The sequence below is a fragment of the Solanum tuberosum genome, unplaced genomic scaffold (assembly GCF_000226075.1).
Source record: "Solanum tuberosum cultivar DM 1-3 516 R44 unplaced genomic scaffold, SolTub_3.0 scf00215, whole genome shotgun sequence".
In the NCBI taxonomy this organism is placed as follows: domain Eukaryota; kingdom Viridiplantae; phylum Streptophyta; class Magnoliopsida; order Solanales; family Solanaceae; genus Solanum; species Solanum tuberosum.
The window spans coordinates 591,164-641,914 of NW_006239140.1; the positions used below are offsets into that span (position 1 = coordinate 591,164).

The 50,751-nt window shown below is 31.9% G+C and overlaps 6 protein-coding genes across 6 annotated transcripts; 4 read left to right on the top strand and 2 right to left on the bottom strand.

Moving 5' to 3' along the window:
- The first annotated feature begins 9,249 nt into the window (after positions 1-9,249).
- LOC102588928 (uncharacterized) lies at positions 9,250-15,771 on the top strand. The gene is made up of 7 exons (XM_006356126.2): positions 9,250-9,953; positions 10,659-10,966; positions 11,113-11,784; positions 12,009-12,137; positions 12,623-12,826; positions 13,607-13,807; positions 15,246-15,771. Exons 1-7 carry the CDS (start codon positions 9,680-9,682, stop codon positions 15,366-15,368), a joined length of 1,911 nt encoding a protein of 636 aa, XP_006356188.1. The 5' UTR covers positions 9,250-9,679; the 3' UTR covers positions 15,369-15,771.
- Positions 15,772-18,226: 2,455 nt separating this feature from the next.
- On the top strand, positions 18,227-22,143 carry LOC102589251 (boron transporter 4-like). The gene is made up of 13 exons (XM_006356127.2): positions 18,227-18,358; positions 18,450-18,532; positions 18,609-18,801; positions 18,887-19,025; positions 19,139-19,304; positions 19,433-19,599; positions 19,688-19,861; positions 19,959-20,054; positions 20,165-20,281; positions 20,481-20,806; positions 21,103-21,382; positions 21,486-21,626; positions 21,956-22,143. The coding sequence occupies exons 1-13, from the start codon at positions 18,264-18,266 to the stop codon at positions 21,980-21,982; spliced, it is 2,004 nt and encodes a 667-aa protein (XP_006356189.2). The 5' UTR covers positions 18,227-18,263; the 3' UTR covers positions 21,983-22,143.
- Positions 22,144-22,215: 72 nt separating this feature from the next.
- LOC102589576 (uncharacterized) lies at positions 22,216-25,877 on the bottom strand. Its single transcript, XM_006356128.2, has 3 exons — positions 25,777-25,877; positions 23,810-24,322; positions 22,216-22,973 (listed from the first exon to the last, which is right to left on the bottom strand). The coding sequence occupies exons 1-3, from the start codon at positions 25,841-25,843 to the stop codon at positions 22,438-22,440; spliced, it is 1,116 nt and encodes a 371-aa protein (XP_006356190.1). The 5' UTR covers positions 25,844-25,877; the 3' UTR covers positions 22,216-22,437.
- A 5,414-nt stretch (positions 25,878-31,291) lies between these two features.
- Positions 31,292-36,721, bottom strand: LOC102589911 (cytochrome c1-1, heme protein, mitochondrial-like). The gene is given in 9 exon segments (NM_001288448.1): positions 31,292-31,597; positions 31,900-31,965; positions 32,050-32,166; positions 32,475-32,546; positions 32,614-32,893; positions 33,240-33,427; positions 36,305-36,390; positions 36,490-36,522; positions 36,606-36,721. Coding segments are annotated over 9 exon segments (963 nt in total). The 5' UTR covers positions 36,610-36,721; the 3' UTR covers positions 31,292-31,480.
- A 1,210-nt stretch (positions 36,722-37,931) lies between these two features.
- LOC102590229 (cytochrome P450 734A1-like) lies at positions 37,932-40,961 on the top strand. Its single transcript, XM_006356130.1, has 5 exons — positions 37,932-38,199; positions 38,804-39,027; positions 39,186-39,430; positions 40,076-40,454; positions 40,536-40,961. Exons 1-5 carry the CDS (start codon positions 37,932-37,934, stop codon positions 40,959-40,961), a joined length of 1,542 nt encoding a protein of 513 aa, XP_006356192.1.
- A 795-nt stretch (positions 40,962-41,756) lies between these two features.
- LOC102590555 (cytochrome c oxidase subunit 5b-1, mitochondrial-like) lies at positions 41,757-45,823 on the top strand. The gene is made up of 6 exons (XM_006356131.2): positions 41,757-42,088; positions 42,248-42,327; positions 42,469-42,519; positions 44,711-44,777; positions 44,862-44,941; positions 45,394-45,823. Exons 1-6 carry the CDS (start codon positions 41,929-41,931, stop codon positions 45,454-45,456), a joined length of 501 nt encoding a protein of 166 aa, XP_006356193.1. The 5' UTR covers positions 41,757-41,928; the 3' UTR covers positions 45,457-45,823.
- Positions 45,824-50,751: the final 4,928 nt, after the last annotated feature.

Here is a 50,751-nt window from a genome sequence, read left to right on the forward strand (position 1 = left end):
ACGTAATTGATGTGGGATTCAAAAACTTACTGAAACCAGATGGTCTGACGTTCATATTTGCAGCGATAAAAACGAGATTTTTGCCCTGTTTTCTACCTAACAAAGATCTGCTAAGTCCTACCTAATTCTGAAGAGACAAAAAGAGAAAACGAAGATCAATTTTGTTTTGATTACAATGAACTATTTGCCTTTTGTTTGCTATATTTCTTTTGGTTTTGGTTCTTTTTTGGTGGGGATAGTTTTTTGCAGAAGAAATGGCAAAAGAAGAAGATGAAGGAAAAGAAATGAGCAAGAAAGATGGAGGAAGAAGGGGCCCACCAATTGTGGGACCCACAGTTAAAAGTTTAACATCTTTTTAACGTTTTCAGTTAGTTTTTAGGGTTAGAAGTAAAATGATCTCTTTTTATAATACATTAAGGACCATATGGATCATGTGTAATATATTAAGGATCAACATAAAACAAGTCTGATACATGAAGGACCATTTTGATCATTTTCTCCACTAATAAGGGTGTGTTTTGGTATGACATTTCCAAATTTTTTTTAGGTTTCATCTATCAAATTTTTTTTTTAGGAAAATAAGTTTCTTAAAAATAAGAAAAATTACATATATGATGATCGTAGGGAAAACAAGTTTCATAATTAAGTGAGATTTCAAGTTAATTATCGCTCCTCCCCACCTACCCATCATCCCTGAGTCCGAAACCAAAAGGACAACAAAATTTTTCGAAAATTTCAAAAGGGCAACTCAATTAGTTATGAAATCAAAAGGGCAACAATTTGTAACGGCGTCTAAATTAGGGTTTCAAAAACGAGGCGCAAAAACCGATGAGCCTTATAAGGCGCAATAGCTTTTAGCCTTGTAAGGCTCAGCCGCCATGAGCCTTACAAGGCGCAAGGCTGTCAGGCCTTGCAGGCTACTTTAAAAAAAAGAAAAAAAAATCATTTTATTTTCCTGTTATTTTCTATTGTAATATTTACTAGAGTTAAATATTGAAAAAATTGTATTGTAATATTTACTAGAGTTAAATATTGTTATTTTGTATTGTAATATTGAGGAAAAAAAAACGTTTTATTTTCTTGCTATGATTTTGAGTTAAATAGGCATTTTTATTTTATTTTTCCGTTTGAAAAAACAATGTACGTTTACTTTATTGGTATTGTAACTGTTTCATTAACTAAGAATTCATAAAATTATTTAGGCCAATTTTAATTGATATCAATATTACCATTACTATTTTTTATACATTTTAAAAAGGAAATGTATAAAAACAAACGTATTTTCTTCTTTTTAAAATGTATAAGAAAATGTATAAAAACAAACATATTTTCTTCTTTTTTAAAATAAAAATGCCTATTTAACTCAAAATCATAGCAAGAAAATAAAACATATTTTTTTTCAATATTACAATACAAAATAATAATATTTAACTCTAGTAAATATTACAATACAAATTTTTCAATATTTAACTCTAGTAAATTTTACAATACAAAATAACAAGAAAATAAAACGATTTTTTTTTTTAAAAAAAAAGTAGCCTGCAAGGCGCTGACAGTCTTGCAAGGCTCATGGCGGTTGAGCCTTACAAGGCTAAAAGTTGTTGCGCCTTGTATGGCTCATTGGTTTTTGCGCCTCGTTTTTGAAACCCTGATTTAGACGCAGTTACAAATTGTTTCCCTTTTAGTTTCATAACTAATTGAGTTGCCCTTTTGGAATTTTAGAAAAAATTTGTTGCCATTTTGGTTCCGGACTCCAACATATCCCCACTCTCCATCCCTCTACCCCAATAGTATTTTACTAGATTACATATATAAATTATCTTGTAATGATATTTTTTAATTTATCAAACACTATAAAATACGTAAGAAATTGAAAAACATTTCTCTTCATACCAAACACACCCCAATTAATGAGTACTTATTTTGAATATCGAAAACTATCTCTGTATAGACACATTATTCTTCTCAAACCTTACTTATAGAACGACTGGACTAAGTATGTCATTTTATTATTATAAAGGATCAGGACAGGGCGGTATATGACAATAGCAGGCAAACCAACAGAGACTTGATCAAAATCACTCGTAAGTCAACCCAATATTTTTCCAAATGGCCAAAAAGAGTGTGAGTTATGGAGTTTCTTTATCATATAGTTGGTGGCAGTGAACGTCCACATGAAATATTAGGTATGGCAATGGGACGGTACTGTGGGGAACTCTTCTTTGTCCACCATATTATGTAAGAGGAATCAAAAGTACTACTACTATTTATATTATAGAAATATAATATATAAATGCATTTACGTCAAATGTCGTATTTATAAAAATGAATTATTCAAAAAGAGCGAGATAGATTTAGAATTATCTACTCATGAAATTAATTCGGATCGAGATCAAACGGAATCACTTTGATTCGAATGGGAGAATTTTGCGATGGAATTAGTTTCTTGTCAAGATCCATTAATTGTAGTCCAAGCTTACCCTTAGACACTTTGATCAGCCTTTTCTTATGCACAAAAATGACATAGATGAGTCAAATTTTTAATTAGAAATGGGCGTTTAGTTCTTCAGTTTAGTTCGATTCGGTTCTTCGATTTTCGGTATTAGAAACGTGTGCACAGTGTACCAAATCAAACTAATTCAGTTTGGTTTTTTTCTACTTCGGTTTGATTTAGTTTGGTGTTTTAAAATTGGTTTTTAGGTGTGAATGAAAAATAAAATGAGAACAAAATCAAAGTATAAGATACTTTAAAATTTAAAAGTATGTTAAGGTCCTGAAACACTTATTGTGTTAACTAAAAGACTATATTTACATTTGTCAAGAACATTGTGCCTCCAATTACTTCTCGAGAAAAAAAAAGGACGAAGACAAGTTCCTTTGCATAATGTACATCGACAAAAATATGTTTTGGTTCTCTTGGAAATTAATATTTGAAGTTAACTATTGAATTGTACATTTGTTGTTGCTTCTTTGATTTGTTCTTGAATGATTTAAATGTTATATTTTTAGTTAAGAGAATATCCATAAATATATATATTTTTTATTTTTTATTTTATTTCTATTTTTAAAATAAAAGTTCGGTTCTTCAGTGCACCGATATTTTAAAACCCTTACACTGAACATCCAACGGAAGAACCAAATTTTTAAAAAAATAACATCAACATCAAACCAAAAATTGAAGAACGAATTAGTTGGATTCAATTCAATTTTCAATTTTTCAATATTTATGTCCATCCTACTTTTTACCGAATGACATAAATTAATGTTTTGTCAAAGTTTGATGGCATGGCATTGCATGTTCTTTTCCTTACGATTTTCAAAGAGTTTGATGACTGGACTTTTCTTTGGGGGTGGCAAGTTTTGGAGTCATCTAATTTGGCAAGCATAAACAACGTGACCTACCCATACGAATCTTGAAAATCAAGGTTCACATTTTATGTGATTTGAAAAAAGAAAAAGTTTGAATATATTCATACGATCGTAAATTTGTTAGTAAATTTGATTTAAATATTTTTATTATATACTTGTTTTGATTGAGCATCTAAATACGTGATAAAGTATTTCTATTAGTTATTTTCGACATATATTTTGAAAAGGTTTTTGTTATTCTTGAGGTGTAGATAAGTTGACCACTTAAAATACGTCAGTTTCTTTAATTATACACATTAACCTCAAAAAATCCTACTCCCTCCATTCCATATTAAGTTAATTTTTGAGGTATTTTTCATTTTTCAAATTAACTTAATTGTTCAGTTTTCAAGACTACTTTTAGAGTGTTCTTCCAATTTTTACCCTTCATTAATTCGTATTGGAATTAGTGATTAATTAATATTTAGTTATTTTAATCATAAAATTGATAATAATTAATAAAGGTAAAAATGAAAACTAGGTTCAATTTATGTCTTAATCTACTTTTCTTAAAGGGTGTGAAACACCTTAAAAATTAACTTAATATGGAATGGAGGGAGTAAAACATTAGGCTTATTGAAATTGAGGTTGATCAATGTGTATAATTAAGGGATTGAGATAAAATAGTTTATATCGCTAAGATATCCCGTAAATTGTAATAGGCGTTTGAGAACACACACATAATCTTGTTTTTCAAAATTTAAATAAAAAATGTCTAACAAGATCAACATTTGTTATATATTGTGTTTAGATGCTCAGTTGAATCAGACTATTAATCGAGTATTCTAAAATAAATACAATTGTACATAGTATCTAAATGTTCTCTATAAAAAATTCATACTCAAAGCTTGAATCGCTAAGGAATGCTTACTGCTCAAGTGATCAATGCTATATTAAGAGTATAATTAATGCAAATATAATTGTTGAACAATTAAAATAAAATAAATAGATATTCTTTCCATTGCAAAATAAATAATGTTTATTAACTTATTCTTAAATAAATAAATATCTTGAAAAAGAGGTAACTCTTAGTAGTTTTTTGTTATGTAAAATTCTTTATATTTAAATAAAATTAAAATTGAAAAAAATATTATTATTATATCAAATATCACTTCATTTGAAATAATATAAAAAAAAACATCACTTATTTTAAAACGAACAAAAAAACACACCTAACTATCACCACTTATTTTAAAACGAACAAAAAAAAACACCTAACTATCACCACTTATTTAAAAACGAACAGAAAAACACGCCTAACTATCACCAACCCATGGCATGCCGCCAGAGATGTAGTACTAGTTATAAAGGTGTTTAATATTGCCTCATTAATAAAAACAACTACAGCATTTATTCCAAAAAAAAAAAAAAAAAAAAAACTTCTATACGAAGTAAACGTAACATTCTGTTTTTCGTTGTTGCATAGTACTCTATCGATCCCAATTTATGTGACATATTTAAATTTTGAAATTTAAACAAATTTATTTTTGTGCGTAAATTTTTCATATATTTTTTAAATATTTTAAATTGTCAATTATTGTGATTTATAATATTTTTTATATAGCTTACAAATATATAATTTCATTTAATTTTTTAAAAAAAAAATCATATGCAAATTCCTAATCAAGAGGGAGTAATATTGTTATTACTAGTTACTACTAAAAGAAAAATAAGTAGTCGTTCAGTTTTTTTTTTGTTCTGTTGCGTGACCGATATGGAGTGCCTTAAAATCCTAAAATGCGTACAGACTTTGGCTATAACTCTCTCATGCATTACTCCTCCGTCTCATATTAGTCGTCAATTTATTATTATATATATCTTTAATAAAATAAATATTTTTAATACATATTTTATTTCAAAACAAGATTAAGCTAAACCTTAGGAATGGGAGATGATATTAATAAACCTCAGGTAAAAGATTGCTCATGTCATACATTAGGGATCAAGAGGTTTATATTTTTAACCGTAATATATGTAGTGTTTTGTTGACTAGATTCAATCGTAAATTTCTCGATGCAAATTAAAATTTAATCGAACAATAAATTCAAAATCTTTTTGAAGTTTTGATCTAGACCGCGATCCTCTGATGGACCCCACTTCCCCTTCCATTGCGAACTGCGAAACCAACGGTCACGTTCTTGGGTTTATGATCCTGCTTATTTGCCGCCCACGTTCCCCAGTTACACCACTCCTCATATTTTGTTTCCTATATTACCCTTTCCATGCTTCCTTCATTTATCCAATTTTACTTTATTTATATAATTATTTGTTCGATTTTTATTGGGAAAATGTAGAAGTACCTTCTAGACTATAATCGAAATCTCAGAGACACTCCTTAACTAAACTAAGGTCCTATTATCTCCTAAACCCATTTTTTTTTTGTAATTTTGTGCACCTTTTTGGCTTACTTGGCATCCAAATATCTCTCACGCGCCTCAATTGCGTGGAGTCACGGAGTGTGCCACGTAAGACAAAAGGTGTACAAAATTACAAAAAAAATAAGTTCAGGGAGGTAATAAGACCTTATTTTAGTTAAGGTATGTTTCTGGATTTCGGTCATAACCTAGAGGGGTACTTGTGCCTTATCCCATTTTTAGTTGATACTTCATCTTTCGTTCTTGTCCACTACACTAAAAAATAGTTATCAAACAATACTTGTTCAGTTTGAAAAATCAAGAAATAATCAAGAGTTTGAGACATCTTAATATGTCATGTTGCAAGAGTATATCTAAGTTTAGTTAGTCAAATAGACAAATATTTTTAAGTCTGTTAATAATTTAGAGACGAAACTAATAATTTACATCAAATTTAAAGATATTTTGAACACTTTTTCTATTTACTTAACTATATTACTTTATTTACATTAAAATAATATAATGATTATAATATAGTTGGACCATTTCCATACCAATTTGAATTAAAGTACTAGTACTAACATAGTGTGGAGTGGACTGTGTCAATAGGACATCTAGGCCTAGTGTACAATCCCAAAAACTGCATTTCAATAACGGTGCGAAAGTTTAATTCTGTCCAAAAATGGTCACGTTAGGTTCATTGTCAAAAAAAGAAAAAAAGAGAAAAAGTAAAGAAGAAAAATTTGAGGCAAATCTTTGGAATACACAAAAGATACTTGTTACGATTAAATATAAGGGCAAAACAGTCAATGACAAAAAGCTGCCAGCTAATGTAAGGAATAATTCAGACTCAGAGGTACACACTTAAGGGGTCGTTTGGTAGAGTGTATAAGAATAATGCTGAATATGATGTATTAGTAGTGCATGCATTAGTAATGCAAGCATTAGTAATGCTTGCATTAGTTATGCTTGCATTATTTCTTATACATTGTTTGGTTTGATGTATTGGAAATAGTAAGCCTTGTATAAAAATATTTGTTTACAAAAATACCCCCACATTCTTTTACAATAATAATAATAATAATAATAATAATAATAATAATAATAATAATAATAATAATAATAATAATAATAATAATAATAATAATAATAATAATAATAATAATAATAATAATAATAATAATAATAATAATAATAATAATAATAATAATAATAATAATAATAATAATAATAATAATAATAATAATAATAATAATAATAATAATAATAATAATAATAATAATAATAATAATAATAATAATAATAATAATAATAATAATAATAATAATAATAATAATAATAATAATAATAATAATAATAATAATAATAATAATAATAATAATAATAATAATAATAATAATAATAATAATAATAATAATAATAATAATAATAATAATAATAATAATAATAATAATAATAATAATTATATTCCTAATACACTCTACCAAACGACCCCTTAATTTGAATAATTACGTTGGTTCATTTTTATTTGTTATATTTTGAAATAATTATTGATATAAATATTTATCGAATTATCTTATTAAATGATGTTTTGTATTTAGTCTTGAAAAAAGAGTATTTAATGGTGAGGATAAATATGAAAAAATATATTTGCATTTTCTTTATATATCAAAAGTGTGACAAGTAAAATTGAAAATTTATTTTAGAAAAAAGTGCAAGTAAAAGTTAACGAAGAGTGTATTTATTTTTATTTTTTTAAAAGGAAATAGCAACTTAAGTAATGACGGAATAAATAAAGAAATTAATATCAATGTAGTTAAAATCGAAATCACCCTACGAGTTTGACATTGCAACTAAAAAGTGCTTATTTTTTAGAAGTGTTTTTCTTAAAAAATATTTTTTTAAAAAGTGCTTTGGAAAAAAATGATTGTGTTTGGCTAATTCATTTGAAAAAGGGTGAGTTTTAATGTACTTTTAATATTAAAATTATTTTATAGTAAGAAACAATTTTAAATATCTATTACAAAAAAATTAAATAAAATTTTATTTTAAATAATATATATATATATATATATATATATATATTCAAATTTTCAATCAATATTATACGTAAATTAATTAATTAATTAAACATTAATATAATATTAACATGAATTAAATATAATTAAAAATATCAAGCAAAATAAATTTAAAAACCATTCCGCAAATTAAATCACTACATAGGATAAATTCATCACAAAAATAAATAAAGTCCTTCATATTTTAATCCAACAAAAATATAGTTGTTATCTTTATTTTTAATTATGTAAAATAAAATTAAAAAATTATTATTATAAAAATAAAAGAATCTTGAATGAAAATTAACCAAACTTATGAAATATGCTAATTAATTAATAAGGGATATATTAATAATATGTATATATGGAAGGAATATTTTAGACTTCAAAAAGAATAATTTTCTGCTTCTATTTTTTTTTTATGAAGCAAATTTTTTTAGCTTCTCGCCAACAGGAGAAAAATATCTCCACTTTTATTTAAAAACAATTTTAAAAATTTGTCAAAACACATAATTCTTCGAAATAAGTACTTTTTTTCAATTTTCAAATATACAGTCAATGTAAAAATATATTTTTATTTTCTTTATTATATGAGATCAAAGGAAACAGATGAAAAATGAGGTAGTGAGAAACTGAGAATCTAATTTGAGATTATTTCAAATAATTTAAACTCATATTTGTACATGCCATTTTGGGAGCTTCATCATTAATTGAATGGACTCACGTGATGCCAAATCCTTCGACCAAAAATATTCAGATATACGCTCTAATAAAGAATCAAAAGAAGTCTTTTTTTCTTTTTATAATATTCAAAAAATATTTAGATCGAAAATTTAATAAAGATGTAAAATTGGAAATTCATCATATTGCTATAAATTGACTCGAGACTAGTCTCAAGTTCAAAACTCCTTGTCTGAGACCAAAAAGTTGGCTTGCTGAATCAAATTTGTTGCATGAATTTCCTTAAAACTTCTTTAGTCTGTATTAAATGATAAATTATTGATTTTTTTTAATAATTCAAAATAAGTGAATTACTCTTTTGAAAAAAATGTTGAGTTTTTTTTCTTACATATTTATACTTCATTTAATGAAGTTGTTAAAAAGGTAATAGAAAAAAGTAACATTAAATTTAAACCCTTAGTTTTTTTTTAAAAAAAGAAAAAAATAACATTTAGTTTATTTCCTTAAATATTCTTTTAAAACAAAAAAAATAACAATTAATTTATGTCCTTCAATAATTAAAACAAAAAGATATGTCATACTCAAACAATTAACTTTATATATATAAACTAAAAAGAATACGATTTATCTCTCCTGTACAATTTGCGGAGTTATTTCACACACAAATACGTATTCCCTTGTTAGTATATAAAAAAAACTTAGGTAAAAATTGGATGATTTTCTCCTCAATAAATAAGGGGGAGAAAATATTTTTAACTAGTATAGCAAAATACAAGTCGACGAAGGGGTGGTTGCAGGGTGGGGGGCACAACACAAGGGGAGAGAGAAAAAAAAACAGTTCTAAAAACTCCCGGCGATAAACCAAAAGTCTCCTCTCTATACATTTTTTTCAACGGCCGGAGGACGACAGAGAGGAAATTCATTTTTGGAACCGGAGAAAATTGTTTACTTTTTCTCTTTGTAACTTCATATTTTCATAACGGAGACCTCACCCGGCCCGGAATACCTAAACTCAACAACGTTACTGACCGGCGTTTTGTTCGCCGCCGGCGAGATATGGCCGTTGCGCCACCTTGTCGTGTGGATTTACCTAGAACGTTATATCGTATTCGATCTGTTATTTCAGGGAGCTCTACCTGAAATATCTTCCAGGCCAATATTGCTTTGGGACTTGGAATTATGATAATGGGTTCCGGGGGAAAAGGAATGTTGGAGAAGGTGAAGAGGTTTTTGAAGATTATATATTTCATGGTGGCGATGTTGGCATCATTGTTGGTACTATCGGCGCCACTGATTGTGGCAATTGGGGATGTTTTGGTACCAAGTGTGTTGATTTCGAGCTTTACATGCGTTAAATGTTACAGTTTTAAAGAACATTTGCATAGATATGCCTTCAAAAGCTCATTGACGGACATTCCTATCGTTTCTATCATGAGATCTCTAATCATCACCTGTAAGTGATTGTTTTTCGTTTACGTTTCCATTTTTTTAACAATGTAATTCTATTTGTTGTTTTCTGAATAATGATAGCGAGATAGCGAGGATTGTATAGTGGACTTTAACTAGTTTTGGTTTCTGGTTTTGTGTTCTGATGATAAATTAATGCATACTGTATATAATTCTAACTGTTGGTTTTAGATTAAAGCTTGTTTCCAATTTGCTTCTGGTTTTGTGTTTCTATCTGGTTCAGTTTTCAACTAGTTTTTCTGCTTCGAGTTGAAATTTAGGTATTGCAGATATACCTGGAGCTTGATGTTGTATAGTTTGGCTTTGCACGTATAGTTCCCCTATGTAATATCTTATATTTGGTTTTAATTTCTAAACCCTTTTCATGATGTCCTTAACATGTTTTCGTGTAAACTTTAGCAATGCCCTCCCTCCGATCAACTTCTACCTAGGAGACCAACAGTTGCCTGAGGGTCCTTACTACTAGGCTATGGCCCCATTGATATGTTAGATAGTTGAGTTAGATTTATCTCTATGGCTTGAGTTTCTTCTTCAAAGGTCTAATAATTTGTCAAGGTTTACTCTTTTAACTAAAATAGCTAGATGGGATGATCTGAATTTAACTTTTTTTAATATTTATTGACCTTTTTTCGAGTTTATTATCTGGTTAGTGTTTGCTATAAGACTAATCCATTTTAGTTTCTGATGATAGGTGTTTATTCTTTGTGTGATGGCCCTGCTCTTTCACATGGACCATACCTCGGAACGGTTACATTCTGTTCCATCATTTCCGTCATTCTACTTTCTATCAAAGCTTGTGTTTTCTCTGTCAATTCATATCTGGAGGTTGAAGCTTCATCTTCTATCTCAAGGCAAAGGCTTCATCTGAAAAAGTCATGGGGGATGCCTGTGTTGTTTCTTTCTTCGGTGGTCTTTGCTCTTGGACATACTGTAATTGCTTACAGAACAAGCTGTCGAGCAAGGAGGAAGCTTTTGTTTCACCGAGTTGACCCAGAAGCTGTAAGCTATTATATGTCCTATGCTTAGTAACTTTTACTCTTCTTGGATATGCTTCACTGGAATCAATTCTGTAACATTCACAGAATGGGCATGCTCTTTTCCTTGCAAAGTTGTTTTCTCTGAATTGGTTTCCTCTACAATTACAGGTTCTTCCTTGCAAAGTTGTTTTCTCTGCATACAATAAGGTACCACGATCTCCAACTCCGACAGGTAAAACAAGAACTGAGAGTGATATGAGGAGAAAACTTGCAGGATCGGCTCATGAGGAGGGGGAAGTCCCTGCTATATTACTTGCTGATGTTGACAGTTCATTCATTTCTTGCCTTGGGCTCTCTGTTCATTACAAACTTTGCTTGCCTGGCTCACCTTACCGTTCTTTGTCTTCCACACCTTCTTCTGCTAACCCGTTGCATGTTTTGTCAAAAAGTGATTATCGTATTCGGAGGAGCCAGAGCACTCAATTCCATACCCACACTCTCTCTATGCCTCTTTTAGATGTGTCTCCGACTTCCCCAGTTCTGTCTGAAGAAATCCCTACTTTTTGCCTAGATGAAACTGGTGATGAAGATGATGTTGGTAAGGTGGGATGTTCATTCCCGGTACGAGATGTTGAAGGGAATAATCAGTTTGGAATTGTTCTAGTGCATGGTTTTGGAGGTGGGGTTTTCTCTTGGAGAAATGTGATGGATGACCTAGCCCAACAGGTAGGTTGTGCAGTCACAGCCTTCGACAGGCCAGGATGGGGATTGACATCTAGGCCACGTCAGAGAGACTGGGAAGAGAATCAATTGCCTAATCCCTACAAGATTGATAGCCAGGTATTCTAATGCTTTTGATTGTATGTTCTAATGAAGTTTGTTGTAAAATTTAGCATGAGACCAAACTATAGAGATTACAGCAATTAATTAAATGGAAAAGAAGTGAGAATGTCAAATAGCAAGAGCCAGAAAGTGAGGAAATTTCTGGGTTTTATGATTTAGGGGATCGCTAATTTTTGATATTTTAGGTCTTTTGTTAAACTGTCCTATTTTTTACTTTTCAGGTTGATCTGCTTCTCTCGTTTTGTTCGGATATGGGTTTTACTTCAGTTGTACTTGTTGGCCATGATGATGGTGGATTGCTTGCACTGAAGGCTGCACAAAGAGTTCAATCATCCACTAATTCAATTAATGTGAGTTGACCTTCTTTCAGTTAATGTATGACTTTTTTTTTAGTCAATAAATTTGATAAATGTGAGTTTAACTTTTTTTTTCTTTTCCTAAGTCGATTAATGTGTATGACTTGTGACTCTGCTTTCTTCTTGGCATGTACCTTTGTGTGCTTTACTGTAATCTGAACTGCATGAGCTGAAAACTTGATGAAGCCATGATTTAATGAATAAGAATAAGTTCCCAGTCAAGGTGCTTGGAAGGTGCCAGGACACCAATGTCATTAAAAAACAATTAAGAAAATGTCATTAGTCCCATATTTTGCTCAACCAATTTCTGTTCCCATAGTGAGTTTCTAACCTATATATTGCGCTGTTTTATTTTAAGAAAGTTGATATGAAGCACTTTAGGATCAGTTTTAAATTAGAGTTGCAGGTAAATGATGTGCACCTCCTTTGCATGTGTTCCTGAGTAATATTAATCTTCCTGATTATTTTTTGCCTTCTAGGTCCATATTAAGGGGATTGTATTACTGGATGTTAGCCTGTCAAGAGAACTGGTTCCAGCCTTTGCAAGGATATTATTGCGTACTTCTCTTGGAAAAAAGCACTTGGTGCGTCCACTGTTGCGAACAGAAATTACTCAAGTTGTTAATAGACGTGCATGGTATGATGCCACCAAGTTGACAACTGATGTTTTGAGCCTATACAAGGTATAGAATGTGTTCTTGCTGTTTTTTATTTATACTAGGTAATGATCGCTCTTCTGGATTGGAACTGATACTATTTGGAATAAATTTAATGTGCTCCTTAGTTTCTCTCCAGTCGGACATCTTGAATATCACACCTGTGAACTAAACTTGATTTTGCTTGTGCTAGCATATGTTTTAACCAGGATTAACTAAACAGAACAAATGCTAGAAATTAAAAAATTAAAGTAAATACTTAGATTTTCTGATTTTAAGGAAAAAACCCAGAAGATTTGATCTATTTATATTCTCTCATTATGATATTAACAATTGACTTTGGTGGGATGCGGGTAGTGCTAAGAAAAAGGAGAATGAAGTATTAAATGCTCACTGAAAGTTTGGTCTGTCATATTCAAAGAATTTTGTTTCTGCATTTGCAAATGCTGGGACACCATTTTATGATGTATATGAGGTTACATCTTTTCTATGCTACTGTTTTTTAAAGTAAGAACTTTTTTGGTGCAAAGTTCATAAGAAAACGGAAAAGACAGTGAAAGTTAGAGAGACTTGCAACTTGATAGAGGCCGTAACAGATGCATCTACACTTATTTCACTGGGATCGTATAATATATGTACCTAGAGTTGAAATATCGTAGATGAGAATAGTTTGGCCGGTATGCAGGACAAATATATCTTCCCCTGTTTTCTTACGTTGAGTACTAGATGTCAAGTCGTTTAGTCTTACATTTTCGTAGATTATGATATGATCATGATATCATCCTTTCTACTTCTGTGTGTAATCAGGCCCCACTATGTGTAGAAGGATGGGATGAAGCACTCCATGAGATAGGAAAACATTCATCTGAGACAGTCCTCTCACCAGAAAATGCGGCACAATTGCTAAAAACAGTTGAAAGTTTACCAGTTATGGTGATTGGAGGAGCTGAAGATGCACTTGTATCTATAAAATCTGTTCAAGTGATGGCATCAAAACTTGTAAATTCTGTAAGTTCTCCCTCTCACTCATCAAATTTGATCTTTGTGGTGGTAGTCTATTTTATATCATGCTCTAGCTTTGTATGAGATAAGAGTTGGGAAGGTTATTTCTTCTAAAATTTTCTGTTCCAGTGTTTTATGATTTTGCATGTATTTTTCCTTAACCTCATATTACCCGTTTAGGTGTTTTGTGCAACATGTTGGTTCTGATGGGAAAACCAGTTGAGTTAATTTTAAAAGCTGAAATTCTTTTCCTCTAGGAATATTTTGGTTTATTATAATTAAATCAATTTGATGATGCGTGCTGTTACCATATGGGGTTGAAAAATGAACTGTTCAACAGTTATTTGAGTAGATCATTCTTGGTGATGAAAAGCCTGCTTTGTTCTATGTGGTAATTCTAAAGTGATATTCTTGTCCTTGTGCTGTTTTGGGCTTTTGGCTTGTTTTTGCAATAGAAGCCCAATTCTTTTAGATAGATCAGTGAGTGATTAGCTCGATCCTAGCAAGTAATCGTATCTCAATAATCCTAAAGAGTCAAATAATAAATGCTTTTATTTTATGAGAGTCTTGCCTCTTGACATTATGATGGGGTTTTTTTGGAGTATATTCTTAAATATGAAAAGTTCCCTTGATGTTTAGAAAGAAAATAAAAGAATTATGGATTGTTTTAAGAGTAAACCACAAAAGCAAGAAATACTGTTTGCTTTTAAGCCACCCTATTACATCTATTGATGCACAAAGCGAAAAATATGAATTAAATAATTTTGTGAATGCTTACCTCTTAAAGGTGGTTTCGGAGATTCCATTTTGTTAAAGTAAAAGAACATTCTGGTTCTAATGTTAAATAAAAGATTGAAGACACAATATGGGATAACATACTATGGGAAAGATGTTTAGAAAAGAAAAATGGTTTTTAGATGGTTGAGTTGCCATATCACAAGTAGACGCATGCAATCAAGTTTGTGATTTTAAAAGGAGTGTATTTGAAACATCCATCATATAAGAATGTGTATTTACTTGGTTTACACATGGAAACCCTACTAACCATCTCTAGAAATTACAAGAAAAAGAAAACCACTTCCGGATTTCCCAAACACAAATGTCAGATTGTTCAAAAAGTGAAAAAGTATCATTTATATATTCCACAGATTTATTGCTTGTAATGTTCACTTTGTCTCAAAAGCATATGTATAGTATTGCAGCTCCGCCCCATGTCTTATTTTGTAACTATTGTAAAGTTTAATGTATTTGTGCATGGCACAAAGAAGTATAGATATTTTCAACCTTTAGAGTAGAAATTATGTACAACTTTTTGCAGTCACAATAAGTTTAGACTTAAAGTGCAATTTCTGGACAACATACATATTGTATGCCTGTTCCTGGTAACTGCAAAATTTGAAGCTTACTCCTGCAAATCTGACAATGATCTCCACTTTACTTACAGAGACTGGTTGCCATATCGGGCTGTGGACATCTTCCACATGAGGAATGTCCAAAAGCATTGCTAGCAGCTATGTCGCCATTCATCAATAGAATTTTAGTGGAACCACAACAGCAACATCAATAGGATGCTCTAATGTCAAGTCGCAAGTATTTATTCAACTGAGCTTTTTGGCCCCTTTTTTCACATATATCTTTTGTAATTTTTCTTTTCTAAAAATTTACTCAAAAGGTAGAGAGGTTCAAGTCCACCTCTCCTTTTGGTAGCTTTAATTGTGAATTTGCAGCTCGAGTGTTAGAGCTTTCAAAATGTTTCTTTCTCTACCGCCCCCCTCCTTCCTTCTTATTTCTGTTTTGCAGATTCTTGAACTTGATTTTGTTTTCTGTTATCTACCACATAAGAGTGGCGATAACATCTTTGTACACTTTCTTTTTTCTTCGGAACAGTGTAGCAGATTTTCTGCTGCTAGAATCTCTCTTATTTGTGAAAAAAACTCTTATGGTTGAGTACAAGCACACAGTTATTTCTTCTCCTTTGTGTTTTATACGTGCTTGCCATGAAGGAGGACATGCACTGATGTATTTGGTTGTAAATAACAAACAAATCTGAGAATATCAACATTATTATTTGTGCCTTTTCTATGACCCAACATTTATATAATGAAATTGTATACGATTATTATTTTGAATAATATTTTCATTTTGCAAGAATGTTGATGTTTATATTTGAATAATATCAGGGATATTTGTAAAAACGAATTTTCACTAGTACATTAAAATAGGATGACAAAAGGAGAAATTACATAATATAAGAGAAATAATTTATGTTTAATCAATATTTTTATAAAAAAAAATTGTCAGAGTGCTCAATTGCAAAAGAAGATAAAATTTCATTCTAAAAGTTTCCATATAGAATAGTCTAGTCAATACATGAACTAGTGGAATTAATTAGCCTTAAGAATTTTCTTAGGTGTTAAATGTGAATTCTTGGAATATTTGTGCCAAAATTTCTGCGTCTTGTTTTTCTATTTTGGTTGGCAGCATAAAGCGGAGTTTTGACTATCAAACTTTTGTGGTAGAGTGATAAGTACTCATCCATCCTTATAGTTGGAGGTCAGAGATTTCGATCCTGAATATAAAATCACCTTTGATAGGAGCATTTTTTACTTTCCCCCAAAAATAAAATTTTCTAACGAAAATTTAAATTAGTTGACCCAAAAGTGGATATCGATCGGAAGCAGGGTGGAAAATAAAAAAAATAAAGTGGAATTCTGTAATATTCCACAGCCCCCTTTATTTCCAGCTAACTCTCATCACTGCGTTCTGAAAGAACTAGGTCAAATAAATAAGGAACGTTATATTTTAGTAAAAGAAAATTGCAACTTATGCTACATCCGTTTTGTTTTATATGTCTTAGATGAATTCAAAGACTCAATGGTTCATAGGATTCTGCAATTCATATCAATTACCAAGTATCTCATTTCGCTATAGTTCTTTATTGATGCGAAAGACAAGATATCCATGGCCTAGAGTCGTTTTTGTTTCAAAAGAAGCGCATGTCCCACACATGACGGCAAATTTAGTATTCCTTGGAACTTTTCACCACCGCGGTTCGTTAGTCACCCACAAGCACATGAGGGGGACCAAAGCACCCCCCGCCCACGACTTGAATGACTACCAATTTTAAGAAAGCATGAAAGATTTTTAAATTTTATAATTTTAAATAAAAATTAAATGTGTATAATATATGAAATGTTCTTTCACATTTTGTGTTATTATACATGCTATGTGGGATATTAAGGACTAAAAAGTTACTGAACGTAGAAAATGACATTTTCTTAAAATATAGAGTACTAAAAAGAAGTAATTATGAAACATGAATTAAAATTAGCCCATCGTCGTTGTACTAATTCGTCTCTCTGTGTTGTTATTGTTAAAACTTTCTCATTTTTTCCACTTCTTTTTACTAGTCAAATTGAGACTACAACATATATTCTGTTCCCATTGTCAATGTTTTTTTTATTTAAATTTCTCTAAAGAAAAAGAAAAACAGAACTTACTGTGCGTTTTCCAATGACAAATGCTATAAGACCATCTCCAACCCATCTCTATTTTATCGTCCTTTTTCTATATTTGGAGAGTAAAATAGAGAATATCCTCTCAAACCTATTTTTATATTACTCTCTATTCTCTATTTATAGAGATGTGAATAGTAGTTTTCCAAATTTGGAGAACTACTATTCACACTCTCTATTTTATTTTATTATTATTTCTATTATTTTGCAATGAACATAGTATTTTACATATAATCCCATTCATTAAATATTTAATATTAGTAATTCTTTTTAAATGTTATATAATATTTAAAAATATATATTAAATAATATATACTATTTTCATCCCGAATTAATAATATGTTAATTTATTTTTTCAATTTTCTCCACTAATATAATTTAAAAATTTCCGATTTGAATAAATTTTAGCTAGACATGAAAAAATTAAGGAAAAAAATGCTCATTTTTAACTCCGTAATGCATTAATAGAGCATTTACAGGAGCAATATAATAATCTTGAAAGTTGAGTATTTATGTAATTGTATTTCATTAACGATTTCACTTTTATTTGAACTGTCCATTAATTTGTATATTGTGTAATATTTACTTGCAATTTATGTTATCTAAAAATTTAAAATAAAATATAAAATTTTATTTTATTTTAAATAAATAATTTGAAAAATTAAAATATTATATCACATGAAAATTATATAAAATGATTATTTGGGGAAAAAGAAGAATGATATATTACTTATGAAATAAGAAAATAAGAATGAAATAGAAATAATCAATTGGATTGAAATTGATTGTCTGAAAAAATAGAGAATGAGGAAAATATAGTAAAGAATTGGAGATGCCCTAAGTCATAGTGAAATAAAATAAATGTCAAAAAAGAAGAATGATGCCTCACACAACGTAATTGTACCTCTACCATTTTAGTAAATTTTTTGGAACTGTTAGCAGAGGGGATGAAGAGTTTTTTCACATCTCCATTCAGAGGCATTACCGATGATTTTCGAGGAAGAGCTTCATGTTACAAGCACGATTGGATTGCTGGATTCGCGTATTATTTGTTAACATTCGCTTAAATTCCATTTTATTTTCAAATGTTATTCACAAAATGAGGTTTGAGCATGTTTCATTTTTCTATACAGGATATTGGCTCCAACTACGTATATATTTTTTGCATCTGCTCTTCCAGTAATTGCCTTTGGAGAACAATTGAGCAGAGATACAGGTTATTTTTTCGTAACATTTTGAACTTCATTAATCAACAAAATTCATTAATACTATAGTCTTGTGTCTTAATTTAGATGGGAGCGTGAGCACAGTAGAAACATTGGCCTCAACAGCTATTTGTGGTATTATACACTCCATATTCGGCGGTCAGCCTCTTTTAATATTAGGAGTTGCTGAACCAACTATTATTATGTACACTTACATGTACAAATTTGCTAAAGGGAGACAAGAATTGGGACAGAGTCTTTACTTGGCGTGGGCTGGATGGTATCTGTGTTTTAACATTTTTTATCAAAAAGTCACTTGAGATGAAGAATTATAATTCCTACTTATTGTGATGTGTAATCTGCAGGGTTTGTGTATGGACAGCACTCTTGTTGGTTCTTCTAGCAATATTTAACGCGTGCTACATTATTAATCGATTTACAAGGATAGCTGGGGAGACATTTGGGATGCTCATTTCTCTGCTTTTTATTCAAGAGGCAATTAAGGTAACTGCAGGTGAAATTCAGCTCTTTGTAATATATCATATACTAGTATCAAGTCTTAACGAGTGTCAAACTTAGCTTATGAAAATATAACTTGAGGTAGCATTATTTTGTAGGGGTTAGTGAGTGAGTTCAAAGTTCCGAAAGCTGAGGACTCAAGTTTAGAGAAATATCAATTCCAGTGGCTCTATATAAACGGGTTACTTGGAGTTATATTTTCCTTTGGCCTTCTTTACACATCATTGAAAAGCAGAAAAGCTAGGTCATGGTGGTATGGAACAGGTGCATAATTAGTGATATAATTTTCTTTTACTGTCGAAGTATATAAGATAAATATCTTCACAAAGTTGCATGTATGTTGTGACGATTGACTAACTAATAAGTATTACTTTATTTTCTCGTTAAATCAGGCTGGTTCAGAAGCTTTGTTGCTGATTATGGTGTTCCTTTAATGGTTCTTGTGTGGTCAGCACTCTCATATGGAGTGCCAAGTGAAGTTCCATCTGGAGTTCCCAGAAGGCTCTTTAGTCCACTTCCTTGGGAATCTGCATCTTCACATCACTGGACTGTAATCAAGGTGTGTTGATTTGTGAATGGATCGATGGGATTAATTTTCTGTTGGTTATTGAAAAATCTTGAAATCGGACACATAATCTCAATTGCAGGATATGGGGAAGGTTCCTCCGACATACATCGTTGCTGCCTTAATTCCAGCTCTAATGATTGCTGGACTTTATTTCTTTGATCACACTGTTGCTTCACAGATGGCACAACAAAGTGAATTCAATCTTAAGAATCCTTCTGCTTATCATCATGACATCTTGCTCTTGGGATTTATGGTATTCATCAATAGCTAATTTCCTGTATTGTTTTTCATTTTTCATCACTGGTGTGATAACCGAAGAGTATCTAATTACATGAATGGTATTTGCATAGACTTTGCTTTGTGGTTTGATTGGTGTGCCTCCTTCAAATGGCGTCCTGCCTCAGTCACCTATGCATACGAAGAGCTTGGCTGTTCTCAAGAGACAGGTAATTAGTATTACTAGCTAGAAATTCTAATAAATGATTGTCATATATTCTGGTGATTTTGTTGATGCTACTCTTTTGGATCAATTAAAACTTTATGCAATGTGAACCAGCTGATTCGGAGGAAGATGGTTAAAAGTGCCAAGGAGAGTATAAAGCGAAAGGCTAGCAACTCTGAAATCTATGGAAATATGCAAGCAGTTCTCATAGAGATTGATAGTTCTTCTGATGTAAGTTTCCACCTCTTATCAGTTTAGTTCTTGCTGCCTCGCTATAGCTATTGGCATCGCGTATATCATTCTCAATTTCATTTGTCAAATAATGTTTCAGTTCACAGTAATGTTTATCTTAGTTCATACAGGTGTTGATGACATGCAGATCGATGAATATTAAGCTTTGTACGAATTAATGGTTTGTGTCCTATTGCAGACCACAGTAGCTAAAGAGTTGGAACACCTAAAAGAGGCAGTAATGAAAAGTACTGAAAACAAAAATGGAGGTACAACAGAGGTCACATTTGATCCAGAGAAACACATAGATGTTTACTTGCCTGTCCGAGTGAATGAACAAAGAGTGAGCAATCTATTACAGTCGCTACTAGTAGCAGCATCAGTTTTTGCTATGCCAGTGATAAAGAAGATACCAACTTCAGTTCTTTGGGGATATTTTGCTTATATGGCTATTGACAGCCTGCCTGGAAATCAACTTTGGGAAAGATTATTGCTTCTTTTCATCACCACTGGAAGGAGATTCAAGTAAGTCCGCGTTTCAAATACTTGAGAAAATAATGAAGTTTTTTCTTTCACTAGCAAGTAAAAAGTAACTATCTGATGTCATACGTACTTGAAAAAGGATTTAAGTTATATACATTAACAGTATAAAGAACTTCTGCGGTTTAACTTGTTACAGCAAGTTTTCGTTCTGTTTTCTAAGGTACTATATCAGACTTGATATGAAAAGTTACTATGATGGCCTTAAAAACTTACACTGTCGGTGCATAGAACTTTAAGCCGTTTACTTCTTCAACTAACTTGAGTGACCATGTTGGCAGGGTACTTGAAGGGGTGCATGCATCTTTTGTGGAGTCAGTGCCATTCAGATACATTGCAATTTTCACAATTTTCCAGTTTGTATACTTATTGTTGTGCTTTGGAGTCACATGGATCCCCATAGTTGGAATTCTCTTCCCCTTGCCATTTTTTCTTCTCTTAAGCATAAGACAACATATACTCCCCAAGCTGTTCCAGCCTCATCATTTGAGAGAGCTAGATGCAGCTGAGTATGAGGAAATTGTTGGTGCCTCTCAACGTTTACGCAGCTTCTCTTCTAAGGTATGATCCCCAAAAGTTTAATGTATGGTCAATTTTTCGATTTTCTTTTCAAGTATATCAACTTATTGTATTATGAACTATCAAATACTTAATCTTGTATCAGGAAAAGGAAGTACCTACTAATGGAACTCATGAGGAAGGTGAAGTAGACATTTGTAATGCTGAGATACTAGACGAACTTACAACCAGTAGAGGGGAATTTAAGGTCAGGAGCAAGAGCTTTAGCGAGGATAAACGTCCGCAGGTATTTTGAGAATCAGTTCCTTCAACAGAACTTATTAGTTTATAGTCAAAGCAAGAGTTGATTTCTCATACGGTTACTGATCAACTATAGTTATTACTTTTTAACAGAAAGTCACTTTCTTTGTTGTAAAAGATTGGAATTAAGAAAAAGAGTGACTTTCTGAGGTAAAAACTACTCATATTAGTTGAGTGACTATTTGAGAAATCAACCTTTTTGAAATTGTAGTGCACAGAGTAGGTGAAAATTTGTGAAAACACCTATATAAAACATTGCCATTTGCATAAAAATCTGCCTAGAGAATTTGAAGTATTGACATTCTACTTTTGCAGGTTCATGCAACAAGAGACACAATTTGAGTAGTTAATCAGCTGGGTGTCTTGAATTTTTGCTCATGCACATTCTTTCCAAATGGAAATTATCGAGACAATTCACAACACCAAAAAAGATCTTTAGTGGCAATTAATTAACAATAATAGCTTAATTGCCGCTAAATATGTATTTTTAGTGGCATTTAGTACTCTGTAAATGTCCCTAAAGTGACATTGGATCCAATAACAATTGACTGATGAAGGAACACATACTATGTTGAACCAAGAAAGGTTCTTTCATTTAATTATTCGAAATTTTGTATAAATACATGTAAAATACAACAATATATAATGTAAAAGTACATCATTTTAACTCTCTTGTTTCTATGACATGAAATATTAAAAAAAGCAACAACACATCAACTATAACATGCATTATGAGGAACTAATAACATCACAGTATTCCGTCATGCATAAAACTTAAACTCAATCAATAAAAAGACCTATGGAAGGTGGGGATTGCGAACTCCTACCAATCTCACATCATCGACCACAGGACCACACAACGAGCCCGAATTATCACTCTTCATATGATAATACGTACTCAAGAACCTCACTCTTGTGCGTGGTGAAATTGCGGTGAACCTAAGCCTAGCCCTCTTGAATCCACCTTTACCTTTAGATTCATAAGGAAATTGCATAGTAATTTTTCCAGCAAATGCCTCAACAAGCATGGATCCTTCACAAGAGTTGCTAGCATCACCAATTGAGAAAAGTAAATCATATATTTTTCCTGGTCTTGTCCTCACAACTTGTGCTAGGGCACTCTCTCTTCCGGCCACGAGCTCGACCGCTCGTTTGCCCTCGGGCACGTGGAAGTGTTCAGAATCGATGTATTTTACTGCTTTGAGAGATTCAATCATCCATCCAAGTAAAGGAGAATGATCATCTTCAATGTTGGGAGGAATTAGAACACCCCATGTTGTGTTAGGGAAAATGTATGGACCCACTTCAAAGTTACCATTTTTCAACATGTTGCCTGCATGAATTTTTATATCATCAGTATGTTGGTAGTAATTTGACAAAATCATATAGTCGAAGTGTAATTTCTGTCTTCTTTTATTAGACTTTAGACTATTCTATATCATAGTCCTAGTAAATACAAATATATATCACGTGCTCCTCCAATTGTAAAATGTGTACTAAGATTCATTTGATTGTGAAAATTCAAAAACTTATCTTTTTTTTTAGAAAGTTAACATAAAATTCAAAAACTTAACTTATCATAATTATTAACTAATTAATTCACCACTTAATTACTCATTTGTTATACTTCCTCCGTTCATTTTTACTGTTCACTATTCCAAAAATAGATTTTCTAAAATTTACTTTGTCACTTTTAACGTATCAAGAAGAGATACTTATAATTTTTTTTATGATCGTGGTGTCCGAGCCAGCTTTCACGCACTTCGATTAATTCCATGGAATACATGTCACCTCCCACCAACAACATGTAACAACATGTATTAGGTAACTCTATCGACCAAGGCTAGAACATATGGGAAAAATCACCTAGTGTTTTTCTTATCTCCACTCAAAATTTCCAATTATTTCATTGACCAATAGATCTCTAATTTATAAACATCAATTAATAAAAATAGTGTGATAAAATAGTTATGTCACATAATTAATAATATATGAAGTTAAAATAAATAAAGATGAACTAAGAAAGTATATTGCTACTATATATATGACAATAATATCATTTTAGATATAGTCCAAATAATATATTTTGGGTGGTGTATTACTCAAGGGTTCTCTTAGAGGTATGAAGTACTAAGATTTTCTTATGCGAATTCAAATTTTAGTACTTACCTCTTGGTCTTTTGGGTGTTTTCAAAGCCTTAAGAGCAACGAAATCAATAAGCGGGCCACAAGCCGGGTCCTTCTCTACAGCCGGATTATGAATCACAATATCAATTTCATCCGCCTCAGCCAAAAATCCCCATGAATACGAATCCCATCCTTCAGAACTGTACATCGTCTGCAATGGCAGTATTCCCCAATCATTCGGTTCAGAATTAGGGGAAACGGAAACATTCAATTTCTCTTCTTGCGCACAAGTTCTAGCAAAGACAAATGAAATTGAATAGAAAACTCCTTTCGTCAATTTCACTTTGGTCTTAATAGATGCGTCTTCACCCAGCCTAACTGCGTAATCTCCTTGCGGCACTGGAAGTAGCATGTCGCCTTGTGTTTGGCCTGATTTTATGTATTCGACGTAACCTGAGATTTCCCAGTTGGGGATTGCGTGACGGTCTACTACTTTTGTGCCTTTCATTTGCGATGGTTTTGGACCTAGCTCGAAGTTGCCGTTTGACAATAATCCTGATCAAATTACAAACAAGAATAGGGATTAGTATCATTGGGAAAAAAAATTACACTTTTCCTTTTTTGAAAGACAAATAATTTAAATTTGGTCGAAAATTTGCGCATGAAATCTTTAATTTTTTGAAATGAAATTTATATATTTGTAAACTACGTAAAAACTACTATAAGTCACAATAATTGATCAAAATATTTAAAAATCTATAAAAAAAAATTATGATAAAAAATAGACTTGTTTGAGTCTCGAAATCCAAAAAAACCCATATATAATAGGACAGAGACATACATATATTCAAAATATCATTAGTTTAACGAGCGCGTTAGATCAATAAGAGTCGTAAAATGGATTCATCAAAGTGCTCCTTATGTTTGACATCAATTGTTCATTATTGATTTGACATAGATATTAAGAAGCAGTAAATTATAAGATAATTTTACCAAATCATTCTTATTAAATATAAATCATCTGAATATTAAAAAGTGAAGAGAATTTAATAGCAAAAGTAAAATAAATGTAAAATAGTAAATTATTTATTGATTTTATATACTGAACAAGTATTATTGAATATTTCAAAATAATATAATGAACAAATAAAGATAGATAGACGGAGTAATTTTTTTTTAGCTAGGTGGGAAAAAGAGCATAGCATGTTGGTTGGCGGTGCCATCACATATTCTCTTCTGCAATTATCACATGCATGAATAAATAAATAAATAAATGAAGTCCCCCTCTATCTCTACATCGCATTGCTATTTGCTTTAGGGGAGAAAAATGAAATAAATTTTTACAATTAATTTTGGGGTATTGAATGACATACCAAAATGGTGCCGGGAGATCAGGGACATGGCTGGATCATTCTATCATTTAAATGAATATTTTTTTTAAAAAAAATTATTACTCGCTTTGTTCCAATTTATGTGATGTAACAGTTTGAATTTCAAGAGTCAAATCACGTTAATTTTGATCATGAAATTTTAAAATAGAAGTTACATATTTTGAAACTACATAAAAAGTATTATAAGTCATAGTAATCGACAATTCAAAACATTAAAAAGATATATATATAAATTATGACCAAAAAAGATTTGATTTTCATAATTCATAATTGGAGAATGATAGTAATAATGTTAATAAGTGGCAAACTTTATGATTTTACTAATTTTCCTCTTGCTCATATAATTACCAGTATTAGCCTCTGCACACTAGCCAGTAATATTCATTATTTTTTGGCTATTTAACCATAATGAGTATTCTCATAGATCAGATTTTAGTTAACGCTATAGCATGCATGACGAAAACGAATATAAAAAAATGATTAATTTTCATAATATAAACCATATATAAGAAGTTTTAATATCATAAATGTGTGCCAAATGAAACATAAAATATTATTGATTTGATGAAAACTGTGATCGCTTGATCGAGAAGTTGAAGAATAGTAGAAAGTAGTTACCATCCTTTTGAGATGAATTAGCAACAGTGGCAAAGAGCAGCACCAACAATATGGCTGCCTTCTTCATTTTTTATGTTATTGAGAGTGTGTCTGTGTGTGACGAAATTAACAAGCGCTCAACTGGCTTTTATGAATTTCTCTTCATCAAATTGCCCCTAGCTGAGAAGTTAATTACAAAAACTGCCACCATTTCTCCTTTTTAGCTAAAGTTTTGACAACGAAGCAAAGGTGCACGTGCAATCCTCGTGCCGATCGAGGGGACAAAGATTTAGAAAAACTTACTTAAATACTAAAAATAAAAAATTATTACTAATAATATAAAATTGATTTTGTAATTCACTTGTAATTTTTTGGCATAATACATAACCATGACCCTTAACTTAGCTTCAACGGACAACTATGCCCTTCAACTTTGAATGTGCACAAGTAGACACTTAAACTTGTAAAAAATTGAACAAGTAGACACACATGTCTTACATGACATAATATACGTAGGATGCCACGTAGGACACAAAATTGCCATGTAGGGTGCCCTGTAGGACAAATGTGTCCAGTTGTTCAATTTTATACAAGTTTAAGTGCATACTTGTGCACATCCAAAGTTAAAGGTCATAGTTGTCAGCTGATGCGAAGTCAAGGGATATGTTTATGTATTATGTCTAATTTTTTTAATATTCTTTATATAAGAGATTTTTTTAAAAAAAATTACGCATAAAAAATCTTAGAAGATCATTTTTTTTATTCAATTTATAAGTGACCAAGAGATCTTAATTCATCGTAAAATAAATAAGCCTAAGCGACATTGCCTAATCATACCCTATGGGCAGAGAGTCCCGGTCAAGATTTTGAAGACTATGGATGGGTACACTTTTTAAAAAAAATTATTGGTTGGAGTATTGGAGATGGGTCATGGGTTAAATATTTTTAATGTATACATACATAGTTTAAAATTCATTTATTATTAGATATAAATATTATAATATGTATATATGGAGTCTAGAAAAGTGAATAAGCATCTTAATTAATTGCCTTGTTTTGGTGGCTCTATGAAAGCCACCATGTTCCTACACACATGGAAATTTTTAAATTATGTCGAATTATTGTGTTTTACTCTTTTGTTTAAAGCATTAAAAAAATTTATGCATATGATCTTCTTCCATCTGTTATCCTCAAAGTCTTCATGTTCGATGAATTCTAGTCAATGCAAAGGTCGTATATGGTAAAGGTTTGCATGTTCTACGTATTTTTTTTATTTTAATTTATTTGTCTCATTTTAATTTGACATATTATTTTAAAAAATAAATAAAATTTTCAAATTTTATGATCATAAATTAAAATTATTATTTAATCCGTGATCTTAGAAAGTATAGTGCTGGCTTAGCCTCAAAGTAACCTTGTCATCTCACCGATTCATCTGAAATAAACTATAAATATTTATGAATTTATAAATCATTTCATAAATATTGTGATATTTTAAACATAAAAGTTTTTTACGTATTGAATTGAAGGGAGTACAAAGTTCTAACTTGTAATGCAACCAATTAATTTAAAGAACCCACTGCCACTTGTTTAAATTGTGAACGTTAATTTGACCTGGAAATTGACTAATAGCGTTGAATCGCTCACATAGAACACCCAATATTCTACGTTTATTTTCTCGTCTTTTTTTATTTTTAAAACAAATCATCTTGAAAAACCAGAAGCACAAAGTTTATCTTCAACTTCAATAAATATACAAATAATCTCAAAAACACTAAAATTACAAAATTTATCTCAGATCTCAACAAATATATAAATAATCTCAAAACAATCAAAATTACAAAATTTATCTCCGATTTCAACAAATGTACAAATTATCTTAGAAACAACCAAAATTATAAATTTTATGTTTAAATTTGAGAAAACATTGGTTGCATCAGAAAAAATGGAGTACTGAAATAGGTTGGGAGCAGGGCTTCACGATCCATGTGTTAACGAGGCCAATTTATCCCTAAAAAGTATCAAACTCTCCTATGTATTTTAGAAAGGGAGAATTTGAACTGTGTCATGTTCTTGTTAAAGAGAGTCAAGCTTTCATTCAGGTCTATTAACTTTTTTCTTGAATTTGTTCGAGTCCGACATAACAACCCTTTATAGGATCTGTCTTCTCATAATCGATTTTTATTATTAAGATTCAGTTTATGTTCTCTTCCGTTGCAGTGCTTGTCAACTACTGAATCAAAAAAATCAATTATTTATCCAATCGTCCGAATCAAAAAATGAATTATTTATTCAACCGCCCTTTACTAGGCTATGAGCTAAATATTTATTTGTTACCCTTTATTATTTTTAGCGTCAATTTAATAAAAGAACTAAATTTAAAATATATTAATTCTATATTTTTAAATTAAAATTATAATGTTCGAAAAGTATAAAAAAAATATTATACTAGTATAAGTGAAATGTGACAAGTATTTGAAAAGGGGAGTAAGGGATAGATTTATAATTATATTGTTTTTATTTGAGACTAAATTATAGTAACCAAAGTATAAAAAAGATTAATATCAACAGAAATTAAAAAAAATATAAGAATGGTTATTTATTTTCTCTTTTAATTAAGCTAAATTTATTAGTCACAGCTCCACTAACAATTAGAAATATTAATATGAGAACATGGAAATGAATTGATTATGAGAATATTAGAATTATTCATGTGTATATATATATTTTTTGGTAGAATACATTCACGTCACATGCGTTTTATCTCAAGTACAACTTGTTTTTATTGATCATCTAACCATCGGGATAATATATTTTCATCAGATACTTTCAGTTTAAATTTTCAATATTATTTTTTTTTGCATGTGCTTAAGGGTTTATTATATTGATAAGTTAACTATTTTAAATTATATCAGCTTCTTCAATTATACACATTAGCCTTAACAAGTCTTAAAATTAAGGTCTGCTCTAATTGAAGTTGTGTATAAATAAAGGAACTGACTTATTTTATGTAATTAACTTATTTACGAATTAGATGCTTGAAATAGCGAACGTAATACTTATCGCACATAGGTCAATACACAAAACTCCTAGTAGTTCATATTTACGGCTAGGAATACTGGGGCATCTAATATCATTCGTTTTCCTAATTACTTTTGTCGCTCAATGACATTCCAACGTTGTACTTTTACCGTTAATGTTCTTTCCAACCTCTATGCATTTCACCGCACCACTAGAAATTCCCTACGCCCCTGTCGGAGTCTAGTTTGGTAGTGTCATCACAAGAGAGTACTTTCACTGTTGATGTTCTTTCCAATCTCTACGTATTTCACCGCGCCACCAGAAATTTCATCTATCCCTACTGGCCTCCAATTTGATAGTTTTCGCCACCTGCTCAAAACTAACTCTCGAAATTCGAGGCGGACTTAAAAAGCACGTTCAAAAGTTTTTTCAGCTTTTGAGACGAAAGTGTCTAATAGAAATAGTTTATCATCGTGTGTTCACGTGCATAATTGAAATCAATTATAGTTCGATGATCTAAATAAAATCAACTGGTAAATTTAAAGTTCTATCAATACATTTTTTTCTATATAATTCATCTGTCTCATTTTATTTTATGTGATAGCATTTCAATTAAATGTGATAAAAATTATATTAAAAAAAAACACACGAGAGCTTAATTTACAACCGACGAAGTTAGCTGAAGATGTTAGCACATGGTTGTGGCAGGATAATGTTGGGTGGTTGAATATTGTCCAAGATCTTATAGTAATCTTCAATTGAAGAAATGACAATGTTGTAAAAATAAGCATAAAATCATACACTATATAAACAAATTAACAGATTGTGAAAAAAACAGAATAACGTGATAGTAGGCAATTGGGAATATAAGACATTGAAGATCTGGTACTGAAAAGCAATCCCATGTGGAACTCAGTGCATCCTTAATTTATTTGTCTTTTACATTCAAAGGGCTTTTGGCAGCTCCTTAGTGGTCGGTTCATCCACAATAATTCGAAAATGTTTAATGACAAGAACATGCAATTAAGTCATGATGAATGGACAATGAAGCAAGGTTGCAACATGCATATGTACAATGTAAGTAATTAATCTTCTTAATTTGTATGGTATGGGGTATGGGATGTAGGGTCATGACTTCCGTTTAGTTTAACTGAACTTATTATTTTCCGCTCGAATTAGGTATCTTTAGTCAGAGGAGAGAGGCAATGGAGATTCCAGAGAAAGGGGAGAGAGAGGAAGAGAGGCTAGAGAGGAATGTAATTATAGCTAGAAGTAAGTTGTGAATGATAATTAATACTCTCTCCATTTCATATTAATTGAATTGTTGAGACATTTTTCATTTTTTAAATTAACTTAATTGTTCAGTTTTCAAAACTACATTTAGAGTGTTCTTCCAATTTTACCCTTCATTAGTTAGTATTGAAATTAATGATTACTTAATATTTAGTTATTTTAATCATAAATTTGACAATAATTAATAAGAGTAAAAACGAAAAACTATGTTTAATTTATGTCTTAATCTACTTTTCTTAAAGGGTGTGAAACACCTCAAAAATCTAATTAATATGAAATGGAGAAAGTACAAACTATAGTTATATTAGCTAATTAACTAATATATATTTGTTTAACCGCATAATTTGCTTTCTTACTGTGAAATGTGAATAAGGAAGTGTTGTTTTCAACCTAGCTAGAAAGTTCATTTGTGTCCTGTACAATAATCTGCTACGCCAATGTTCAATTTACATATGCTACTAAAAAAATACTACTTTTTTTTATTGAAAATTTCCATTAAAAAATATTCAGTAGCTATCTTTACTGATATTTGATTGAATAAGTAAGAAAAGAAAAAATGTTTATTGACTATTCTCAAGTATTTTAATAATAATCTATTTCTCATAACGTGTTTTCTCAATTAACCTGTTCTTGAAAAAATATTTATTTGTAGTAGTAATACTCTTACGTTACCAATAATTCTACTTGTAAAAACTTCCAATACATACCCATCAAGAGACAGACAGACACACACATGCTAATCTTTTGATCTTTGATGATTGCAATAGGACAATGATTCACTATTATTTTATTCTCATTATTTTAGCATTCTATCATGTTCCTTTGAGTCTTTAAATACAAATATTCTATAAAGTTCCATTCCTAACTTCATCCAAAACTTTTCTTTTATATTTACTGTATGCATTTTCTCTCTGCAAAAGTCATCACAAATTTAGTCTTAAAAATTGCACAAGCCTAATTTACTCTATAGGTAATAGGACATATATATCTTTATAGTGTCCCAAGTTTGTTCGTCTTTTGTTAAGTTCACATTTTATCTAACATTTATTATAAACTAACTAAACCTTCTCTTGACTTGTGAACTATCAATGTCTCAACCCATGAGCTATAATGGGACTTTTTCATCCTTTAACAACAAAAGAGAAGAGAAGGAACGTACTGGACATTCCCACGTCAGGTCCCAACATAAAGTTCTCGTTTGAAAGATACAAGTACCATAAATAGTTAAGTAGTTATTTATTTACCCTTCAAAAAGAATACCTGCAGAGAGACAGTTCTAATTGCAATCTATTGTCTATAGTCTAGACTATATTGTATAACGCTGCAAACTCGAATCATTGGACAAAATGATTAGTAATATTATTCTCTAAGCCCTTGCACGCTTAGAGTGTACATTTCGAAATCCTCAATATCAGTTGACAACATCAAGGACCAACTTGCGAGATTTGAGGACAGACCATCTCAAACGGCGGTAGTAAGCTGCTTGGAGAAGTGCGAGAGATAAAACAAATATCCATTTGAAACCCATCTGTAGAAATTAAAATATGTCAAGAGTCGGGAATATATTATGGCACAACTTATGGGGTGAGCGACTGACATTCGCCATGCATGCAAATCAGCTACTCAGAATGTGATAGTAGAACACTAAACTTGGTGTTACGTGGGATACTCTGAGCAAGTTCGATTCTTTCAGGATTCAGCAAGCATACAAGCATATACAGACACTTTTGGAAGAACTTTTAATTTAAAAAGATGGTGCCCACAAACTAATAAACAAAGCACGGATCGATATAGATGCAAGGAATGGAGGAAGGTGAAGTCGCAACTTACCAGCTTTCTCTCTTCCATCTCTGGCTCAGCAGCCCATGACAAGAATGAGACAACATCTTTTCCCATCTGTCAGCGTAAACATTATAACTTCCGCAGAAATGGTTCAAAACATAAAGCAGATGTAAGGGGGTAAAGGGAAAGATATATTACCTGTGCCTCGGTCGCAGGGATGCCATCCTCATACTCAACGGCACCATCATTAAGCATTTTAGGCATTGCTATAGCTCCACCAGGGAAGTAAGGATTATAGTGAAGTCCTTCTCGAATCTATAATGTGAGTTGAGCAGAAAAATGAGTTCTACTGAAATGAAGAAATATTGACAAATTGGTATCAAAAGACAGAGGTAATGCGTATTCTTCTCCTTCATCGTACTATTGAATAAGGCAAGGCTTTTCCCAGTCACAAAGCAGGGTCAACCAACTAAATTGGAATGGGACAGTACCAATATCTCCTAGCAACATCTTCAGATGCACACTATCTTTTTTTCATACATAACTGTTTGTATCTACTAGTTCTTCTATTCAAACAAAAGAAAAATAGTCATAAAGCAAAAGTAGCTTGAGACAGGAATTACCGAGACACCAGCAGGAGGGTCGCGGTAGCCAGTTAGAAGAGCAAAAACATAGTTTTGACCATTATGACGAGCCTGAAAAGTGGAATAAATCAGGCAATGCAGATCATATGTTTGTCAAACTTTAGAAGATAATCAGTACCTTAGTAATTAGACTTAGATCAGGAGGATAGGCTCCTCCATTAGCAAACCTTGCAGCTGCTTCATTTGCATAAGGCTGAGGGAAACGATCACTCAGCTTCCCAGGACGGGTAAACATCTCACCTTCATCATTAGGCCCATCAACCACCTCAATTTCTGCTGCCATGGCCTTGGTCTCTTCCTCGGTATACGCAACCCCAACAAGATCACGATATGAAATTAGAGACATTGAGTGGCATGACGCGCAAACTTGTTGGTAAACCTGGTGACCTCGACGGATCCTGTATTAAATAAAGATGGAGGCACACAAGCTAATTGGTTATTGCATCTTCTTTGAAACCTAGTGTAAAATATAGCGTTTGAAAAGCAGAAAATTGATATCCCTTCTCTAGACGGTAAGTGACATAAAAATAAGGTTATGCAGTACGAACACCAACTACACCTATACCCATCACGATAGACGGGAAAATACTGTAAGAACACAGGCCGAATTACTTGTCTGTGGACAAATATTTCCATATGATATATAATAACTAAGAGAAAACTTAATGAACCAGATCTTTACCAATCAAAAAAGAATATAAACTAAGAAACTTTAACAATATGTAGCAGCACATAAGTACTTACGAAGCATGGTCATAAGAACTGAGGATGCCTTCGTGAGGCCAGGGATAGCTGGGACACTCTAGTCCATGCTCTGCCTCATCAGAATAAGCAATTGTTGCAAAACTAAGGAGCCCAGACACTCCAGCACCAATGGCTGCAAGTGCTCTGAAAGACTTCGAGCCAGCAGATCCAAGTCCATCCAGGCCATGCTTCAAAATAAATAATAGAAATAGTTTGATCAGCTGAAAATTACTCTATGTGCTTTTATAAGGCATTCAATGCAAATGCTAATGATTTACCAGAACACCACTATAGCTCCTAATCGCAACATAAGCAAAGAACTGTTCAACGAAATGAAAATCAAATGAACAAAAGCTACTTTGAAATATTTTATCCATCTCGTGAGCTAAAAGCAAGAGTTTTATCTCTTTGGTGGTTTTATATCATAAATAAACCTTCATTTTTTCCATTTGCTACAGTAAGCACAACCAACTTCAAGGAATGCATGGAATTGATATCCTTGTAGATGAGCAATTGCTCACCTGAAAGATACTATTGTTGCAATCTATGGCATAAAGTATATATTGGCACAGTCAAAAGCAAATTCAAGTATATGATACAATTCTATGGCATGTCACACAGTCTAAAACCCCACCAGTTTAAATTAGAACAAAGTTTATGAGAGGTTCAGTTATATGGCACTTCCTCAGGAAAATGCAAATACATTGGAATACCATAGATGCAAAGGAGGCTTCAACGAGACCTCCAAGTATCTCCTGTTCTTCATCTTTATCCTTCATTGTTGAAATAAATAAGTGTAGTTGGCAAGACAACTATAGCCATCCTCCCCAACATTTTCAGTACTGTGGCATAGTTGTTGTTGTTAATTGTGTTGGAATGAAAGAATCCTAATTGGCAAAACAAGTCATATTAATATATGGGAGGGGAGCAATGCTAGCCTTCTTCCATTCTTGTGATAGATCCACCTAAAAGAAAGAAAAGAACAATGTTTATGTTTGGTTGATTCCTAGGTGTAGTGTGTCTTCTCCTATACTGCCTATTAGTGCTAGTAGAGTAGTATTGACCTATAATACATAACCTTTAGCTAACTATTAGAATTGAGAATTGAAACATAGCATTTGAGGAAGCATTAATCGAGGATACATGACAGAAGAAATTGTTCTATTTCCAAACTTCACCTTATGAGAACTTTTCTCAAATGATGCATTTTTTCTCATCATATGACTGAGAAATACAATGTCATATGGTAATGAATGTTGGGTTGCTAAAGTCCAACATTTCCACAAGATAGTGTTGTAGAGATGTGGAAGCTAACATGGATGTACGGTCATACAAAATTAGATCAAATTAAAAATAAGTACATTCATCAAAAGGTGCAAGTAGCACACATTGAGGATAAAATGTGAGAAAGCCACTTGAGATGGTGTGGACATGGCCTACATTGAACTATTGAGGCACCGGTTATTAGGCACGAAACTATGGTGAGTGAAAGTGTTATGTAGAACTAATATAACTTGGAAAGTTGTCTCAAAAGGCCTACAAATCTTTGACATCAATGCGAACTTAGCTAAAGATGGGGCATAATGGAAGAAAAAGATGCATATAGGTGATATCTACTTGTGAAAATAAGTTTCAGACTTGTTGTTGTCATTACTATCATTACTTATTTTCCACTTTTGTTTTAGGAAAAATGGTCAAATTTGCCCCTCTACTATGTGAAAAGGATCAATTTTACCTACATTATACTATCCGTACCCCCTTGAACTATATGATTCAAATATACCCCTCCTCCATTATGATTGTCCAAGGTGGACACACACAATACCATGTGGCACTGACATTTTGATGAGGTAGACATCACGTGGCATGCCACCTCAACTCCCCAACCCATTTTACCCCTCCCTCACAAGAAAATCCTCTATATTCTTTACCATTTGTGAAATGAAAGCAAGGGCGATTCAGTGAAAATTGATACCAAGATGAAGTATTCTCACCTCAAATACACTGATAAACTATTAGAAGGTTTTGCACTCTTTGGACTACAAAATGATAAAGGAATTGTTTGTAGTACAATGGACAAAATGATCCCAATCAATTGACTTTATGTTTTAAGAAAAGACACATTGCATTATATGACTTTCTGGCTTTGGTAAAGCAATCAGGTTATTTTGACCTGGAATTAAGCCCTTGCACAGCATATCATCTGGTGGATTCATATGCTAAAAAAAAAGAGACAGAGAATAAAGGAAAACAAATCCAAGTCTACTCTAGAACAATCTTTCTTGGAAGCTAATTTACTCCTGTCCAAAGTTTTATATGAACACTTGTGAACAACTCTATTTCATTACCAGGTCCAAATAGTAAAATGAAACTATTGAAGGAAAAGCTCCTCTGCACAAACTCATTAAATTGTTCAGTAGCCTCTTAATTTGGAAAAAACACGTCATATTACAAGGTTAGAAAAGCATGATGGATGGTATAAGCTACACATTTTCCAACTCGTCCTATCTTTAGCACAAAGTTTTTAGTTCTTGTCAATTGAAAAGCACTTACAATTTCAATCATAACGAAGGAGATGTTGTACTGTATTTAGCATTAATTAAGTACAGCTATCTAAATACAAATAAGAATTGGAGCCAATTCCATTGCTCCTACGGGACCTGCTTTATGTTGAAGCAATTTTTGTACTTCTTCCATTTCAAACTTTTTTATAGCACTCTTTCCATTTTCTGATGCCACAAAATGGAAAACATTCCATTTATATTCGATTTCACAACTTTCAATTATTCAAATTCAATTAACTGTTTTATATGTTCCAGTGTTCAAATTAACTTTCTCAACTACTATCAAATAATATTCTCCTCCGCTATCACTTATGTAATATAAAAGACAAAGAGAAGATATCACATGTGTCTGATTTTTAAGCAAAATAACATGAGATGACCCGAAGCTTCAAATCAAACAAACAGAGCTTTATAGTTCATCGATAGAACAAAGACGCAACAAATCACTCATGCAATTTAACTCTGCCTACAATGCAATAAAAATATCCTAAAAATTGATACCTTCAGTGCATCATTTCTACTGGGAAGCTTCGAGTCATTCCTCTGGGCAGCTCCTCTCGTAATAAACCGATTGATTCTTCCAAATCCTGAAGTTAAGAAAGAAAAAAACTTCTAATTTCACACAGGAATGACAGGAAAATAAGTGATAATGAATTAGAAATCGATGCTGAGAGTTAAGTTGATACCGTCAAATCCTATTCTGATCTTCTTCCCTAAACCTGCAAAAGTGAAAAGATTCAGCTCATTTTGACAACAAATCAATGAAATCCAAATCGAGATTAGCATTTACAGAAAATATTACTCATGATTCACAGAGAGGATGTTGTGCCGGTGAGTAGCGGATGGCAGAAGAACGTAGCGTGCGTCAGCGATGACTGAACTGTTCGAGACGATTTTGTTCGTGTGCGCGAGAAGAGGGTCGTCTAGTTCATGGCCTTTGAGAAATGAAGGGTCAGAAATTGATCCAGTCTTCAAGTCGGGTCGCCAATTTTCGGGTCAAATTCGATATTCGCTTAATTCGTATGTAATTTTATTAGAGTATTAAAAAAATTTCTTTAAATACTACTCTTATATATAATCTATACTTACCATCTTTCTTTAGTTATATATTTTTCACGCAAAAATATAAAGATATTTTTAAAAAAAAAATGATGTTCATACGTTTATTTTTGTACAAAAATTAATGGCTGAACGTGAATTTTAAAAGGTAAAAAAGATAAATATACCCCAAATTATTGAAAATGGTATGCAGATACCCTTCGTCATATTTTTGAGACATTGGTGCCCTGTCGTTCAAAAACTAGAGCACATATACCCTTAATACCATTTACGGTCGTTTTTAAAAAATCGGGTTAATTTGAGTCAATTTGGAGATTTCCGTCAATTGAGGGGTACAAATGATGAAATTAGTAATGGCAGGGGTAAGAATAACTTTGTTTTAACGGTAGAGGTATAGTCAACTATTAAACTAAAGTTAAGGGATATTTTTTACCCTTTTCCCATACAAAATTATAGAAGAACATAAATAAAAATAAAAAAATTATAAAAAACAGTATTTTGTATTTAAATGATACATTAAAAAAATGGAATTAAAGAATTAAAATGAAAGAAAGTTGAGGTAGAATATATGTCAAAATGAAAATTGAGGACAAGTCAAAGGAGCTGTCTATGTATTTGGCCAATTTTATTTATGGAAAAAGTATTTTACTCATCATAAACCATTTATCTAGGGTGGAAATCTCTTTCCAACAAATGAGCAATTTTTTTTCCTAAACAATTATGACACCAAATCTTTCCAAGCCCTCAATTATTTCTACATTCCAATTTTTAAAAAGTAAATCAAGCCATCCTTAATAAGATATATATTAAATTAATTACCTTGGAAGGATATATACCCAGATTTTATTAGAATTCTGAGATACTAATAGTGAACCATTTATATTATATTTCCTTATTAAGATAATATTTTGTTTTGATTACAAAGGACAATGAGACATATTTATTAATCAACAAATATATATAAATAGACTAATTCACCTCAATACTCTTATAAACCAAATATAGGGAGCCATATTTCTGCTAGAATTAAAGAAATTAACTTCTTGTTAATTATTGATTAGTGGTGCATATGGAAGATTACTGGTTATGTTATCTTATTATATTTTGGTTTGTTTTGTTAATTGTTCAGAAAGTGGTGATTAATCTCTGTTGGAGACCAAGGAGAATTCAAAATCATTTTTTGAAGCAAGGAATTAGGGGTCCTAAATATAATTTTTTGTTGGGAAATCTTAAAGAAATTGCTGATTTACAACCTTCTTCTTCTCAACACTTTTCTTTATCCCATGACATTGTTCCTAGAGTCTTTTCTTTCTACCATCACTGGAAGAATATATATGGTACTAATTACTCTCAATTTTCTATTGATAATATGTATACTTAATAATTTACATTCTATTAATTTCTTGTGTCACTATTTGGATCTGATTGAATTGGCTAAGAACAATATCTAGGTTATGCATAAGGGGTGTTTAATTTAGTGCTTAATTGCAAATTAAATCATAATATAGTCCAGTTTATATAACTTAAATCCAATCGTATCTCAAAAGGAACTATTTCTGTCTATTATATGTCAGTGGCTTGTGCTTGAACTTAAATTAGTAGTAAATTGAGTTTTAGTTATATGCATTGACGATGTGTAAGATTTTTTATTCAATATATGATTCTATGAGTTGATGGTATAGCTAGGTAACTAGTATTTCAAAAGCAAGTACTGTTGTGCATAAACACCTTCATTTTTGTTTACACACCTTCATAGTGTAATTTTAAAAATAAGACAGGTTATCTACTACAACAGATAAAAGATTGATGACATGAGTGTAAATTACATGACGATACATATATAAAACTTAAACGCTCAATATAAAAATTGATTGGGAATATAACCTAGAATAACATGTTACTAATATTTTTTTTGTGATATATCATGGGCTCATGGCACAGGTGCAACATTTCTTGTGTGGTTTGGGCCAACAGTTCGTGTCTCCATCTCAGATCCAACGCTTATTAGAGATATCTTCCTTGTAAAATCAGACAACTTTGAGAAAATTGAAACACCTCCATCCGCCAAGAAGCTCGAAGGCGATGGTTTGTCCAGTCTCAGAGGAGAAAAATGGGCTCACCATAGAAAGATATTAACTCAAACATTTTACTCAGAAAATCTCAAGGCAAGTAAATAAACTTAAATACTAATTATATTTAATATTTATACATATATATTTTATGAATTTCTTAACGTAATTATGTTTGGACTATCTTTCTTCTCGAAATAAGTTTAACTTGTACGTAAAATTTATATCTGGTCCTTTTCGTAAAAATTAAACAGCTAATGATTCCTACGATGGGGAAGAGCATGAAGGATATGTTGACCAAATGGTCGTCAAAAATGTCGAAGGATGGCAAGGTGGAAATAGAAGTTTCAGAATGGTTCTTGAGCTTGTCTGAAGAGGTGATTACACATACGGTGTTTGGAAGCAGCTATGAAGATGGAAAAGCCATCTTTGAGTTGCAAGCACAACAATTGGTTTATGCCACTAATGCTTTTCATCAACTTTTCATTCCCGGGTTTAGGTACGTATATACTCCGCGATCCCTCACAAAAGATTAATAAGTTAGCTTATAAATAATGAAATGAATACCATATAGGTGAAAGACGAGAACTCTGCTCCTTATAAGACTTGTACAATCCTTCCCCCTTTAGCTAGTTTTTGATGTGTGAGTTATGCATAAGGCCTAATTTGACATGGTATTAGAGTCAGACCCAATCCAATGTAGGCTCAGAGTCCTGTACAGTTGTAGTGTTAGAAATACGCACCAAATTCCAAATAGAAGAATGTCCGGTTCTAGGCGAGAGGAGGTGTGTTAGGATCAAACGCGTATCGTTATGCCAAAAACTCTAATTAATTGCAAAGACGCAACTCTATCTCTTAACTAAGTCCACCACACAAGCGTCATGTTCAATCATGACTCTAATCCGGACCACCCAGCCCCCTCGTGAATCTTGTCATAGGCAGGATGTTGACGTTATCCAACAAGGTGAATGAAATAATGAATCCACATATGTAAAGGACAAGAAGCCCTGAGCGATGATGAATGGAATAATGTATCTCACACCTCAGATATACGGACATCATTAAATTTAAATACGTACTCAATTTCAAAACATTGGCGTAACTAATTAAAATTGAAAGGTGTTATTTCTTTATATTTTTACAGGTTCTTGCCTACTAAGAAGAACATAATTTCTTGGAAATTGGACAAAGACGTTAGAAATTCATTGATGAAGCTAATTGAACATAGGAAAAAAAGTTTAGAGTGTGATCAATCGGAGGAAGGCCCGAAGGATTTGTTGGAAGTAATGATCAAAGCTAGTAATTCAACTTATTCAAATAGTGCTATCAAAGTTGATGACATTGTAGAGGAATGCAAAACCATGTTCTTAGCTGGCAAATATACTACCTCAAATTTGCTGACATGGACAACCATTCTATTAGCCATGAATCCACACTGGCAACAACTTGCACGTGACGAAGTTTTCAACGTCTGTGGAGCACGTGACACCCCATCTAAGGACAATATTGCAAAACTTAAAACGGTAAGCACATTCAACCCTGAAGTTATGAGTTCGTATTAGACGTTCACTTATAATTCATGTGGTTCAACTTTGTAATGTCAGCTTGGTATGATCCTGAATGAATCCCTCCGACTATATCCACCTCTTGCAGCAACAATCCGACGGGCGAAGATAGATACAACATTGGGGACTTTGAATTTGCCTCAAGGGACAGAGCTACTTATACCGTTTATAGGAATCCATCATGATGCAGAGTTATGGGGAGACGATGTGAATGAATTTAATCCAGGAAGATTTGCGCGCGGCGTCGCTCAAGCAGCGAAAAGCCCCATGGCGTTCATGCCTTTCGGCTTAGGCGCTCGCCACTGCATTGGACAAAACTTAGCTATCATACAAGCTAAATTAGCAATAGCTATGATGTTGATGAGTTTCTCCTTTGAACTTGCTCCAACTTACCAACATGCTCCTACTATTCTTATATTTCTATGTCCACAATATGGAGCTCCAATCATTTTCAAGAAATTGTAGTCTTTAGAAATATGGGACTACCTAGATACAATATGTTATGTACTAGTAGTATTTATGAACAATTTCTTGTTTTATCTATGGATTAATTAATGGCGATTATTTTCTTTATGTGATCATGATGTATGTTTTTGTTGTTGGATAAATGTTGATGATGCCCATGATTAAATTTGTGAGACTTGTTATCAGGTCAATGAGAGTAATGAGAATAAAGGTCTTTGATAATAAATTGATCTAAATTGCCTAGTTGTTTGAATTATTTGATCATGAATGGAGAAATGAATTTATTTAATCATTGGACGATTGAATGATTAGTTGTAATTGACATGAAAATATACTTAGCAATTTATTAAGATTTGACAATTAAATAAAATACTTTAGAATTAATCAGGAGTTGAAACAAGAGAGTGACATTATATATATATATATATATTATTATAAATATTTGAAAAATAAGTTATGATATGTTACTATTTATAAATAAGAAGCTATAAATATATAATTCTTGAACGACATGTGTGCTTGAGCTGTGTGGTTGCAGTCGAGGATGATTTGCTCCAAATATATGATGTTGGGACAAAGAAGACTTTATGTTTTATATTTTTTTAAAACTATGAATACTTACAAAGATTTCTACCAGAAAAAAGCGCTTTAAAATATTGAAATGTGAATAAATTCTGGTGGTAAAATTATTATTTAATCCTTAAAAAGAAAAATGTAGAGTTTAGTTAAAATTAGAAATTCACATTTCACATTTCACAAAAGAGGTATCCACACTCGTGAGAAATTGTCGCACGAGCGAGTCAACCCATGGGCTTCGGGCCTGTGCCACCCTTACGCTCTCTCATTTTCCACTCCCAAAATTCTCCTACAAAAAAAAAAGCATCAACAACGGGAAAGAGAGAGCAAGAACTATTGATCTCATCCACACCTGAGATCAAATCGGAACCCTAACTCCTTGAAGAAAATCATGTGGAGAAGACTTTCTTCCCAGGTTCGGACTCTAAGCCCACTCCGATCTACCGCTAAATCCAATCGTCTTTCCGCCGCCGCCACCTCCCTATCTTCTTCTCCGGCGACTTTCCGACCTACGGTTCCTTTCATTTCCCGTCACTTCAGTACTGCTTCTGGTAACACTAATTTCATCAGATCTTACTCATTTATTCGCACACGCACGTATTGTTTATATTTATATAGACATATTTATATATAAACATGTATGTATATTTGGTTTGTTTTTGTTGTGAATGGATTGTGATGAGAATAAACATTGTTGTTTTGTGGAACAGCGAATGTTGTTAAGAAAGTGGAGGATGTAATGCCAATTGCTACTGGTCACGAACGCGAAGAGCTTGAAGCTGAGATTCAAGTGAGTGAGCTTCATCCTTTAGGAATTTGATGTTATATGTTTGGTTGTGGTTGTACTTATAGTTCTAATTCAAATATATTGATTTAGGTGTAGTTGTGACTATAACTGATACTTTATATGTGTAATTTTTTGCTTGCGTAGGGAAAGGATCTTCTCGCCATTAACTTTCCTGAGGGTCCTTTTGGCACAAAGGTCAGTGTGGTTATTAGTTCTTGTTTTTTGTTACATTTGTTGTCTGTTAATGAAGTGGTTTTATCTTATCTGATGCGTATTGTTTTATAAGATAGAATCAGTAGTTTGCACTTGTAATGATGGGGTACCTCTCCCTATCATGGATAACGTGCATGACTCAACGATAGGTATTGCTGGAAGTAGCTGTTCTTTAGGCATTTGACTGACTTTCTCTATAAACTAGTAATATGTACGAGTACAATTCCATTAGGTCATATCGAGTTTAACTAAACTGAAGTTTTGTCCCCCATTCAGTATTAATTTTGTAGGATATGTATAATACAAGTGTCTGAAAAAAAATGTACATGTCGCCTTGTAAAATTCCAATTTTATGTTCCTTCACATATATCTAGTTCTGAAATTTTCATAAAGCCTTTGTGACTTTCTTAAGTGATGTAATAATCCGTAGGTAGGTGTTGCTTTTCCCTCTTTCATCGATGGAACATGCCATGGTGCAGCATTTGATCCATCATAATTAGTAAGAAATGGATTACTGTCTCAAACTTCCATAGTAAACATAATGTTGTGTTTCCTTTAATTTAAGGAGGGAAAGGGCACTGGAATGAGTTCGTTTACTTCCCTTATGTTTTTTGGCACGAGTGACGTAGAAGTAGATGAGCTGCACCTCTCTCTTATGTTCAATTTTGAAAGGATTAGAAAAGAGTGAGAACTGTCAATTCTCTATACTTCACTTTCTTACCAAATAGGGGAATAGAATCTTGTCCCACTTCCTCTCCTTTCTATTCTTGCTTCAAGTGAATCTAATCATATTTTTGGAACAAACTGTTGATGGCATGGGCATTTGTAAACCAAACTATTAACTGATGGCATTTTTGTTCAATTTTGCGTAGTTCAAGGATATTTTTGACCATTTTCTGTATTTATTATGAACACGATCATGATAAAAGAAATCTATTTAATTGAAGTGCAATGTTGCTTACTTCTTCTTCATGTATGTCTATTGCTGTGGAAGATTGAGTAGTCAATGCTATCTCCTCGTATGAATCATGTTCAATGCTAGCTGTTAGATGACATGTGAGCTCTAGTTGCTAGTGTTCTTATCATTCAAATATTGCCCCTAGTTCACGTGCTTATGTTCATTTCCCAATGTTCTTTCACATTCTACTAAGCTGGAGTACAAATCTTTTCAATTTCTGTAATTAGCTTGTACATAGAAACAAAAAATGATCATTTTGGATGGGTATCTTCTGTCAACATTTATACGTGGAAATAAAACATGGTCAAGCTTAGATGGGTTGTAACTTGTCATCCTTTTTTTTTTATAAAAAAATGTTGTTTTGGATAAGGCATAATCTTGCACCAACAAAAAGACATGTACATGTGTGAATAAGTGCACATGCATGCGTGTCGAATTATGCGGCATACCATTTTCTTTGGTGTGAGTAGCTTAAACTAATCTCTACAGATTCTCAGATTTGTCACAAAGGAACTTCATTTTGCCTGAGTATGTGTACTTCGACCAGATCTTTCAGAATTCACCAGAACGCTGATACCATACTGGAGGCTTTAGAACTTCTACATGTATACATGAGGCTCTATTATCAGCCAAATCTACTTTTTCTTCTGTTTTTCGCTCTCTGATCTTCACTTTTTAAACCTTCTCTATTGTTGATGTTGTAAAATCACAGCACTTAGCTGTTTTGAGTTTTGACATCAATGAAATACCATTTACACCTTTCAGAAAAATAGATCACTAGAAACCTGTCAAACTCTGAACCTACTCATATAGTCATGTCAAGCTCATCCCTGAATCCGGTCCTCTCAGCACGTAGGTCTCAATGTCCAATTTGTTGTGACTAGAAAATTTCCCCTTGACTTCTTGTGTTTGACATTTTAAAACACTCAAATGTAATTATTTTATGACTGTCAGTGATGTGATCTGCTAATGTAAAACATATTGTGTGCTTATGAGCCTACAAAAAATTTTAATTTCGATGTGGACTGCTGTTGCTTCTTATGTATGGTTCAGGATAAAGAATTATTTATCGATAAAAAATTATTTATCATCAAAAAACAAAGGATTATGTGAGGACTTTCTTTAGATTGATATAAGCTACTACAGTAATAAGTTATCTTTCCAATTAGATGTGTGGTAACATGATCAAATATTTTGAATATATTACAAATGTAGGAAGCACCAGCTGTTGTTGAATCCTACTACGACAAAAGAATTGTAGGATGTCCAGGAGATGAAGGCGGTAAGTCTTCTTTACAGATTCAGATAAAAAAATGTCTCTCTTTACAGTTCACTTAATCTTCTATGTCATTTTCTAATCTAACAGAAGACGAACATGATGTTGTTTGGTTCTGGCTAGAAAAGGGCAAGCCACATGACTGCCCAGTATGTGCACAGCATTTTGTGGTAAGTACTGAATTTCTGTATTCTTGGGTCATATTATCATGTTCTAGGCTGTTAGGAATTTTTAGAGATTTGAAAGGCAGTGGTGGAGCCAGGGGTTTCAAAATATGAAGAAGTAAACATATGAAGAAGCCAAAGGGGGTTCAACATCTACGGTAGATATATAAAAAATAATTTTAACCATGTATAAACAATGTAGTTTTCCAACGAAGGGGATTATTGGGCCCTTACTAGCTCCCCCCTGGTGAAAGGCCACGGCACTCCTTAATCAGGGGAAATTTCAGATTCCTTTACGGGTTGCTTCCCTCTTTTTTTCTTCCAATTTTTGAGAGCAGAATCTGAGCTGTAAATCATTTAATTGTAGCTATCAATTGTTACCCATGCAAACCTTAATTTCTTAAGCTTTTACTCATAATGAAGCTCATACTGGGAATGATTTTAATTCTATGCAACAGTTGAAGGTGGTTGGCCCTGGAGGACCTCCTGATGGACATGACGATGATCATCATCATCACTGATAGCACTTGCAACTTTTCTACCGGAATAAATCTGGTTCAGATGATGAGAGATTTTCTAACTCTACAAACACGGGATAAAAAAGTTCTGTGATTTTTTTTGCTTTTAGTGGATCGGTTGTTCTTACAGCTGCTGTGGCAGCGGTGAAGTTGAATACTTTTGCTTTTAGATTTTACTTAGACGTGGCATGGTCTGTTAGAATTAGAAACCCAGTTTCTCCAAATGCAGAGCTCAATAATCAATGGCCACATATTTGATTTTCTTGCAAGTGTTCCTTTTTGTTTTGTTGAAGTGCTCATGTTGGCACAACTTGTACTTGAACAAACTGATGTTTCATCATTACCAGACTGCTGCAACATTCTTTCATAACACCTCCTTTATACATAGGTAAAACTGACAACATGCTTTGTTGCGGTCAGTTACACACTAGGGTTGTATTGTTTAATTATATTTCAGTTTACCAAGAAAGATGCATTCCAAGGAAAGCTGCGTAAATATGATGTTTTTTTTCCCTTCCCCACTCGGTGTCCGGTACCCATATTGGGTAAAGTAAAGCGCTCCCTAACAAAGGCAAAGGCGACTTCATAATCAAGGGGACTTGAACCCGAGACATTTGCTGAAGGATGAAAGAGTACTACCATTTCACCATAACCTTTGTTGTGAAGTTGTTTTGATCAAATTTGTGGGATATGCATGTACACAAACAGCCTTTTATTTTCAAGAGAATAATGCAAGGTCCTACTCTCCTAATAATACTGTACATTGTAAGCTTTTGTATGCAGGGTTGTGGTAGGAATCAGGGGCAGATCTATATCATTAGTTACGGATTTGGCAGATCCAATAGCTTGAGCTAGCCAGATCTCGTGAGAAATTTACTTCTCACTTAAAATGTATAAATAATTTTATTCCGAACCAAACATAAGCTATAGAATTTATTATCTATAAACTTAAAATTTTGAATCGAACATTAAGGGTACGTGGTCAAATTTTGAATCGAACATTAAGGGTACGTGTTACCATGATAGGTGCCCAAGTTTAGCTTCCAGGAGGCTCAAACCTGGAATAACGAACATCTATCGAATTCCGCTATAGGAAAAAGGCAAAAAGGAATATCAAGTGAGTCATATTATCAAGATAGACATGGAAAAAAGTTGGAACAGGTGAGACAATACGAGAGAATAGAAATATTTCCTTTTCTGGTACAAAAAATGAATATTTCCCTCAGTTAAAACATAGAATATTTTTTTTTTAGTTATTTACATAACTCTGGACACGCAATTATTTCATATTCCGGTTCGAAATTTTAAAGAAGAATTAAGCAGCAATACTCTATGATACATCAATATTCGTGACTCATAGTAATAAGGATCGATTACCTGGCAGTGGCGGAATCAAATTTTCACTAAGATATTTCAAAATATGAAAAGTAAACGTACAAAAAAGCCAAAAAATATTCAATATATACTATAAATATTATAATTTTTCGAAGTGGGTTCGAACCGCTGGCCCTACCTGGCTCCACTCTGTTACCTTGTAAGGGTTAGAGTAACTAAGAAAAGAAAGGTACTTTAGTGTGATGGGAATAAAAATGGAACTCATTCTCATCATAAAAACAAAGAAATTTTACCAATTATGGACAAATACCAAAGAATATTGCTAGCTGTTTTTATGCATGTGCTTCTTTTCATTTCTTTTCTTTTGGGATAAAAACAATGAAAGAGCAGAAAATCAGAATTAGATCCAGAGTATTGTTAGTGAGTATAAAATATTATATATTCGAAAACTTTTTCAAATGATTATCGAGAGTTTTGTCACATTAAATTTAATTAAAATACGTGTGAATGTACAAATATAACTCGTTTCAAACTTTAAACTTGAGTTATTCGAATTAGATTGTGATGCGTTTCTTCACTTATAATTTGTTTCATACTACTTGTCTTTAAACAAATTTTAAACAGATTGACTGATACGATTGAATTTTATTGAGCTATGTTAAATGTGAAGTTTTTCTTCTGTCGTTTAGTTGAGAACAAGTTATTCCAGGATTAATTATCCTGGGATAACTTATCTCATCACTATGGTATAAATGGTGGGATAAGTTATCACAAACATGACAACCAAACAAGACACCAAATTTTTATCTCATAACTATTTTTTTATTTCAGGACTATTTATTCTTATCCCTCACACCAAACGATACAGATCTCTCTGTATTTGTTCCTACTATACAACAAAATAAAATAAAATTTAAAAACACAAAATTGTGCTTCATTGTAAGCTTTCACAGGACTGGAAGGTAAGGTAGGGTCATGAACAATTAAAAAGGGAGGACTCATGCGTTGATAGTCATCATCAAGAACTAGATGAGGATGATTCATGCATTTGTAATGTGATCATAAAGATAGTAATTCAATAAAATTGATCATATATATCCAATCAATCACGTGGCTAAATAGTTCTCTATCCATTTTCTTTTTATAAAGATCTTGTCTTTTATACCATAAAGTATTTATATAAAAAAGAAGTTAATAATAGAACCTACTATATATATGCATAAAATGAGGCCTTAAAGTTTGGATCCCAAAGCTTTTGTTTGAGAAGGGGGTGATTCATGCATTAGTAGGAGTCATCAAGAACTAAAGGGGATGTTTCATGCATTGATAAGCTCACTTTACCAACAAATCACCAAAATTAATGGGAAGAGGGGTTAGGTTATATTATGGAATAATATTATCCTGCCAAGTGCCAACCTTCTTTGTTTTTTTCCTTTTTATTATTCTTTTCTCTTTAAACAAAGAAACAGAAAAGACATAAGGTGTGTTTGATAAGAAGGAAAATGTTTTTTTAAGAAAATAAGTCGATTACTTATTTATCTGTTGTTTGCTAAGTAAGCAAAATATATTATTCCAAAAGAAATTATACATAACTTAGGCAAATGTTATAGAGGATTGAACGGTTGTAGGGTGGTGGAGCTGAGATGTGTTGGAGGGTGAAGAAGAAATAACTAATGTAGAATATCACTATTTAACTTGTCGTCTTAGGAAAGTCATTTTTAAAAAAATAATCTACTGAAAATAATCTCTAAAAATTTTGATCAACCAAATATAAATATAAAATAAAATCTTTTCTTAAAAAATGTATTTCTACTACCAAACACGCCCATAAAGTTAATATATATATAGAATAACTATTTACATACATTAACAGTATTATAAAGTTATGTTGCATGCACTATTAATGTAGTTTGACCTGTCGTAACATTTTACTTATCATACTTTTCATGTTACTTGGCATTTATTATAAACAGACTTATAGTTACCTTTTGTATGATTTTTAATAGTTACAAAGACGATATATTTAAACTCGAAAAAGTATAATAAGATTCCAGTCTTTTAGTTACAACCGTTCCAAATGTCATAGGGAATAAAGGTCACACAAGAAAATTGCAACCGTGTACAAAAAAAAAAAAAAGGGACAGCCATCAGTTACAAGTTGAAAAGGAATTTCCTCATTGAGGCCAATTTTTCCTTAATCTAATTTTATAGCTCAACTACTTTAATTTTTTAATTACAGCTTTTAAACAATTTATATTGTTAAATTTGAACAAATTAAAAAGGTGCTAGTTATATACAAATTACTAGTGATAACATGACACCATCAAACTCATTCTTAACCAGAAATCATGAATTTGAGCTCTGAGAATGGAATTACTTATCCTCCCAAAGCAGGACGATTTTTCGATACAAATTTAAAGTAGTTATACTCAAAATAGATACTGGACAACGATGAGAACCCAAAAAACAAAAACAATATACTAGTGGCAACAGCATATTTTGTCGTTGAGTTAAAAATTAACCCCACCAAAACTTGATCTTGATTCTAATTGAGTATCAATAGATATGATAATTAATTTATTATTGTATTTAATTAATTATATTATAGTCCTGTAACATGGATGTTTTTAAGTGGGGTAATGGAGTTGACATTCAAAAGATTTCAATATAATTACTCTCCAAGAAAGACCTTTCTTTTCAACGGAATAATTGTTGTGTCCGCTAACTCAAAATCTTTTTGAGATCACTTGGACAACCTGATAAATACATTTACTATGTTGGTCGCGGAATCAAGATTTTTAAAGACATTTATTTTGATTTAAATAATTTAAAATATACAAGAAATTGAACATGTGAAGAAGTTTTATATATCTCCTCTGAGTTTTGAACCTAAAACCTTAGCATTCTCAACCACTTTATTGATCACTAGGTCACACTCTTAGGTGCCCTTGCATTTGATCTATATCAATCATTCTTTTTAATCTTTCAAAAGAAAATCATGTTATAATGATGTGTTTCATATTAAAAATTTAAAGATATTTTTTCTATATGTATCAAAAGCATATTTGGTAAAAAAAAAAGAAGTTATATTCAATCAAATATCATTATATACAATGAACATAATAGAGAAATGCCTAGTCATGTAGAGGTACAACATAGAACATTATTATATTGAACATGACCTGTCAAATCTATATTTGCCCATATGCCTAATAAATATTTACAACATATATACCTACCTTGGTATAAGCTTCAACCAGGGCTACTCATCATTTTTTATTTTCACTTGAAAATATTTTTGATGTTTTCCAAAAAATGTGTGCAAGCTAAGCATATATAGGTTCAACATCTGAATGATAATTCTCTAGTTTAAAGTCAACAACTTCAATCATATTTTGTTACTCATTCAAATTCATCTAAATATGTACTTTTCTCATATTTATATGTTTCTATATTTTTTTATGTAAGATATTGTAAAACTATACAGTACAAAAAATATTCTTGATATGCAATATGATACTATCCTTTTTTTTGTGAAGGTAGTATAATTTTCTTCAAAAAGCTTCACATCTTCAAAAGTACTAATACTATAACATTTCAAATTTTATGATTAAACGCTTAGTCCAGGGCCGGCTCTTGCTTGATAAATTTAAGGCACATGCCTTTTGGGGGTCTCAAATTTTCATCAAGAAAAAATTATGTGTTAATTTTTTTAATTAAAAAATAATTATTTTTGCTTAAAAAGTATAATTTTAAACAAATATATATTATTTTATTATTTTTAACGGCAATCAAATAGAAGAAATTAAGAAAACATTATTTTGTATGTTTACATTCTCTTCGCTAACACTAGTATTATTTATCTTTTTAAAATTCTTTTGCACTTTCTTTTTAAATTTGTTTGATAAGTTAGAGTAATACACTATCAAAAATATAAATTAATAGTCGAAAAAATTCAACAAA

Excerpts from the sequence above, each read along its gene's own strand:
- LOC102588928 (XM_006356126.2), top strand. The coding sequence starts at position 9,680 with ATGATAATGGGTTCCGGGGGAAAAGGAATGTTGGAGAAGGTGAAGAGG. Across the intron at positions 10,967-11,112 it reads ACCGAGTTGACCCAGAAGCT|GTTCTTCCTTGCAAAGTTGT; the intron begins GTAAGCTATTAT and ends CTACAATTACAG. Across the intron at positions 12,827-13,606 it reads ATGTTTTGAGCCTATACAAG|GCCCCACTATGTGTAGAAGG; the intron begins GTATAGAATGTG and ends GTGTGTAATCAG.
- LOC102589251 (XM_006356127.2), top strand. The coding sequence starts at position 18,264 with ATGAAGAGTTTTTTCACATCTCCATTCAGAGGCATTACCGATGATTTT. Across the intron at positions 20,055-20,164 it reads TGGCTGTTCTCAAGAGACAG|CTGATTCGGAGGAAGATGGT; the intron begins GTAATTAGTATT and ends AATGTGAACCAG. Across the intron at positions 20,282-20,480 it reads AGATTGATAGTTCTTCTGAT|ACCACAGTAGCTAAAGAGTT; the intron begins GTAAGTTTCCAC and ends GTCCTATTGCAG.
- LOC102589576 (XM_006356128.2), bottom strand. The coding sequence starts at position 25,843 with ATGAAGAAGGCAGCCATATTGTTGGTGCTGCTCTTTGCCACTGTTGCT. Across the intron at positions 24,323-25,776 it reads TAATTCATCTCAAAAGGATG|GATTATTGTCAAACGGCAAC; the intron begins GTAACTACTTTC and ends TAATTTGATCAG. Across the intron at positions 22,974-23,809 it reads AACACCCAAAAGACCAAGAG|GCAACATGTTGAAAAATGGT; the intron begins GTAAGTACTAAA and ends AAATTCATGCAG.
- LOC102590229 (XM_006356130.1), top strand. The coding sequence starts at position 37,932 with ATGGAAGATTACTGGTTATGTTATCTTATTATATTTTGGTTTGTTTTG. Across the intron at positions 38,200-38,803 it reads TCACTGGAAGAATATATATG|GTGCAACATTTCTTGTGTGG; the intron begins GTACTAATTACT and ends CTCATGGCACAG. Across the intron at positions 39,431-40,075 it reads CTTTTCATTCCCGGGTTTAG|GTTCTTGCCTACTAAGAAGA; the intron begins GTACGTATATAC and ends ATATTTTTACAG.
- LOC102590555 (XM_006356131.2), top strand. The coding sequence starts at position 41,929 with ATGTGGAGAAGACTTTCTTCCCAGGTTCGGACTCTAAGCCCACTCCGA. Across the intron at positions 42,328-42,468 it reads AGCTTGAAGCTGAGATTCAA|GGAAAGGATCTTCTCGCCAT; the intron begins GTGAGTGAGCTT and ends TTGCTTGCGTAG. Across the intron at positions 44,942-45,393 it reads TATGTGCACAGCATTTTGTG|TTGAAGGTGGTTGGCCCTGG; the intron begins GTAAGTACTGAA and ends TCTATGCAACAG.